Below are 72089 nucleotides of genomic sequence, written 5' to 3' on the forward strand. Positions count from 1 at the left end.
AACACTTATAATCTTCATAGAGCGTAATGATTCTTGCTTGTATCTTTATTATGCAATCATGTAGGGGACTTGTGGGGAATGTTTTGGGTTGTCGTATGCAATCATCCAATTCAATAACGTTAGGAAGATTTGAAGGTTAATTAGTGCATCACGGTTAACTTGGGGAGTTGAGAATTAATGATTTATTGAAACGCAATTGGAAATCATTTTATTATGCAAGTATAACATATGTGGAGATGAACCCCGTAGCTAACTTTCCATCCATTTGTTCTTTCTTTTCTTGTTTCTGTTTTCATGTTTAATTTAACTTGTTGTTCAATTATGTTAAACATGTGAAACTAATTTCTTTTTAGTTAGAGGCGAATTTGAAGCCATGGACATATGTTGGTTATGATTTGATTTACTCCAGTTATGAACTCATGAACTTTAGATGTGGTTTACTTTTCTGTTTTGATTAAGAACTTGTTTATGTATGTGGGTTGAGGGTCGACACTTAATTTGCATGCCTAAACTTGATGCTAGGATATAAGGGAATTTCACCTAATCGTTATGAACTTATATTCATGAGTAGTAAAAATCGCTACTCACGATTGTGTTTAGTAAACCCTAGGCTGGATTAACATGCGTTTTCCATAGTTATGAATGCCTAGTCGATGTTTATGATTTCCGTTGAACTTAATGATCTTTGTTAAATGTCTCTATCATGCGTATTCCATGGTTAGGGACTTTGATTAGGAATGCTTTGGATTGTCGTATGCAATCATCCAATCCAATGAATCTAGGGAAATCTGAAAGTTAATTTAAGCGGACCTAATTAACTTGGAGCATTGTCATTCATCGTTTGTTGAAGTCATAACTGGGAGTCAAATTATATGCTTATGTTCATGTGTGGATAAGGAACCCTCTAACTAGTTTTTCATCATTCTATTTTATCAATTTCGTTTTTATAATCTGTTTCCAAGTTTCTGTTTTAGTTTAAATTCATCCAAAACCAATCCCCCATTTATTTTAAAGTGTTAGATTAGTTAGAAATACATTTATTTTGTGTTTTTACGTTTTTGAGTCAGTTTCCAAGTGATTTGCAATCCCTCCTAATCCCCGGTCCAGAACGATCCCTACTTATACATATACTACAATTTGACGAAAAGAGGGTTTAATTTGTGTGCGTATAAATCTCGCATCATTTGGTCAAAGATTCTTAATCATATCATAGAGTATTCTCCCTCAAACAGTTTGAAGGTTAGAGATCCCTTGTTGCGCATTCACTTGCCTCCATGGCTAAGTGGCTTAACCCCAACGATGCCGTGGACACCCTCCTGATGGAGTGACTTTGACATAATCAAAGATTAAGGACCTAACCACAAGACAACTGTGATGCCTCAGGTCAAAAGACTAATTTGCATTATCCCAACCATGAGTTCTCATGTGACATGAATATGAGAACTCTTCGTTGATCGTGTTCAGTGAACTCATTCTCTATTGAGCACCTACGTACTTGTCTTGATGTCACACACACCAATGACTCGAGACTAGTCACTCTCCCTGAGAGAAGACATAGCACGTACTGATCTTAACGGACTGTCAATGCCCAATTGACAATCCTATGATCAGGAACGTTTAGGATGTGTCAACGAAAGAATGGTCTCATGAATCTAACTTCTTTAGATCGCATTCTTCCAATCATATATTCCTTGGACTTATCGTTTAAGCATATAACATTTATATGAGACGGCTCAAATAATAATCTTTGCCCTTTACATTTAAACTACATTAGTTTAACTTTGTGAAATGTCCGTAAAGTATCATCATATGATTGGTTTTAGGGCACATTTCCAACACTTGGGCGTCAGGCCTTCTTTAGTCAGGGATCTGTCTTTGGGTTGGCTTCTGCCTACTTTTGTTGTTGTATTGTTTCCCGTCCTCCTTCTTTTGAGTTATTGGCGATTATTTTCGAGGTTGCTTGAGTGCCTTATCTGCTTGCCGAGCATCGTCCCAAAGTGCATACTTTTCTACTAGAGTGAAAGAGTCTACCAGAGTTAGATCTTCTTTCATGATCAATTCTTTGAACAACAGTTGATCTGCTAGGAATCATTTTTGGTAAACTGCACTAGCTATCGAGTCGTTGCATCTGACTATCTTTGCCTTCTCTATTTTGACCTTCTTCATATAGTCACGAAGCCACTCCTTTGGGTTCTTATTCACGTTAAAAATGTGGTCAGACTTCTTCTTGATCGAGCGAAAGAATGAATACTCCTTGGTGAAAACCAAAGAAAACTCATCGAAACTACAGATGGATTATGGTGGCAAGGTGTGGAACCAATCTTGTGCCCTTCCTTGTAAAGTGGTGGCGAGTATCTTGTACATGAAAGCGTCGTTGTTCCGATAGAGGATCATTGCACTTTGGTAGTGCTTTAGGTGTTTCTCTGGGTCTTCATCCCCTTTGAAGGATATGAAATGCGATATGCTAAACTGTGGAGGCTCTGCCTACTCGATCTCGTCTGTAAAGGGTGACCTTCTTATGTTGGTCATATCTCATCGTAATGCCTCGTCAGTGACCACGTTGCGTTGGAAATCGCGCAATCGTTAGGTCATGAGCCTCTCTATTTCTTCCTAAATTTGCCTTTGTTGGGGGTAGCAGAACTCTCGGCTGCCTTCGATCACGACCTACTAGTCTAGGCTACTCTTCTATGTGTTTGGCTCGTATGTGTCGCGGTTACAGTGCATGTGGTATGTTCCTAGCAGGCGAGCAAGTTTCTTGCAAGCTGCTGATTGAACTTGAGCCGGATTGAGGGACTACTTCTTTCTCTCTGTCGTGCTTCCTACTTCGATGTGAGGTGAATGATGCTCCTTGCGAGCCCAGCCAAGAATGAAAAATTAACCTAAAAGGTTGCTCATGTTGATTATCGGAGTGTGGCTTCATCCATGATTGTATGCTCATTTGTGGGCCTAAATGAGAGTGTACACTTCTCTGCACGCTAAGACAAGAGTATACGCTATCTTAAGGGCCTAGTTAGGAGTGTACACTGCCAGAACGCTCGATTCATGCTTGGTCGAATAGCTGATTGCCGGGACACTGCTGGAGAGGTTCGTTGTCTACCCTTGTCCTATTTCGGGACACCTTGTCTGCGGCACGCTACATCTCGGTATGCGACAAAAGTTGATTCACCAAAGTCGTCTGCAACGCAAGGGCGCTTGTCAACCCTATGACTTGTTGAGACAATTGTTGTTCACCATTTGTGTTGGAAGAGCTTGGACAGTATGCGTCTCCTTGAGTAGTGGAAGTGTAATAGACCCCGGGCACGAGATTTTAAACTTCAATTAGCCAAATCTGCATAAAAAATAAAATAAATAAATAAATAAAAACCAAAAAACAGGTCTGAAACATCGAAAAACAGGTCAGAAACTTCCAAAAATGGTTCGAAATAGCCAAAAATAGGCTTGTATGGGCACTAGGAGTCATAGATCTGGGTCATGAGTGAACAGGTGCAGATTCTGGTTAACTTGACCCGCGTTGACTACGGTCGGATGAAAGGTTAGGCCTATATGGATTAAAGGTTGTAGCACGCTGGGCTTCTATGCATTGGGTTTGCACAGGAGTAGGCCTGGGTAACTGCTACCATGAGGCTACCTTCATGTGGCTGATGCAACCAATGCTAGGCTCGGATAGGAATTCGCTTGGAAGGCCAAGTTGGAGCACATTCGGCTTCTGAGTCCTGCACACATGGGTTTCCACATTGGGCCCGCGCCTTAGCCTTTTCTGGAGCCCTTCGGCTTGCTGGAATGGCTCAGCACATGGACTGAAGGTAGTGGGTTGCCTTATTTGGCTACAAAAATTGCATCGATGGTTGATTAGGCCACGGCAGTGGCAGTGGGTAGTGGTAGCCATCGTTGCTCCGCAATCCGTCGAGTGGGTGAAAACTCAAATTTGTAGGGAGCGTCTTTTGTGGTTGTTTCATAATTTTTTTCGTCATTGTATTTCTTCCCCAGGGCTATTCAAAGAATTTATATAAAAAATTCTAGGAGTAGGAACATGTGGGAAAATCTAAGAATGAACGAAGAAATTTAGAAACGTTGAATGCAAGAGTCTTCTTCGAGCGTGTGAATCAAACTCTCAATGAAAGCACCAATTTGTGGATGTAAATTTCTGCCGTCTTCTCCTTTTGACGAAAATGCACCTGCAAAATAATAACACCTAAGAATAAGGCCAAAAGCCTCACGGGCCCATGATAAATGAGTGGGGCTTTGGTCGAAGAATCTCTGATGCGAAAGCTAGAATTCTAAAAAGAATGTGTTTAGGAGTTTATGGGTAGCAAATGGCTTAGCTTTTTAATGGGAAAATAGGGCTATTTATAGGGGAGTGGCCGGCCCTATTTGGAGAATAGTGGTCTCCCATATATGGTGTAATTGGAGAATAATTGCAAGATATTATGTGAAATAATATCTTGCAATTAATCCTAAATTAAATAGGAAAATTAGGAGTTACCTTTTGAATAAGGATTTGATGAGGAGTGATGAGATGGATTTGAATAATACCATTTTGATCACCTTTGACTCTTCCTTGATTGAGTCGTTATTGTCCGCTGCATGCGCGTGATGCCTCGAGCGTAATATTGTCCTTTTAACCCAAAAGTCCACGTGTCACCTCCATAATTTTCGTGATTATTTTTTGCTCCATAGTATGTGCATTGGAATAAAGTAAATAATACACAATATTTACAAGGTTTGGCAAGTGTGCCTATGTCAACGATGCAGCAGTAGTAATCTCTCCTATTATCAAATGGAAATTACAAATGGAAACAAAAGATTGTATGCTTTCTTCTGTCATAACATTTGTGAGCTAATAGGCCATTACATAAAAAAACATATCATTCCCTACTAAGGCCAAGATATGTGAAAGTAGGCAACACAACTTCAATATTTGTAGGCTGATAAGATCTTCAACTTTGGTAGGCTGAAAAGAAAAAAAAGGGCGAACAATGCTTATTTCCTCATGTGGGTCATCCATCTTTATTACACTTCCCATTGGATGACCATAAGTCTTTTATTGATTGTCTATAAAAGTTCTCCAATGATAACAAACATGAAATGAATGGATGGTCTAAAGGAAACAAAAATACTTTTCTCAAGTAGCATACTCTTAGACACTCCCCCTGATGATATCGCCCCTTGATTAGAATAAACTTGGGTTAACTAACTTGTTATCATACCAATGCATGTTGGTGCAGTTCTCGAGCTTCTGAAATGAAAACTTTTGGCAGATAGTTGGTGAGTTGTGTGCCATATTAGCTTTGAACGTGTTTCTCTAGTTTCCATTACTTAATTCTTTCTATGAGCCATCTTTGTGCATGTGAGAGACATACTCAAATGCTTGCCCAATAAGACCTTGGCTATTAGTGAGTTCATTGGAATAGAACAAGAACATGTCTGTAATTTCTCGAAGATATCAATATATAAGCTTCATTTCATTCCAATACCTATATGTTGGCAAGTTATGTTTCATTTGATTCAATGTATTGTGCTAAATACAATAAGGCATATAATTCACTAAGATGTGGTACATGTGGACTAAATATTAATTAATTTTCTCCCTCACTAACATGAATGATCCTTCTTAGTGTCTAAATATTGATTGATCAGTTGAGTGTTCAACTCATGATCTTCAATCCATATGGTTCTTTAATTCATAAACATCATGGATAAGATTTGTGTTGACATATTGTTCGATCTGCAGCTCGAGACAATATTCCTTTTAACACTTTATAATCTTTCTAGACTCTTTGGGAGTCCCAATCCAATATCAACTATTGCAAGAGATTTAATATGTTGCAACAACATCATAATGATAATACTCACTAAGGCAATTTATACCATCCATTGGTATTGGGTACGTACTCACTAAGTCAATTTATACCATCCATTGGTATTGAGTACATAATTTATGCTTTACCCTTCCAGGGCTTTCTTCAAGCAATTTAAATCCTTCAAGGATTTTGTACACTTCATGACACATTCTTCTTTGGATTGTATACATAGCAACTTGCTTCCATGTATACTTTAGGGATTTACTTATGTAGATATGCTTCTAGCATTTCATAAGCCTTCGTATAATACATATAATTCTCCATTGAAATGAACAAGTTTCACAATAGGAAGTCAAGTTTGTATTAAAATTTTAGGTTTCAACTAGGAACCTTGTGTCATACCATGTGAGTGTAGTTCACTGTATTACAAATGCCAATATGTAATCTTCTGGATTCAACATCATTTGGTGATTTGTACTATAGGTCCATTTTTCCACGTTCTTACTAAATTGTAATGGAATTGCCCTTCTCCATTTTTGGCCAATAATTTTTCTTTTTGTCAACGAACAAAAGAACGTGGCTCAATATAAACACAGCTCATTGATGAATTTAGTAGCTACTGTAAAACAAAAATTAACATTTATAATCATCTATTCGTGATCCTATAATTCTTATGTGCATGCGCATGCATCTTTATAAGTATTTCATTACTTTGGATATCCTTGCCTCCCCAGGGGCTTTACATTGTCTCTTCTACGATGGTCATCTCTTATTAGATGAATTGTTTTGAGAATTTGGATCATAATCTCCTCTTGAGTGTTATAGAGCTTGGATTTTTAATCTCCACTTCTCGGGAGTTGAATCATTGGAACCTATACATCGATCATGCTTCAAACATGAGATGTATTAAAATTGCCATGTCCATGGATTTTCTTTTTGGAAGTTGAATCCATGGGATGACTATCATGCTTCAAGAATGCAACAGTTTAGTAATGCTATAATGACCCGTCCTCAAAAATTATAGTCTTTATAATTTTTAAATGTGAATTTATGGAAATGCCCTTCTAGGCAAAGACGTTGACTTTTGTTGACCGTCTTAACATGTCACGTAAGGTTTGTTTTCTTGGTGTATCCTCGTAGTACTCGTCACTACGAATGCGTGTGCGCAAACGCAACGTAATTTGGTGTTATAACGAAGGAGTTATTAACAAATGAAATCGAGGGCAAAATTGTAAATTTATTATTTCTGGAATGCTCCAGATTTTTGGAGCAAAATCTGGAAAACCACGGGTGTGGCCTAGATTAAAGGGAAGAAAAGTTGGGTGGTGGAGATGAAAGATAAAGGAAAGGGAGAAGGATGGGTGCTGCCCAATCGGGAAAAGAGAAAGAAGTGAGTGACCAATGGGAAGAGAAACCAAGAAGGGAAAAGGAGATGGAGGGAATCAGTCGGGTTCCCCTTAACCCGAGCGATGACCCGACTTCCTTGTAGTTTTTCGACAGTTTTCCGTCTAATTTTTCAACCTTCTTTAACCTTCCATCACCACCAAACCTCATCACAACACCCCATCACCTAATTCTAACCAAACCCGACGAATTTTAGCCCCGATGTGGTGAGAAAACACACCGACGGGTCCAAGTGGGTCTCGACCTTGAATCACCATTTGTGAAACGATTTCTATCGATCTCTACCACTATTAGACTCTCCTTGAACCCAAGAACAAAACCCAACCAACCATAGGCAGTTGAGCACCGGAGGAGTCGAATCAATGCACACCCAAATTCTAGGGTTTCAGACGGTTCATGGTGATTTGAAGCTTTTCCTGACTAAATTGGACTTGACCACAACTATAAAACTTACTCTGCTCGTTGAGATCTTCACTTTTGTGAAGTTTGAGCATTTTTAGAAATAGTTGATTTTTTCGGCGAGTTGGGGCGATGCATGGGCCGAGGTATACCCTGACCTTCCTAGGCTAAATTTGATTCCCCAATTCCATATGTGAAATTCGATTGATGAATTTCCATCGTTTGAACCTAGTTCCATTAAGATGTCCCACTTGGTTATTATAGCAATCGACGATCTATGATCTAAACGTTGGATCGTCACCAAAATTTGATATGTTATAGTACGTCATATTTTAGGATATTAGAAACTTACAGATCGAGAATCCGACATATGGATCTTCTTGAATAAGTTATGTAAGTTACGTGTTCTATTGATAAGAATTCTGAGACGTGATTTGATAATTGTTCTAGGCGCCGATCGTTCATGACGCCTCGATATTTGTGCTAGGGAGTTGAAGCATGGATCTCATGTGAGTGGGTCTTTTTCGTTTTTATACCTGATAGTTTTCTAGAAATGTTTTAAATTGATTATGCATAGCATGCCATGATTTAAATGTGTGTATTTAAATATTGCATTCTGATGAGATTTGTGGTTATGCCAAATAATCCTACGGAGGCACTGGTAAGTTCAGGTAAGTTGTTATGTGATTGAAATAGTTGAATTATATGAGCATGCATATATTCATTTAGAGCTCATCATTATTGCACCTTAGTGTTAGTGCTCCCGCCCCAGGCCAGGGCATAGCTTTCACGTGATTGTTCACCTCCCCCACCGCACGTTTGCCTTGGATCCAACTAAGGTGCTAGCCTGTCGTACAGGTCGTATTAGGTGACTCTGACTCATAGGTGACCCGTGTATAGTGCTAGCTTTCACATGATCGTAGCACTAGAGCGTACATATTTACACCCAGCCTGTTGTACAAGTCACACTAGGTGACTCCGACTTGTGTGCTAACATAGACTGATAAGCAAAAGGTCCAGTCGTACAAGTCACATTTGGTGACTTCGACTGGCATGTTAGCTTAGATTGATCTCACACATGGCTTACATTTATTATTGCTGAGATATTGTGGCATGGCATGCATATGTTTTTACTGCACCTATGCATTCATTTTTCGTACCTACGTAGTATTATTTTTTGGAAACTATACAAGTTTTACTGCAAGGGGTTATAACGCTTTCAAAAGGTTTTTATTAAAACTTTATTTTCAAGCCCACTCACCCTTGTTTTTCGTCCTCCAGGTTCTAGTAGCAGAGTTTTCATACCGACGAGGATTATCAATGTCACATCCCGACCCGGGCGGGACCATTTCCCAGGCCCGACTCCACCGTAGCACGATATTGTCCACTTTGGGCCCCCAGCACACCCTCATGGATTTGTTTCTGGGAACTCACACGAGAACTTCCCGATGGGTCACCCATCCTGGGAATGCTCTCGCACGCTACTCGCTTAACTTCGGAGTTCCTACGGAACCCGAAGCCAGTGAGCTCCCAAAAGGCCTCGTGCTAGGTAAGGATGAGAATATACATATAAGGATCACTCCCCTGGGCGATGTGGGATGTCACAATCAACAAATCTTCGGGTGGACTGTTGGTAATGTGCCCTAAAACTAATTATATGATGATACTTTATGGACATTTCACATGTTAAACTAATCTAGTTTAATATAAAGGGCAAAGATTATTGTTTTAAGCCGGCTCATATAAATGTTACATGCTTAAACGATAAGTCCAAGGAATATGTAATTGGGAGAATGTGATCTAAAGAAGTTAGATTCAAGAGACTATTCTCTTTCTTATACATATCCTAAACATTCCTGATCATATGATTGTTAATTGGGCATTGACATTCTGTTAAGATTAGTACGTGTTGTGTCTTCTCTTAGGGAGAGTGACTAGTCTCGAGTCATTGGTGTGATTGACACCAAGACAAGCATATAGGTGCTCAATAGAGAATGAGTCCACTGAACACGATCAACGGAGTTCTCATACTCATGTCACATGAGAACTCATGGTTAGGATAATGCAAAGTAGTCCTTTAACCGAAGGCATCATAGTTGTCTTGTGGTTAGGTCCTTGATCTTTGACTATGTAAAAGTCACTTCGTCAGAGGGTGTCCACGGCATAGTTAAGGTTAAGCCACTTAGCCATGGAGGCAAGTGAATGCGCAACAAGGGATCTCTAACCGTCAAACCGTTTGAGGGAGAATACTCTATGATATGATTAAGAATCTCTGGCCAGAGTATGAATCAGATTTAGGAAGTCATTCCAAATCACATTCAAGGTAATCATGTAAGTAAATCAATCACATTGGATAGTAAACATGAACAAACTATCATACCAAAAAATGTGGTCAATAGTATTGTATTAGAGAAAAACCATATTGCATTGTAATCCTAAACTGAATAGGTTATCCACCTCTTCTGATTAGCTTGGGTAGCCATGATATACTGCTAGGTGTCACTCATGGACGTTGGAAGCCCTAAAGGTGTGTAATCACTAAAGGGAGAATTGAAAGTAAGTTTCAATTCACAATCTATTTGAAGAGTTCTAATCGCCCACTGCCTCGCTAAAAGGAACCTAATGGATCGTACACCGTGTAAGGTAAAGATTGAGGAAATAACGGAGATGAGTAAGGATAATTAAATGGTTTAATTATTTATGGCTAGGATTAATTAATATGTTAATTAATCAAAGGAATAAGTTCGTTATAGACCTTGGGTTAGTTTTAGGCCACAAGGCCCAATGGGATTTGAATGTCAAGCCCATTAACATAAGTTGTATGACAACTTATTGACTTAAGACCCAAAAGGGCCCAAACAGCCCATAGCTCTAAGGAGGCCGGCCATATAGAGAAAGAAAAGGGTTTTGGTTATTTTAGTCACTTAATTAAAGGGACTATAGAAAGGATTTTATAACCATTTTATCATTAGGGTTTTCCTAGAGGAAATTAGAGAGATCACAAGCTCTCATTTCCTCTCTAAGAGGCCGGCCACCCTAAAGGAAATTAGCTAGCAATCTTACTTCCTCTAGGTCACTCATCTCTTCATCAATGCTCTCCTTGGTGTGGAGACTTAGAAGTTCTTTATTTTGGGAACTTGGAGAATCCATTCTACCATCTTCATCCAAGAAATCCATGGAGCTAAGAAGTGAGGAATGAAGGCCCTATCTCTTGGGTGATTAGCCTTTGCTTATGGAAAGAGGAATCAACAAAGGTATAATATTTCTCAACTCACTTTGTTCTTGAGTTGAGTCTTGATTCACCACACTCACTAGGCCTTGAATTCATGGGTAAAGTTTTGTTTTTTAGTGCATACAAGCATGATTCCGCCTTTTAATTGTTAATTGCATGCATAGATGTTGCTTAAATGGACTAGTATCACAAATAATTTCCTTATAGACGATTACCATCAATGGTATAATTCTCACCCTATTTTATTGTACTATACTTATGCTCTGTCATCACGTATAAAGTAAGTTCATACCTGCGCACCGTGCACTCTTGTACTTAGGCACTTTTAGGTTTAAATTTATTCACATCTTCCACATCAATACACTTTCTGGCTTTGTCACCTTCCAGGTGTCAGCCAACACAACTTGATTCGAAGTCTTAGTGGACATCCCGGGTCAGGGTGTGTCAAGTGCCAAGTCCATAAATAGTCTTATTAAGACTTCAATCCATATGGCATCTTTGTAACTTGTTAATGCATTTGATAGTTTATTAGTAATCATGAAGATTGTATTACCTTTACATTATCCAAATGATATAAACTAGTAGAGTTTGCTGGGGCTATGAGTAGGATTCCCATCATTGAAGTTTAGTCTTCCATTCACTTAGTCAAACACTCATTTTCTCTCTTTGAACTTCTATAGGTTCATTGTTGATCATTCAGCTTCAACTTGCTGCTCAACAAAAGTGGTGCGCAACCTTTGCCTTTGAATGGTCTTTCAAAGCATCACTTCTTGGTGACTCATCCATACTTGGCAGCTTTAATGTAAAAATCCAATAGTGCCCTAACTATTCTGGGACATTGGTGACTTAAAACCCAGCTCCAATAGTAGTTGAAGAAGACAACTTGAGAGCAATGCAAGGTAAGCAACCAAGCAAAGGTTCTAGGCAATCAGTTCCAGACCAGAAGTTTTATTTCAAGTTTTAATTGTTACTTTCTTTCTCCTTGTCTTGCAAGTAGGAGCAAGGGCAAAGGAAAAGACAGGGAAAGAGCTTGATATGAGATACTCTTGCTCTCAACCCTGATGATATGAGATACTTTTAATCTTAAAGAAAAATAATAAAAGGATTTGACATTGATGCAAAGCTTATGGATCAAAATTTCTATTTTCTTGTTGGCAAAACAAGTTTGGCATTTTGAGGGACTTGGTTGAAGAGGTATTGTCAGGGAGAAGAAAGATTGAGTATTTTGTGAGGCTTAGTTGAAGATGCATTCTCGGCAAGGAAGGAAGAAGAGCTAGACATTTTTGGGGCTCTACCTTGACATGGAGGATAAAGTCGACATATATAGGGATTTCCCAATAACAGGTAATGGTGCTATTGAGACCATCTCCTTCATGCTTGTTGGCAATAGTGGTACAGTTTGAATAGTAAAATTCACGTGTTTCAACTATGCCAGAGATATTTTGACAGAGTTGTCCTTGATATCTAGAAATCAAAGATTGCATCTGAGAAGTGCCAATGAACTTCATTCAGGAAAATCTATCTTTTGAAATTTGGAGAGTAATGTATCTTCAATTTTTGAACAAATGGTTGTGTTGCCTCTCCTTTTATAGAGGCATCAATTGCATCCAAAAGCATGCTCGAAAAGTTATCTTCCTATGAAAATTGCCTTTAAGATTTCACCTTATCTGACCTCTTTTTCTTTCATCTTTTTTGAAAATGGCTTGCCCATCTAATCGTCGTTTCAATTTAAATGTTATGGAAGATGCAGACGTGCCTCTTCAAGACAACATATGGCACCCATCATTCTTATCCTTTAATGGTCCTCTTACGGTTGGGGACTCAGCGATGAAGAATGATATAACTGCCATAGTAGTAGCTAGGAATCTTCTCACTCCCAAGGATAAAAGAATACTTTCAAAATGGTCTGATGAATTGCCTATTCAAGACTCTTTGGCTTTCACTATTAAGTGTGCAAGCTCAGTATCTAATATGGGCCAACATCTACTTGTTTGAACTCGCCAAGTTAAATCATTAATGGCTAAGGTAGTAAGCCTTAGACAAGAAATTAGAGGGCTCAAGCACAAGAATAGAAAGCTACACATGCTTGCAAATAATTACTCAACGAGCATGAAAAGAAAGCTCGACCATCTACAAGAATCCGAAAGTCAGATTCAAAGTGATCATCAGAGAGTCGTGGCTCTAATCTGAAGGCATCCATTTCCTCCACTGCCTGGAGTTCTACTAAGTACAGAGGCTTCAAATGATCAACCTTAGGTGCCTCCCCTTCTAGTGTTCTACCAAGTATTGAGGCGTCACATGATCAATCTCCAGTGCCTCCCTCCTCTGGGGTTCCGCCAAGTGAGGCTTCATATGAACAATCTCCAGTGCCTCCCCATTCTGGGGTACCGCCATGTATTGGCTTAACATGAGTGACCTTTGTGAAGGCTCCCCCTTATTTGTTTGTTTTTGTAGTTGTAACTCATTTGTATGCACATCTTAGATATAGGAAACTATGGAAACTTCTGGTTCCATAAATATGATTCAATGAGCCTTTAAGCAAAGATGTTTTCAAGTATCATATGCTTTCCACGTGAATTCTCAGGCATTATGAATTCATGAAAATGTCTCTTGTCACTGTTCTAAAAATCCTTGCTTAGCGCAACCTAGGCACTAGGCGGCTGGCCACCACCCCGATTAATGGCTAGAAGTTTACAAATGAAGAAAGGGCGCCTAGACCTGGTAAGGTGCCCTCCTAGATCGCCTAGGCACCCGCCTAGCTTGCCCAAACCCACCTAGGCACCCACCTAGGTCGCGATTGATAAGAGCACATTTATGCGACTTTGTTAGCCTATTTCCTTGTATTTAATGAGTTAGTTTCTATTTATTATAGTGATTTAAGCTATTTTCTTGTGTTTGTAGGTTCAATTGGCTAAAGAGATAAGAAAAGGCAATTTGGAGCATTTTAGAGCAGTTTTGGGCTTGGAATGGATAGCACATGTGATGTGAGATTTATACGCGCACAAATTAAACCCTCTTTTTGTCAATTGTAGTATATGTATAAGTAGGGATCGTTCTTAACCGGGGATTAGGAGGGATTGCAAATCACTTGGAAACTGACTCAAAAACGTAAAATAAAGTTTAAAACACTAAACTAGACTCAAAGAATGCAAAATTAAAGTTTAAAACACTAAGACAAACCAAAAACTCAAAATGCTTTAAAAACACAAACTAAATTGAATTCTAACTAAAATGAACGTTAAAGCAAAAGGGGGATTGAGGTTTTACGAAAATTGAAATAACGAAACAAGTTAATAAACTAGACAGAATGTAAATATGAAATTTATGGATGAATGCTAGCTAAGGGGTTCATCTTCATACATGTTACACTTGCATACAAGAATGATTCTCAGTTGGTCTTTCGATAAATTATGAAACTCAACACTCCGGGTTAATTAGGTCCGCTTAAATTAACCGTCAAGTTTTCCTTAAGTTAATGAATTGGATGGGTTAGCGCAACGCAATTCACAACATTCTCCAAAAGTCCTTTACGTGAACAGCACAATAAAGATACAATCAAAGATCATTAAGCATTATGAAAACTATAAGTGTTGACGAGGCATTCGTTACTATGATGAGCATGAAACTCATGCCAAGAATTCGTTTAACGCGATTGTTTATAAGCAACCTCCACTACTTGTGAATATAAGTTCATAACGATTAGGTGAAACTCACTTATATTCTAGCGTCATATTCATGCATGAAAATTAAGCGCGCATTCTTAATAAACATACATAAATAAGTTATCAATCAAACGGTTAAACAAATTGAATCAACAACTTATGAAATTCCAACGAAAGTTAATCAATTCATATTGCAAATATAAACATAGTTTCGAATCACCCCCTAGCTAAAGGGGGATTAGTTCCTCATAACTTTGAAATCAAAGAAACACCTAAACATTCCAACAACTCAAACTTGAATTGTATGAACGTTTAGGCACTCTTCTCTTCCATTCCTCATACGTACAAAACAAAGAGAATTGAATTTAAACTTTGAAATCAAAGAAACACCTAAACATTCCAACAACTCAAACTTGAATTGTATGAACGTTTAGGCCCTCTTATCTTCCTCGTTGTTGTAGCACAACGTCTAAGGTGAGGTTTGGGGGATTATGGAAATGGATGAGGAGTGGTGTTTGGATTATAAGGGAAGGGGGACTCACGGCTAAAGAAGGTGGAGAGTGAATGTGGTGTGTTGTGTATGTACAATGGAAATTGAGATATGGAATGGGGAGTGAATGAATGAATTGTATGAATGCAATGCATGGTTTTATAGGGAGAGAATGGATGGGAGAACATGTGAATGGCAGCTAGGAATGATTAAAGAATGGAATGCTAGGTTGGAAATGCATGTGAATGCAAGGAGGAAAGCTGAAAATGCAAGGGAAGCTCACGGCACAATGTTGTTTTGCTTCTTGAAATGCATGTGAATGCATGTGAGTGCAATATGAAAAGAATGACTAATTAATGTATGTAGGGTGCAGCTAGGTTGGAAAGGTGTGGATTGTGGCTGCAATTTAGGGAAAGGAAATAGGTTTAATGCATAAATAAAAGGGCAAAGTGGCTGCAATGATGAAGAAAAGCTGGAATTGGTGTGGAAGGCACGACAAAGACTTGTTGTTTGTGTGAAGTGTGTGTGAATGCATGTGAGTGGCTGATTTGTGGTGCAATGATGAAGAGTTGCATGTGGGTTAGGTTGGAATTGCATGTGGAATGGCTGGAATGAAGGGGAAGTCACGGCATTGAAGGTGTTTTGTGCTTGAAATGCATGTGAATGCATGTGAGTGCATGTGTTGGTGTTTTTTGCATGGCTTTGATGGATTGTTTGATTGGGCTAGAGGTTTTCCATGGCTCAAAGGATTTGTTTGATTGGGCTAGGCCCTTTGTTTTATGTCCCAAAGAGCATACAAGGCTTCAATTTCGTCCATCCTCTTTGCTCCATGATTAAGCTATCCAATCCATGCCCAAAAATGCTCCAAATAGCCTCAAAATGCACTTTCTCCCTAAGCCCTTAGAACCTGAAAACACACAAAAGAAGCATAAAGGACTAAAATAACTAGAGAAACATAACGTAAATGCACGAGAACAAGCCATTTAAGTCGCATGAATATGCTCCTATCAACATGCATGAAGCAAGGTGAATGGATGAATTTGAAGCTCAAGAGGGGCTAAGAATATGCTAAAGAGATGGAAGAATTAATTCAAGATAAAGAAGATATGGAGCTCAGCAAAGAAAGAAGGAAACATGAGCCAAACTTCCTTATTTTGTCTTAGCCAATCCTAATCCTACACTACCCTAAGTTCCAGCTACAAAGGGGATCCCTAATTATAGTGGGACACTTAAATATATGATTCTAGAAGGCTTATTCATATTTCTAAAGGGGAGCCGCACCTTTCTTTCTAGAACAACAATTCCTTGTCGCAAACCCCTTTCCCTTTCCCTCTAGGATCTGCCGCATCCTATTTCCTTTTCCTTCTTGTATTTTGATTTTAATTAGCCCTTTTTCCTTGTGGATTTGGATTGCAAATCCTTCTCCAAAATTAATTAGGGTTTCTCCCTTTAAATAAATACATTATGTCGCACCACAAACACATACCACTCATCCCTATACCCCCATAATTCACACCAGCCATCCATCACACACAATAACCCAATTTAATACACAAACACCCTTGTGCTGCAGCCTTGCAAGGAAAAATGAGAGAAGACCCTTGGAGTCGTACCTGCCATTCAAGACTTTTGGATTGTTGGAACGTTCTTAGGTGTATTCAATCTTTTATTTTCAATGTTTAAATTTAATTGTACTTGTTTAATTGCGAACATGAGGAGCTAAACTCGTTGCTAGAGGAGAATTCAAAGTCATGAACATATATTTGATATGAATTGATTTCATCCAATTATTGTTTCGTAAAACATGAATGTGATTTGCTTAACTGGTTGATTGATAACTTATTCTTGTATGTTGATTGAGGGTGCACACTTAGTTTACATGCATGAATTTGATGCTAAAATATAAGGGATTTTCACCTAATCGTTATGAACTTATATTTGCAAGTAGTGGAGGTCGCTTGTCACGATCATGTTAAGTAAATTCCTAGCAAGAGTATCATCCTTTTCATAATTATGAATGCCATGTCAATGCTTATGATTTCCATAGAACTTAATGATCTTTGATATGTATCTCTATCATGTTGTTCATAGAAGGAACTTGATAAGAATAATTTGATTGCATCACTGACTCCAATTCAATGAAATTAGGGAAATCTGATGGTTAATTTGTGCAGTTCACGATTAACTTGGGGCATTGTCATTCATGGTTTATAGCAATAATAATTGGAAATCGATTTGTATGCATATGTGTCATGTGTGGAGAAGGACCCTCTAGCTAGCCTATCACCCATCAATTCACCCAAATTCGTATTAATTTACTTTTTTTTTGTAATGTGTTTGCTTTTATTTTAAATTCGTCAAAACCCAATCCCCTTTTAATATTTCGCATTTACTTAGTTGGAACCTGTTTAGATTTGTTTCTTTTAGTGTTTTGAGTCAAAGTAAAATCGAAATTCGTCCAAAATCACTCTTAGTTTCTGTTTTGAGTCAATTTGCTTGTTTTGTGCTGTTTTGAGTCATTCTAGTTTGTTTTGAGTCATTAGAGTCTAGTTTTCTGTTTTCGAGTCTAGTTTAAAGTTTTACAGTTAAAATTAAGTAGATTAGCAGTCCCTCCTAATCCCTAGCCTAGAACGATCCCTACTTTCACATACTACAACTATCAAAAAGAGGGTTTAATTTATGTGCTATATTATATCACATCTGACACACCCCGACCGAGATCAGGGCATGCTGGCCGTCACGCGAAGGTGACGTAGCCATGTGCGCGTGCGGAAGCTAAAGGTATAGTAATATAAAAGTACGAATCATTAAAAACCTAATAGCATACAAAGTACTAGTGTATGAGAGACACAATTCAGAGCAAGTCTACAGCAGTCGAAAAAGGAAAGATACGACATATGTACACCCGAAGGTGACCCTACAATGGTGAGTGTCTGTCAGAAATGCCGGGACGCCCTCTGGGATAGACCACCGAACTTGCTAGACCACTAGAACCTGGAGGGGCGCAAAAACAAAAGCGTGAGTGGGCAAAAACAAAGTTCTTTGAAAACTCTTTAGCAAAACACATTCTAACCCCTCGCCGTAAAACCTGTATACTTCCCAGAAAATGAACATATATACGTATGTATAGATATGTCAATCATGCTCCACATATGCCATTCATGCTCACAATATGCCATTCATGCTTTGCAATATGCCATTCATGCTTGAGAATATGCCATTACAGAATATCATAATCAATTATAAATGCTCAAGCGTAATTCACATCGATTATATATAATCTGGCAGCCGGGAGTCACCTAACGTGACCTGTATGGCTGCATATAGAGCTTCAATCTCAACTCAATATCTGAATCTGCACACGAGTCGGAACCACCTAACGTGGTCTGTACGACAAGACTGGGTGTAATATATACGCTCTAGTGCTACGATCACGTGAAGACTGTGCGAATAATCGCGGGTCACCTACGAGTCGGAACCACCTAATGTGGTCTGTACGACAAGGCTTGCACCTAACTTGGATCCAAGGCGAGCGTGTGGTGCTGGTGAACATCACGTGAAGGACTGTGCCCTGGCCCTGGGCGGGAGCACTAACACCGGGGGTGCAGATTATGAGCTCTCTAAGCATTTCAAACTACTATTGCATAATAAACAGGAATGCATAACCACATGAATACCGCTTACCTGGCACTTACCTGTGCGTCCACAGCACCAAATACACATTTATATATGTATGCCAACTACCAACACACGTGATGATGCGTAAACAATATTCAAATGATGCATGGCATAAAACATATAACCTTTTCTATTTAATTTCTGGGAATTAATATGTATATAGGTATATACGGAAAACAAAAGCCCACTCACTGATAATTAGAAGGGTCGTAGCCCCCCTGCCTCGAGTGCGTACGCTCGTCCTCGGAAAACGAATCACCTATACGCGACAAAGTTACGAAAACATTAATTTAAAAGCACCTAAGCAACTTCTCGTAATAACTTCTCATACATTGCTCAAATTGGACAAATGAATATACCAACGTGACCTACACAACCTCAGGATCACGCCCATATTTTTAGAAAAATTTTTGGACCACGCACGCGCCCCCACGCGCCTGAACACGCACGGACCTACGCGCCCCCACGCGCGGCCCACGTGCACTGCACACTGACGGCGTCAGTTGACGCCGTCAGGAATATTCCGTTAACTGACGGAATATTCCGTCAAATCTAACCGGATTCTGTCACTGCCGTTAGGAATATTCCGTTAGACTTAACGGAATATTCTCCTTTCTTCTCCGGCGAGACGCCGGCGCCGGCGACGGCGCCGGAAAACTGGGTAATTTTCAAACTAAGTTTTCTCCTTCGTTTTTCAACCATTTTTCACGTTCTTTATACCAAAATGAAGCTTAGGACTAGTAGAATCACGTTAGACTAGTTTTAAGGCCTAAAAATTGCTAGATCATACCTGTCTTCAACTTCAAGAATCGGCCAACTTCGTACAGGACGATCCCGACGTCCAAATTCACCCAACGAACTACTCCGAGGCTCCTTGGGACCTCACAAGCACAACTACAAGCTTAGAAATTCCAAAAACAAGCTAGTTTAGGTTTGCATGAACAGTGTTCAAATCGGACCTCGTGATATCGACGTGAAAATGGTGTTTTCCTTACCTGAAAATGGCACCTTTGAACTCCTCTCAGCTCCACGAACACGATGGTGGTCTTGGTTTCTTGTTTGGTGAAGATTTGATTAGGTTTGTATGTGTGTCCGTGTGTAGAGGAAGAAGAAGAAGAAGAAGGTGAACTCGGGGAGGAAGAGAGAGAGAGAGAGAGAGACTGAGAGAAGAGACAGAGTGAGGGAATGAGGGAGGGAATCCCGGGAAGAAAAAGAAAATGTATGATTGTGTGTGGTCCTACCACACCACACAACACAAAAATACACGTAAAATAACAGCTAGGGGGGTAAAATTGTAAATTCACACGTACGTTTCGTTAGTTTCGGGACGGGATGTTACAACATCAGTGACTCACTTAAATAGAAAATAGATAACTTTCATTTTGCATTTTATTTTTTTCAATAAATTGCTAGAGACTTGTTGCATACTTAAATCAACACACATTATATCCTTGTTCCCTATGTTTTCATTTTGTTCTTATACTTCATAATAAATATGTCATTCTATTTTGTAGTTTATAATGAAATTATATATATTTAAAGTATAAGCAGATACTTATTTACACAAAATATAATAGATTTACTTAAATTCGCCTATGCACTAGGCCCCAGCCCGCCACCCAACAAGCTCCTAGCGTCTTTTAGAACCTTGTCTCTTGTATAAGATATCGATGGTAACAAAATCGAGTTTTGCCAAGTTCACCATTTTTTTATTCCCAAAAGGAAGAAATTCATGTATGACGGAACTTGAGATAATTAATTCATACCACATATAACATATGTCTACAAAAAATGTTAGAATTTCAAGTTCTTACCAGTATTCATATTTTGAACTTCAAGTCAAAACATTATGCATATGTACTCAAAATTTATTCTCAATATCGACATCATTAGAACCTTTAGGTTCATATTTTTGGAATTCATGCCCATACTTAATATGTACATGGATTAAGGAACTTGTGGTCCTCATTTATATGAATCAAGGAATTTCTAGTCCTCCTATAATAGTCTGTGGACTGAGATGCTTATGGCCATCATTTTAATTTAGTTGAAGAACTGTTGTTCTCTCAATTGATTCAAAAGCTTCATATTTTGGTTTTGATAAAGGAACTTCGGGTCCAATCATTTTATATGATGAGGATCAAGGAACTTCAAGTCCAATCTTTTGATATAATGGAACTTCAGGTCTAATGATCAAGATCAAGAAACTTCAGGTTCTAATCTGATCAAGAAACTTCAGGTCCTTTTTATACTCATCATAACAAAATGTAATACAATAAGTAAATCAATGCAGAGGGCGGTAATTCTAGCTGTTATAAATAAATTGGTTTAAATAAGTAATGATTGTGACAAGGGCTTTAACTCAGCACCATTCACATAAATATCAAAACTTAAAGATAATAATTGTTATTATATGGAGGGCGACAGTGCCGCGCCATTCATATATATATAAATGTATGATGAAAAAATTCTTTTTCTCTTTAATGGGAGTTCATCTAAGCTAAATCTCAAGCATCTTCCTATCATCCTCCCTCTTTAAACCTGTACACCCACCACCTCCATTTCCTTGGTCCCTATTTTCCATCTGTCCCATGACCCAGTCAAATCTGATCCCCCTTCCCAACACAAATCTAGAGGTAAATCGCAATCATGTACCCAAATCTCACATCGTGGTTGTATGTTTTGCATATCCTGGTTTTTCTGCTGCAAATCTTCCATCAATTTTTAGGCAACCGCAAGTCAAATCCTCCCCAACACTTAACATCTGAACCTCTCAATCTTTCCCCCAAATCAAAGAAATCTAATTTACAACATAATAGCCACCAAAAGTAATGTCCTCAATCCCAAATTCCTTTAGCCCTTTCCAAACCTATACCACCCCCCCCCCCCCACCCCTTTCATCCCAACACAAACCCAAAGTCTTAGATCAAATCCTCACCTTAATCCCAATACCTACTTTCCCTGATGTACAAATGCACTCTCTACAAGTTTATTTTTAGATTTTAGACAGCTGCAAGTCAAATCTTCCCCAATATATTTCCTGTACCTTCCTCAATCAACCTTTCCAATAAAAAAAAATTGGAAACTCCCAAGACCTTTGGTACTCAACTCTGTCAAAATGGCTACCTTCACCCCCTATTTAAACCTGGTCAACCTGCACATCTCAAACACCAGCCCACACAAGTCCCTAATCTTACAAAAAAAACAAAGATTGTGGTCCCCCAATCATCTCTCAATCACCACCATGAGCAACAAATCACCTAACCAAAACAATCTGGTCCTCCAACTCCAAAATAATCTTAATCTAATGGATAGCCAGGGAGGTCTGTATTTAGCTTCTTTCATTTTTGTTGAAAAGTCCCCAAACAGGGGTGCTTTGGTGCGCCTGTTGAATAAGGCTTGGGCAAACCTAGGCAAAATTCGTATTGCTCCAAAGTCTGATCTTTGTTTTGCTATAACATCCCCAAACCATGGAATCACAGAAAAAATCATCGATGGAGGTCCCTGGAATGTTGTGGGTTACTGTTGTTCGGTACAAAACTAGCTACCTCATCTAGTGTTTGAAGAGATCTCGTCCCATTTGGTGGTGTACTAGGTTTAACTCCATGGTGTCTCTCTGGGGCAATATTCTGAAACTAATGCTCATATGATCAGGGAAAAATTTGGAGATGTCTTACGGGTGGAGAACCCTTTTGCAAGCCCAGACGGTGTTCGGGAATTCCTTCAAATCCGTCTCCAGCTGGACGTGCGTAAGCCAATCCCTACTGGCTTCTGGCTTTGAAGAGCTGATGGTTCACCATCTCGTGTTGAGTTTTACTATGAAACGCAACGAATGTATTCCTATGCTACAAGTGTGGTAGGTTGGGACACATGAACAACATTTGTCATTTCAACTATAACCCACAACCAAATTTTGGTAGGCGCTACGGCGGCTGGATGTTTGTTGAACCCATAAGGTCCTCTATTCCGATCACTACTCCTGCTAAGTCCACAACGAATACCCCAACGGGTTTGGAGAGATGGATTTCTGGATCGAGACGTGAACCGCTGATTCTAAGTATTGCAGCCAGAATTTAACCCGAGCCCTAGATAACCATACTTATGACAGGTGTCAAACAGCCTCACTTCTTGAAAATATTGATCAGGCTAGGGGTACCCTCTCTTCCCCTAGTACCAGGCCTGTCCTCTCCAAACTGACAACTTTTTCCAATCATATAATCAACATCGAGCTGCCTCTTCAGCCATCCCATTTTTACCTTCTACAACAAAAGTTCCTCGTTGGAAAACATCTTACATATCTTCTCCCACATGAGTGTTCTGCCCCAACCCCTGGCATATCTCCCCTGTGAAAATAAAACCCTTGGCTTGACTATGGGCTGCCAATTTAGGCCTATGGATACTGCAGACAAATCCACAGAAACTAGGCCTATCTCCACCCATTCATCCTCATCTACTGTTACCGCGGAAAGCCCATTTTTTTCAAGAAAAAAAACCCCTCAAGCTACAATATAGCCCCTTGGGTGGAATAATTCTCAACCAACCCTAACAACCCCTTTCTGTTACTCAAAAAAGCATACTACTTCGAGTGTAACCCCTTTCTCATCCTATAAAAAAACAAAGAACATAACCTACCCCTAACTCAATCTGGTTGGGAATTGCAACTATAGTGTGGGGTTTTCCTCTATTCCACATAGCAAGGATCGAGGCAAAGGTGTTGGCGCCAGTCAGAGAGGGCACTTTTCTAGTTATGTTGCCCGTCGTGTGGTTACCCAATCTCAACGGGAAGATAGTCTGGTGGAGGTTCAAGTTAATATGAAAGAGGAGATTACTATCATTAGTAACCCTGCAGAAAACTCTATTCCAGTGGAAGACTTGAAGGGCTTTGATAGAGTGGTTGAGGAAACATTTCTTGCTTCTGATTTGGAGGAACTTGCAAACCTCCAAGGTGGTGGCCGCTAGCCTAATGCAGCCACAGATGAGCCATGATCTACCTTGCTTGGAACTGTCAAGACATTGGGCAAGACTCGACAGTTGATGCAATGCGAGAGCAAATCCGCAAACACAAGCCCTCCATTGTCTTTCTTTCGAAGACAAAAGTGAAAGGCAATGGAATTGAAGTAATCCAAAGATCCTTGGGTTTCCAGCACGGTTTTTTTATGGGTTCAAATGGTCTCTCTAGAGGCTTATACCTATGGTGGAAACATCACCTAGCGGTACAAATTCTTTTCTCTTTCATAAATACCATTGACACTTGTGTTCAAGATCCTTCTCCAGGGGAGGCCATGCAGTTGTCCTAGTTTTATGGCCTTCCACATGAAGAAAATAAGTTATCCTTTTAGGACGGTCATGCTAGGTCTTTCTCGGCGGATGGCTGTCCTTGGTTGTGCGCTGGGGATTTTAATGAACTTCTTTGATCACATGAAAAGCATGGAGGTCGAGAGTGGGACCCGAGCCACTGGTGTTTTCTAAAAGATTTTATGCAGCAAAAGGAGCTGGTAGACTTGGGATTTTCTGGTCCGCATTTCACTTGGGAACGGGACTTGGAAGATTGGAGTCGCATTAAAGAACGGCTGGATAGTGCAGTGGCAAACAACCTCTAGATGGATAGCTGGCCTAACACCATTGTTCATCATCGTCCCCTAGCGCTACAAACAAAAAATTGTCATTTGCCACCAACTTTTTCCGAGGACCTAAAAATACTCTTGGAAAAACCATTATTTCCGACCAAAAATTGTGCTCCATCAGAAATATGTCGACAAGAGGTTTACTATTTTCGACACCCAAAATGCCTCTGGAAAAGAGATCCATCTTCGTCGGAAATAGCTATTTTTGGAGGGAAATCTTGGCCCCACATTTATTTACGACAAAACTTATTTTCGTCGGTAATAGTTATATTTTTTCTAAGAGCGTGTTTAAATTGTCGGAAGTAATTGTTTATTTTCAAGGATGATTAGTTATATTGGAAGTGAATGTGTATTTGCGAGAGGAACTAGAGGCCGTCAAAAATAACTATCTATATTCGAGGGCAATCCATGGCTTTTAAAAATGAATATTTATTTATAAGGGTATATAGTTGTCGTCGGAAAGAGATCATTGCCTAGTGTAAATATTTGATTATGTGGTATTCAATAGTGTAAATATTTTAAATTGAAGATCAAATTAGTTCATTGTATTCTTATAAGTTCGAGGAGTGTACTTGTAAAAAAAACATCAAAATTTGAGGTAAAGTAACCGTTAAATCGTGATTTTTTTGTAACCGTCGAAATTTTTTGTCCCATTACCTTATCTTTGAATGTTTGGTTTATGTGATTTTTGGCGTATGCAATCTCAAAGTATATACAAACAAGTTTGACCGTTGGATTGTTGAAATTAGTTTCGTAGAATGCGTATCTTGTCAAAATGATATATTTAACAAACACTAGAGTTTATTTTATACTTTTCTTAAGTATAACATAAGATTTTGTTGTATCTACTAGTGTATTATTTTACATTAATGGTCAAATTAGTTCATTGTATTCTTATGGGTTCGAGGAGTGTACTTGTAAAAAAACCATTAAAATTGGAGCTAAAATAACCGTTAAATTGTGATTTTTCGTTTATAATCATTGAAATGTTTTGTCCTATTACCTAATCTCGGAATGTTTGTTTTTTGTGATTTTGGACGTATGCGATCTCAGAGTATATATAAATAAGTTTGATAGTTGGATCGTTGAAACTAGTTTCGTAGAATGAGAATCCTGCCAAAATGATAGATTCAACAAACCCTAAGAGTTTATTTTACACTCCTATTAAGTATAACATAAGATTTAGTTGTATCCACTAGTGTAAATATTTTAAATTGGAGATCAAATTTGTTTATTGTATTCTAATAAGGTCGAGGAGTGTAGCTATAAAAAAATATCAAAATCGGAGCTAAAATCACCATTAAATCGTGATTTTTCATTTATAACCATAAAAAAAATAAAAATAAAATTGTTCCTTTGCCTAATCTCTGAATGTTTGGATTTTGTGATTTTGGACGTATGCAATCTCGGAGTATATACAAACAAGTTTGACGGTTGGATTGTTGAAACTAGTTTCGAAGAATGGAAATCCCACCAAAACAATGGATTCAACAAACACTAAGAGTTTATTTTACACTCCTAGTAAGTATAACATAAGATTTTGTTGTATCCACTAGTGTAAATATTTTAAATTGAAGATCAAATTTGTTCATTGTATTCTAATAGGGTCGAGTAGTGTAATTGTAAAAAAATATCAAAATCGGAACCAAAATCACCGTTAAATCGTGATTTTTCATTTATAACCATAAAAAAATTTCGTTCCGTTACCTAATCTCTGACTGTTTTATTTTTTTATTTTTTATTTTCGATTTTTTACATACGCAATCTCGGAGTATATACAAACAATTTTGACGGTTGGATCAACTAGATTCATAGAATGCATATTTCGTCAAAACAATAGATTCAATAAACACTTCGAGTTTAATTTATACTTCTATTAAGTATAACATAAGATTTTGTGGTATCTGTGACAGCCCGTCCCGGACTTTTTGTACCGTAGGGGTGAAATGACGATTTTGCCCCTAGTATGGTTGTTTCGTTGTGTGGTTGTTTTTGGGTTTTGATTGGTTGATTTTGGACCACCCACACACCACACTCATTTCTCTCTCTCTACCCTGTCCCAAGTCCCTCTCTCTATCCATTTCTTATCTTCTTCGTACGGACAACACCCAAAACCCTTGAAATCTTCACGGATCGAGGAAACAAACTACATATTTGTGCTCGTGAGGTCCTTAGAAGTTCAACCATACCCATTTCAGGTAAGGAAACCTTCATTTTCACGTCGAACCCCAGAAGTGTAATTCGAGGTACTGTTCATGCACACGTTAATTTTTGTGTTTTTGGGAATTTCAAGCTTGTAGGAAGCTTGGTGAGGTCCTTAGGAGGCTCGGGGTGGTTCGTTTGAAGGTTTTGGACGTCGGGATCGTGAGTTGCAGGTTTAGCCGGAGTTGGTGGTGTTTTCCCGGCTAGTTTCCGGTGGTTTTAGTGCTTGAAAGTGGTATGGATTTGTTCCTCTTGTTGTAAGCTTCATTTTGGTACAAATTTTGTGAATTTTGGATGAAAAACGAGTGAGACATCAAGTTTTGAATTTTTCCCGATTTTTCGACGCTGGCGACGGTGCCGGAGGTTGGCCGGAGAAGATGACGGAATATTCCGTCAGTTTGGACGGAATATTCCTAACTGCGTTAACTGATTCCGTCAGTTTGGACAGAATATTCCTGATGGTGTTAAGTGATACTGTCAGTGTGCCAGGCACATGCCTGCGCCTGGGTGGCACATGTGGCCGTGCCTTGGCCGGCGCGTGGGGGCGCGTGTGCTGTCAGAAAATTATTTTAAAAATATGGGGATGTTCGTGAGGTTGAGTAGATCACGTTGGTGTATTCATACACCCCATCCCGAGGCAAAGGGGTTACGACCCTTCTTCATACCAGTGAGTGGGCTTTTGGTTTTCCGTATATACCTATATACTTGTGTTTTTCCATAAAGTGGAATGAAACGTTTATATGTTTTACATGCCATGCATTATGTTTGCCCGTTTAATTATGCATTATTAGTTGCATATATATATATATATATATATGTTTGGTGTTGCGGACGCACAGGTAAGTGCCAGGTAAGTTATGGTTTATGTTTATGTTTGGTAGTGATTTGAGATGCATAGAAAGCTCATAACCTGCACCCCCGGTGTTAGTGCTCCCGCCCAGAGTTGGGCACAGTCCTTCACGTGATGTTCACCTCCCGTACCACACGCTCATCTTGGATCCAAGTTAGGTGCACAGTCCTGTCGTACAGACCACTTTAGGTGGTTCCAACTCGTAGGTGACCCGCGATTATTCGCCCAGTCTTCACATGATCGTAGCACTTGAGCGTACTTATTATACACCCAATCCTGTCGTACATACTGATAGGAGCATATTCATGCGACTTAAATGGCTTGTTCTCGTACATTTACGTTATGTTTCTTTAGTTATTTTAGTTCTTTATGCTTCTTTTGTGTGTTTTCAGGTTCTAAGGGCTTAGGGAGCAAGAAAGTGCATTTTGAGGCTATTTGGAGCATTTTTGGGCATGGATTGGATAGCTTATCCATGGAGCCAAAGTTTGGACGAAATTGAAGACTTGAAGTAGGAAAGTTAAATCCTAAAAAGACCTCATGTTTGAGCATCATTGAAAACTCCTACGCATTTTAGAACACAAAAACAACATTCCTAGCAACCTTAGGACATTGTCGTGTGTTTCCTTGTGTCTCCCTTCCTTGCCATGCAAGGAAGGGCTTTGTTCCCTATTTTAAATACTTAAACACTACCACTTATCATTCACCACATATCATTCACCACTTATCATATTATACATTCATTTATCACTTATCATAATCATTCACTTATCACTTAACATATCATACACTTATCACTTATCACTCATAATCACCTACAACATCCACCTACTTCACCTACAACATCCACCTACTCACCTACAACATCCACCTACTCACCTACAACATCCACCTACTTCACCTACAACATCCACCTACTTCACCTACAAATGACATAGCCATATGTTCCCTCCACTACTCCTATAAATACCCTTGCATTCATTCATTCATGCCCGATTCAATTCACATCTCATTTTCATACACAACACACCACAAACACCTCCATTCTTGCCGTGCATATCCCTTCATTTTCTGCATATTTTCTCTTCATTCCAACTACTCCTCATCCCCCAAAAACTCACCTTAGACCTTGTGCTACAACAACGAAGAAGAGAAGAGTGCCTAAACGTTCATACAATTCAAATTTGAGTTGTTGGAATGTTTAGGTGTTTCTTTGATTTCAATGTTTAAATTCAATTTTCTTTGTTTTGTAATGGAAGAGAAGAGTGCTTAAACGTTCATACAATTCAAGTTTGAGTTGTTGGAATGTTTAGGTGTTTCTTTGATTTCAAAGTTATGAGGAACTAAACCCCCCTTTAGCTAGGGGGTGATTCAAAATACATGTTTATGTTTGCAATATGAATTGATTACTTTTGGTTGGAATTTCATAAGTTGTGGATTCAATTCGTTTAACTGTTTGATTGATAACGTATTTATGTATGTTCATTGAGATTGCAAGCTTAATTTTCATGCATGAATATGTCGCTAGAATATAAGTGAGTTTCACCTAATTGTTATGAACTTATATTCACAAGTAGTGGAGGTTGCTTATAAACAACCGCGTTAAACGAATTCTTGGCATAAGTTTCATGCGTATTCCATAGTAACGAATGCCTCGTCAACACTTATAATTTTCATTGAACTTAATGATCTTTGTTGAATGTCTCTATCATGCGTATTACATAGTTAGGGACTTTGATTAAGAATAATTTGGTTGTAATGCGTATTCCATTCAATCCAATGAATTTAGGGAAATCTGAAAGTTAATTTAAGCGGACCTAATTAACTTGGAGCATTGAGTTTCACAACTTATCGAAAGACCAACTGAGAATCAATATTGTATGCAAGTGTAACATGTGTGGAGAAGAACCCCTTGGCTATTCCATCATCCATATTTTTATCACCTTTGTATTTACGTTTTGCCCTTAATTATAATCTTTCCATTTAATTTAATCTTGCCCAAACACATTTCCCCCATATTTCGTTGAGTCTTAATCATTCGTATTTGTTTTATTTTCGTGTTTTAAGTATTTGGAGTCTTGTGTACTTGTTTTGAATTCTTGTTAAGTAAGTTAAATGTTTTAAAAGTTAGTTTTATTTATTTGAGTCAAGTATTTAGCATCCCTAGTTAATCCCCGGTTAGAACGATCCCTACTTACATCATTACTACAATTGTCACAAATAGGGTTTAATTTGTATGAGTATAATGCTCGCATCAAATTTTGGCGCCGTTGCCGGGGATTGGCAAAAATTGCTAATCCCTTGTCTTGAGTCTTGTTTAAATTGTTTAGTTTCTGTTTTGTTTTAATTTTTTTTTTGCACCGTGTGTATGTGTTTTGTTTTTGTGCCATGTCTATTAAGTTGGTTATTTATCTTGTTTACTTTTGTGTGTAGGTACTAGTTTATGACCCGTAGCTCACAACCTGTTCGTGAGCATATCTCCGACTTTGACAGTGATTTCGAGAGGACTTTGAGAAGGAACAAGAAATTGCAGGAGTCTAATCCTCCTAGTCCCGAACCTGAAGTAGAAGAGGAAGCCCCGGATTAGGTTAAAGAAGAAGTACCAACCATGGCCATGGACAATCGAACCATCAAAGAGCTTTCTGCCTCGGGTTTGGCCAATGCAGCCCCTCTTTACATTCAATACCCTGAGGCTGCCCAAGGCAAGACTGATGAATTCGAGTTGAAGTCAAGCTTGTTGCACCACATTCCGAAATACCATGGGCTTTCCATGGAAGATCCCAACAAGCATCTCAAGGAGTTCGAGGTTGTTTGTTCGAGCATGACACCCATAAATGTTGATGGGAACATTCTGATGATAAAGGCTTTTCCATTCTCTCTTGTGGAAAAGGCTAAGGATTGGCTTTATGAATTGGCACCCGGGACCGTTACTTCTTGGGAGAGCATGAAGAGAGCGTTCTTGGAGAAGTTCTTCCCTACTTCAAAAGTCATTCTCTTAAGGAAGAAAATTAGCGGAATCCAACAAAGTCAAGGAGAATCTTTTCCGGCATACTACGAGCGTTTTAAAGCCCTTGTTGCATCATGTCCTCAACATCAAATGAAGGAGGAGCTTCTCCTTCAATACTTCTATGAGGGCCTTCTTCCCATTGAAAGGCAAATGCTCGATGCTTCGGCGGGAAGTGCATTGGTGGACAAAACACCTATGGCAGCCAAGACCCTAATTGCAAACCGTGCTCTAAATGCACAACAATATGAAGGTGTTGGGCAGAGAGACGCCCCACGGCCACATCATGTAAATGAGGTAAGTTCTATTTCCGAATTACAATCCCAAATGGCTAACCTTACATCTATGCTGTCGCAGTTTGTGGAGGGCCCCAAAGCGCAAGGAGCTACAATCTGTGGTGTATGCTCCATTCAAGGGCATCCATCCGAGACATGCCCTCAATTAATTGAGAACGGAGGGTGGGAATCTGCCAATGCCATGGGCTATGGAAATCAAAACCAACCAAGGAACGACCCATATTCTAACACATATAATCCAGGTTGGAGAGATCACCCAAATTTCAGATGGAGAGATGCACAACAACCTGCCCAACAAAGTGGATTCCGACAACCTCCGGGTTTCTTTCCAAGGCCAATGGCACCACAACCACCTCCTCAAGCACAATCATCCCAAACCAACTCAGGTACGTCTATGAATGATGATAAAACATATCAATTATTAACCACAATGGCGCAGGGAATGCAGAACCAAGCAAAGGAGGTAAATGAACTAAAGAAACAAATGGGACAAATGGCCGAATTTTTGGGACAATTTCGTGAGAATGGTAAGTTACCAAGCACTACGGTGGTCAATCCAAAGGATGGCTTCGAATCTGCAAAAGCTATCACCCTAAGGGGTGGAAAAGAAGTTGGGACCGAGCCAAACAATCACAAATCTGCCCAGAAAGTAGATGAAGAGACGACACAACCTGAGGCAGTGTCTAGTTCACCCACAGCAAGGGTGAAAAACCCAATGCCGCAGGCTTCCAATCACCCTAACTCGGCCAAATCAGGTAATTTAAGTTCAAATTCATGTACTTCACGTCCTAATCTGCCCAATGTACCTTTTCCTCGCAGGTTCATGCAAGAAAAAAAGGAAGAAAGCGAGAAGGACATTCTTGAAACGTTCCGGAAGGTGCAAGTGAACATACCGCTTCTCGATGCAATCAAACAGGTTCCAAAGTATGCTAAATTCCTCAAGGACCTATGCAATACAAAGAGAAGAAGGGCAAACAAAGAGGTAGTGAAGGTAAGCGAGAATGTGTCCGCTGTTTTGCAATGTAAACTGCCCACCAAGTGCAAAGACCCCGGTAGTTTCACGATTCCTTGTGTGATTGGACATAATCGTTTTGAACATGCCATGCTTGATTTAGGTGCATCCATAAATGTCATGCCTTATTCTATTTATGCATCTATGGATTTGGGTGAATTAAAACAAGATGGTGTAATTATACAATTGGCCGATCGTTCTAACGCGTATCCAAAAGGAGTTTTGGAAGATGTGCTTGTGCAGGTGAACCATTTAATTTTTCCGGCTGATTTCTACGTCCTAGACATGGAGGATTCAGCCCATTCTACATCTTTGCCGATTCTCCTTGGTAGGCCATTCATGAAGACGGCCCGAACGAAGATTGATGTATACAAAGGCACCTTGACAATGGAATTCGATGGGGAAGTGATTGATTTTAATATTTCTGAAACTATAAGATATCCCGTTGATGACCATTCTTGTTTTTCCATTGATGTTATCGATTCTTTGGCGCAGGTATACCTTGAAGAATTGAACGAGGACGCTCTGGAAACAACCATCACTAAGGCCATAGAGCGCAAAAATGAAGGATTTGGGCCAATGCAAGGCCACGACAAGGAGGAGGAATTCTTTGCAATGGGTTCTAGTGAAGAAATAATTGAGGTTGTGGCAGCCCTTGAGTCATTGCCACAACAATATGGTAAGGTTCCACTCTCACTTTCAAATTCAGTTTCCACTAAGATGCTACCTTCTGTTGTTCAGGCACCATCGCTTGAACTTAAGCCGTTGCCGGACCATTTGAAGTATGTGTTTTTGGGAGAAGGCGAAACATTGCCCGTCATCATTTCATCAAGTCTCACGGCAATGGAGGAGGAGAAGCTTGTGAGGGTGCTTCGAGAGCACAAAACGGCCATAGGGTGGACTTTGGCCGACATTAAAGGAATAAGCCCTACCACATGCATGCACCGTATACTTCTTGAGGAGGGGACTAAGCCATCCCGAGAGGCTCAACGCCGTCTCAACCCTCCGATGATGGAAGTGGTGAAGAAGGAAATAATCAAGCTTGTGGATTGCGGAGTGATCTACCCTATCTCCGATAGCCGTTGGGTCTCTCCAGTTCAAGTCGTTCCCAAGAAGTCCGGAGTAACTGTTATCAAGAATGATGAGAATGAGCTCGTGCCTACACGCATTCAGACTGGATGGCGAGTATGTATCGATTACCGGAAGCTAAATGCCATGACTAGGAAAGATCACTTTCCTTTGCCATTCATCGACCAGATGCTCGAAAGGTTAGCCGGTCATGCTTTTTACTGTTTTCTTGATGGATACTCTGGATATAACCAAATTGTGATAGCCCCGGATGATCAAGAGAAGACCACATTCACATGCCCCTTTGGAACATTTGCTTATCGTCGCATGCCATTTGGCTTATGCAATGCACCGGCCACTTTCCAAAGGTGTATGGTAAGTATATTTTCCGATTTTGTTGAAAAGATCATTGAGGTTTTCATGGATGATTTCAGTGTATTTGGGAGTTCATTTGATAATTGCTTGGATAATCTGACCTTAATTTTGAAACGATGTGTTGAAACTAACCTTGTCTTGAATTGGGAGAAATGTCACTTTATGGTGAAACAAGGTATAGTTTTAGGACATATTGTTTCAGAAAAAGGAATTGAAGTAGATAAATCGAAAATAGACCTTGTACGTCACTTACCCTCTCCTACTTCGGTTAGAGAGGTACGTTCGTTTCTTGGCCATGCAGGGTTCTATAGGCGTTTTATCAAGGACTTCTCCAAGATGTCCAACCCTCTTTGCCGATTGCTTCAAAAAGATGTGCCATTCAAGTTTGATGAAAAGTGTAATTCGGCATTTAACCAACTCAAGGAGAAGCTAGTCTCGGCCCCCATTATTGTACCTCCAGATTGGAGCCTTCCGTTCGAGCTCATGTGCGATGCATCCGACTATGCATTAGGCGCTGTTCTAGGACAAAGAAGAGACAAGCGGCCGCATGTCATATACTATGCCTCTCGGACTCTCAATGATGCCCAATTGAACTACTCCACGACGGAAAAAGAACTTCTAGCTGTGGTTTTTGCTTTAGATAAATTCCGTTCATATTTAATTGGTACTAAAGTAATCGTTTATTCTGATCATGCAGCTTTGAGGTACTTGCTCACGAAAAAGGAAGCAAAGCCGAGGCTTATCCGTTGGATTCTTCTTCTTCAAGAATTTGATATTGAAATCCGGGATAAGAAAGGAAGCGAGAATGTAGTGGCTGACCATTTAAGCCGAATGATCCACGAGGAGCATGAACATGCCGTACCTATCCCTGAAACTTTCCCCGATGAGCAGCTGCTATCCATTGAGGTAAGTGAACCATGGTATGTAGATTTAGTGAATTACTTGGTGGCTAAACAATTTCCAAATGAACTAAACAAGCACCAACGTGATAAGCTTAAAAATGATGCACGTTTCTATGTTTGGGATGACCCTTATTTGTGGAAGTATTGCTCAGATCAAATTGTACGTAGATGTGTGCATGATTCTGAATTTCACTCAATTCTAAGCTTTTGTCACACATATGCATGTGGTGGTCATTTTGGCACACAACGTACTGCCCTCAAGGTTCTAGAGTGTGGTTTTTATTGGCCGACTATATTTAGGGATGCTAGAACCTTTTGTATGTCTTGTGATCGTTGCCAACGAATGGGTAACATAGGTACCAAGGACCAAATGCCGCAAACCCCTGTCTTTAATGTTGAAATTTTTGATGTTTGGGGCATTGATTTCATGGGCCCTTTCCCTCCATCTTATGGTTTCACTTATATCTTGCTAGCCGTTGATTATGTTTCTAAATGGGTGGAAGCAAAAGCCACCCGTACTAACGATTCTAAGGTGGTTGCAGATTTCGTGAAAACTAACATTTTTGCTAGGTTTGGAATGCCGAGAGTAATCATAAGTGATGGAGGGTCTCACTTTTGCAATCGGACCATTGAGGCGTTGCTAAGAAAGTACCATGTCAACCATAAGGTCTCCACACCTTACCATCCTCAAACAAATGGCCAAGCCGAGGTGTCTAACCGAGAAATCAAACAAATTTTGGAGAAGACCGTTGGACCAACAAGGAGGGATTGGAGCTTACGTTTAGATGATGCACTGTGGGCATATCGTACGGCATACAAAACACCCATTGGGATGTCACCTTTTCGGCTCGTCTATGGTAAGCCATGTCATTTGCCCGTAGAGTTAGAGCACAAGGCACATTGGGCCGTGAAGACTTTCAACATGGACATAGATGCAGCGGGAGTTCATAGGAAGCTCCAATTGAATGAACTTGAGGAGATTCGGAATGAAGCCTATGAGAATGCCTGGATGTACAAAGCCAAGACCAAAGCATTCCATGATAAAATGATTCGAACCAAGACCTTCACAGTTGGGCAGAAACTGTTACTTTTCAACTCTCGCCTACGTTTGTTTCCTGGTAAGTTGCGTTCTAAATGGATTGGCCCGTTTGTTGTTACTAACGTTTTACCTTATGGTGCAGTACAAATCAAAAGTTCTAGGACGCAGCAAGAATTCAAAGTGAATGGGCATCGATTGAAGCCCTATTACGAGACGTTTGAGGAGCATGTCGTGGAGGAGGTACCCCTCCATGCCGTGGAACCTAGTCAAGCTTAAACGGAGGTACCGTCCGGCTGCAAGACGTAAAAGAAAGCGCTACTTGGGAGGCAACCCATGCATTCAACAAAGGAAGACTTAGAAAGCACTCCAATTCCAGATTCCTAAAAACTCTTCTCTTTGTTGATATTTCGTTTCTGCCTTGTTAGGTTGTTTAGTTGTTATTGTTTGTTTGTTTATTAATTGTGTGAGTCTATGATTGTAACATTAAGAAAATGTTTTGTTTATTGATAGGCACTGCTAAACAAAGAAAGATGGAGCCTTCACAAAGGGCGTTTACTTGAAGCCCCATTACTGGGCAAAACTCTCGGAGCGGAAGGCATCGGAGCGGGAGGCATCGGAGCGGAAGGCATCGGAGCGGAAGGCATCGGAGCTAGAGCATTCCAGGCCCCAATACTTGGCCAAACGCTGGACGAGCCAGGAAAAATGTGCCTCTGGAAGTAAGCCGAAAGCCTTTGACGGTCACTTTGCATTCGACCATTGGATTCTTGCAGCTCATCAAGCTTCCTCTTCATGCCCGTTGAATAGTTGTTTGCAAGCACATGCAAACTTCTATTCTCATACTTCAACTGCTTGATCTCTTGCTTGAGACTTTCCACCTCTACCATCAATGATTCCACCTGACAGGAGCGGGCAAGCAGGCGTTGGCCCATATTGGACACAGAGCTCGCACACTGAACACTAAGTGCGAGGGACTCTTGAACGGCCAACTCATCGGACCGTCCTGACAGCAGCCTACTATCTTTTGGAGTGAGGAGGTTCCTAGCTACTATTGTAGCTGTTGTGGTGTCCTGCATCACGGAGTCTTCACCTGTGAGAAGACCGTTAGAAGATAAGAAAGAAGGGCGCCATACGTTACCTTGACGCGGTGCGCCCGTATCACTGCTAAGGCTCAATTCCAAGCTAAGGTTCGATGAGTTTGCCATTTTTCAAAAGTGTTCAAAGAGAAGGGATGGAGTTAAATTTCAAAGGGCCGGAGTCGATTTTCAAGAATGGGAATTCTTCAGAGTGTGTTTGTTGTGGTGATCGATAGCTCTATAAAAAGCCAAGGCGACGCGTCCACCGATTCAAGAAGCCAGAATTTCCGGCGTAATTTAGGCGACGCTCGGCTTTTCAGAAGGCGCGTTCAACTTTGTCAAAAGATTTCTTCTTTTCAGACAACACGTGGAGGCCATCATCGCAACTACACATCTTTTGCCGACAAGCGCAAAGTTCGGCGACGCTTTCTCTGCTTTTCAGAAAACGCGTGCAGCTTTGTCAAAAGGAGTCGCATCTGCACTACTACGTGTCGTTCAGAAAGCAAAGGGCGCCTGCTCAGAAATCGAAGAGGCGTCGTTCTGATATCGAAGAGACATTTGTCGACAAGGGTAAAAGAATAGTACCACCACTTGATATTATCTCTATATATGTCGACCTTCGTCTTTTATGGCAAGGTAAACCTGAAGAAAATGCCCAACTCTTCCGCACCTTTGAGGGCGCTCTCCCAGCAACGCCTTTTGAAATACTCAATTTTTTCTCCCCCAAAGAAGATACCAGAAACCTGGAGTACAAATAAGGCAGAAGGAAACGGTCGATCGAAGCATGTGGAGACAACCACAACAAATACATGTGCTGCTTCATTCGCCGTTTCTTCAAAAGCAAAGGTATCTTATATCATCAAGGTCTAAAGCAAAAATATCTCATATCATGCTCTTTCCCTGTCCTTTTCTTTGTCCTTGTTCTTACTCGTATGGCAAAGTGAAAGAAGCAATCAGCCGGCACTTGGAGTCAGTCTTCCGATCTGGAGCCAACTGCCTGGAATCTATTCCTGATTGCTTACCTAGCGTTGCTCTCGAGTAGTCATCTTCAACGGTTGATACACTTCCAGAGAAGGGACCACTCCTGCACAGATTGAACAAAGAAACAGATAAAAGGGATAAGCTCAGACCTTCGGGGGAGACCAAAAGAACCATCCTGCTGCCCAGTTCAAGAAGTAGCACAAAGGAAAATCAACGATGGGCAGAAACCAGTTCAAGAGTAAGCCTGTGGAATCACAAAGATCAAAGCCTCAATGAATTCAACAAGGAGAAGATGGAATTTACATTCCACAACCAGATTTGCGTCTCTAAACTCTTCTCTTTGTTATTTACATTCTGCCATGTTTAGTATGTTTAGTTGCTGTTTTTATGTTTACTTTTGTTTGGTGTGATTTTAAGCTTAAAACATTGAGGACAATGTTTGATTTAAGTGTGGGGGGGTAACTAATGTTGTTGATACAAATTCGTGAGATTTTATCACCCATAACTTCAAATGTTGTTCCTTACTGTTTTAAGGTGTTTTTAAGTTGTTTTAGAGTATTTTAGTATGTTTTGTTTTTATAACTCCGAAAATACCATAAAATTTTGAAAAAAAAAAAAAAAAAAAAAAAAAAAGAGAAAAAAAAAAAGTTTTGAAAAGCTTAAAAAGAGTGTTTTGAGTCGTTTTTGTGTGTTTAGGGTACTTTCCAACACAATGATAAGGATTTGGTTTGTAATTGCATGACGGTTAAAAAGAGTTATAAACATAGAGAAAAGTTTGATTTACTCTTGGTATATGCTTGGTTATGGTTATAATGTATGACTTCACATGCAATCATAAAAGAAAAATTCGTTTTTGTAACATGCTTGAAAGAAGGAACTCAAACAAACGCTACAACCCTGTGAGACTCGAGCCATTACTTTCTTTGGAGAGTTATTTTCTGTGATTCTTTGTTTTCTAAAGTTGTTGCATGATCTCATTATTCCTTGCTCGGTTGCTACTTAGATTGCAATTGTATCATGATAGAACTAAATGCTAGAACTTATATCCGTTTCATTCAAAGCATGACATTGAATTGCATAACATATATCAAGATGAAGTTGTGTAGTTGCCATCATAGCCAAATAGCCTTACTTCCTATATTTCGTATATTTTGTAAGTCTTAACCCCGTTGAGCCTCGTTTAGCCTATTTTCTTTGCTAACCACATCACCCCTTACCTAGCCTAGATTAGGACCATCTGTACCCTTGTTCTTGAAGCATAGTAAGCATGACGGAAAATGAATTCCTTTTGAGTTACATTATGCAAGAAAATGAGTGTGGGGGAGTAAAAGTTTGTTCTTAAGCTTATATATATGTTTTGAGATTCAAAAAAAAAAAAAAAAAAAAAAAAAAAAAAAAAAGAGTGAAAATAAGTAAGAATGAACTCACAAGCGTTGATGGTTGAAAAAAAGGGTCCAAAAAAGTTGAATATGGCCCTAAGTTTTGTGTGATTCCCCCTTGGGTGTTCAAAGTTGATTTTTTTTTTGCGTTCTAAAGGGAATTCTAAATGTCTAATTCATTACTTTGCTCACTATTGCTTAAAGAACCTTTGTTTTCCATACTCCTTCTTTGTTATCCAAACACCCCAAGCCCCATTATAACCCGTGACTTCAATCTTGAGTGTTATGTATTTCAATTGTGGAGTTTGAACTTGGTATGAGCTTATGGTGTCACTGGTTCTCGCATCTAAGTAGTAGCATTCCATTCATGAGATCTTATCTAAACATGCTTATTAACTCCAGAAATTGCTTCCTTTGAAATACATATATGTGAGTGTTCGTTTTTATGTTTACATCAATCTTCTCACATATAACTAGTTTAGGGTGTGTAGTCAGAAAATCTGTGTGAAAAACGAGTGCATATCTTGTAAGGATTTGAGCAAATTCTCTAAGGCATGTTACTACATTCAAAACATGGTTTTAAATGCTTATTTGTGAAATAATATGTGGTGACTATGAGTAAGAATGTACTTAACTGTGAAGATGACAAAAATCTATGGGACTAATGATTTTTAACTTGTCATGTGCATTGGAAATCCATTAGACGATTGTTGGAAGGTGTAGGTTGTGTTTTGTTCGTTTTGTCTAGTTTCGTGTTCTTTTGTTGTTTTGTTTTGCTCGAGGACTAGCAAAAGATAAGTGTGAGGGTATTTGATAGGAGCATATTCATGCGACTTAAATGGCTTGTTCTCGTACATTTACGTTATGTTTCTTTAGTTATTTTAGTTCTTTATGCTTCTTTTGTGTGTTTTCAGGTTCTAAGGGCTTAGGGAGCAAGAAAGTGCATTTTGAGGCTATTTGGAGCATTTTTGGGCATGGATTGGATAGCTTATCCATGGAGCCAAAGTTTGGACGAAATTGAAGACTTGAAGTAGGAAAGTTAAATCCTAAAAAGACCTCATGTTTGAGCATCATTGAAAACTCCTACGCATTTTAGAACACAAAAACAACATTCCTAGCAACCTTAGGACATTGTCGTGTGTTTCCTTGTGTCTCCCTTCCTTGCCATGCAAGGAAGGGCTTTGTTCCCTATTTTAAATACTTAAACACTACCACTTATCATTCACCACATATCATTCACCACTTATCATATCATACATTCATTTATCACTTATCATAATCATTCACTTATCACTTAACATATCATACACTTATCACTTATCACTCATAATCACCTACAACATCCACCTACTTCACCTACAACATCCACCTACTCACCTACAACATCCACCTACTTCACCTACAACATCCACCTACTTCACCTACAACATCCACCTACTTCACCTACAAATGACATAGCCATATGTTCCCTCCACTACTCCTATAAATACCCTTGCATTCATTCATTCATGCCCGATTCAATTCACATCTCATTTTCATACACAACACACCACAAACACCTCCATTCTTGCCGTGCATATCCCTTCATTTTCTGCATATTTTCTCTTCATTCCAACTACTCCTCATCCCCCAAAAACTCACCTTAGACCTTGTGCTACAACAACGAAGAAGAGAAGAGTGCCTAAACGTTCATACAATTCAAATTTGAGTTGTTGGAATGTTTAGGTGTTTCTTTGATTTCAATGTTTAAATTCAATTTTCTTTGTTTTGTAATGGAAGAGAAGAGTGCTTAAACGTTCATACAATTCAAGTTTGAGTTGTTGGAATGTTTAGGTGTTTCTTTGATTTCAAAGTTATGAGGAACTAAACCCCCCTTTAGCTAGGGGGTGATTCAAAATACATGTTTATGTTTGCAATATGAATTGATTACTTTTGGTTGGAATTTCATAAGTTGTGGATTCAATTCGTTTAACTGTTTGATTGATAACGTATTTATGTATGTTCATTGAGATTGCAAGCTTAATTTTCATGCATGAATATGACGCTAGAATATAAGTGAGTTTCACCTAATTGTTATGAACTTATATTCACAAGTAGTGGAGGTTGCTTATAAACAACCGCGTTAAACGAATTCTTGGCATAAGTTTCATGCGTATTCCATAGTAACGAATGCCTCGTCAACACTTATAATTTTCATTGAACTTAATGATCTTTGTTGAATGTCTCTATCATGCGTATTCCATAGTTAGGGACTTTGATTAAGAATAATTTGGTTGTAATGCGTATTCCATTCAATCCAATGAATTTAGGGAAATCTGAAAGTTAATTTAAGCGGACCTAATTAACTTGGAGCATTGAGTTTCACAACTTATCGAAAGACCAACTAAGAATCAATATTGTATGCAAGTGTAACATGTGTGGAGAAGAACCCCTTGGCTATTCCATCATCCATATTTTTATCACCTTTGTATTTGCCCTTAATTATAATCTTGCCCAAACACATTTCCCCCATATTTCGTTGAGTCTTAATCATTCGTATTTGTTTTATTTTCGTGTTTTAAGTATTTGGAGTCTTGTGTACTTGTTTTGAATTCTTGTTAAGTAAGTTAAATGTTTTAAAAGTTAGTTTTATTTATTTGAGTCAAGTATTTAGCATCCCTAGTTAATCCCCGGTTAGAACAATCCCTACTTACATCATTACTACAATTGTCACAAATAGGGTTTAATTTGTATGCGTATAATGCTCGCATCACATACCACTTTAGGTGATTCCGACTCGTGTACAGGTGTAGTTAGTGAGTTGGAGATTTGAGCTCTAGATTCAGCCGTACAGGTCACTGATGCGTGATTTATACGCACACAAATTAAACCCTCTTTTTATCAATTGTAGTAAGTATGTAAGTAGGGATCGTTCTGGACCGGGGATTAGGAGGGATTGTTAATCACTTGGATTTGACTCAAAAACGTAAAAACACAATATAAAACACTAAACTAGACTTAAATAATGTAAAACTAAACACTTAAAACACTAAAACAAACCAAAAGACTCAAAACAGCACCAAAACACTCAAAACTGCCTTAAAAACACAATCTGGGCAGTTTTGAGCACTTTGACTACTTTGGATGAAATTGGGTAATAAATTGATTCAAAACACTTAGAAACACAAACTAAGACACTTTCTAACTAAATTGGACACTAAAGTAAAGGGGGATTGAGGTTTTGACGAATTTGAAAACAAAACTTAAAACTTTGTGAAATTAGAACAGATTGTAAAAACGAATTTGATGGAATGGAATGGATGGGAAGCTAGCTAAGGGGTTCATCTCCACACATGTTATACTTGCATATAAAACGATTTCCAATTGCTTTTCAATAAACCATGAATTCTCAATGCCCCAGATTAACCGTGAATTGCACTAATTAACCCTCAGATTTTCCTAACGTTATTGAATTGGATGATTGCATACGACAACCCAAAACATTCCCCACAACTTCCCTATATGAATTGCATAATAGAGATACAAGTAAGAATCATTAAGTTCTTTGAAAAACATAAGCATTGACGAAGCACTCGTTACTATGAATTGCATGAAACTTATGCCAAGAATTTACTTAACGCAATTGAGATCATCAACTTTTACTACTTGTGAATATAATTCCATAACGATTAGGTGAAATTTCCTTATATCCTAGCATCCAATTTATGCATGATAATTAAGCGTGCACTCTCAACCAACACACACAAATCAATGTAATTCACATAGATAAGTAAATTGAATTCATAACTTATGAAACGCAATTAGAAGTAATCAAATCATATCGCAAGCATAAACATGTATTTCGAATCCCCCCCTAGCCAAGGGGGGGGGGGTTTAGTTCCTCATACATACAAGACAAAGATAAGTAAATTTAACCATTGAAATCAAGGAAAAGGAAACACCTAAAAATTCCAACAACTCAAACTTGAATTGTATGAACGTTTAGGCCCTCTTCTCCACCTCTTTGTTGCAGCACAAGGTCTAAGGAGAGGTTTAGGGCCTTAGGTGTATGGATGCATGGTTATGGAGGGATGTAGTAGTGTTTAGGGGAAGCGGATGGTGCGGCAAAGCTTAAAACTAAGGAGAAAGGTGTTTGGTGGCTGTGGCAAGGGTGTGGAGAGGTTTGGACGAATTTCTGGAATGAATGAATGTGTATGAGAGGTGGTGATCTGATCTAGGGGTTAATATGAGTATATATAGGCACTTAAAACCCTAGGGTAATCAGATATGGACTTGAATTAATTAATGGGAGAACATGGGAGTGACAGCTAGGGTGAATGATTAAAGGGTGCTGCTAGGTTGGAGAGGTGTGTGGATTGGCTGGAATGAAGGGAGTAATGCACGGCAAAGGGTGAATGGGTGATGGGATGCACGGTTTTGGGAGAGAATGGGAAATAAGTGTGAATGGCTTAAGGGCTGATATGTGAATGTGGCTGAATTAAAGAATGGGAGTGCATGTGGCTGCAATGGATTAAAGAATAGGAGTGCATGTGGCTATAATGGATTAAAGGATGGGAGTGCGTGTGGCTGCAATGGATTAAAGCATGGGAGTGCATGTGGTTGCAATGGATTAAAGGATGGGAGTGCATGTGGCTGTAATGGATTAAAGGATGAGAGTGCATGTGGCTGCAATGGATTAAAGAATGGGAGTGCATGTATGTAGGGTACGGCTATGGTGGGAAATTTTGGGCAGAAAATATCCTAAGGTTTATTACATAATTTAGGAAAGGATTGGACCCCCAAATCCCTAAGGAAAAAGAGATATGAAATCAGAAATCAAAGGAAAAAGGGAAAGTAACTTGCGGCATTGAATTGTAAGAAAGGGAATGTGTTTTAAGGCTGAAATTAGGGAAGGATTTAGGATAGAAAAAGTATGTAAAGTGTGGCTGAGATTAAGGAATGTAGTTTAATGACATAGAATAGGCAACAAAGACCTCTCTTGCACGGCAAGGAAGGGAACCACTTATGGAAGGCCACGGCAAGGCAATTAGGTTGCAAGGAAAACTTGATTTGTGTTCTAAAATGCATAGGAGTCTTCAATGTTGCTCAAACATAATATCTTTAGGTCTTCAATTTCGTCCATTCCTTTTGCTCCAAACATAAGCTATCCATTCCAAGTCCAATTTTGCTCCAAAATGCTCCAAAATGCATCTTTTTGCTTCCTTAGCCATATGAACCTAAAAACACACGAAAATGGCTTAAACAACTAAAACAACTATGAATTAACAATATAAATGCACGAAAACAAGCTAAGTAAGTCGCCTAAATATGCTCCTATCAAATTCCCCCACACTTAGCTTTTGCTAGTCCTCGAGCAAAACAAAACGAAAGAAACTAAAAACAAACCAAAACACATTCTAAACCTTCCAACATGTATCTCAGGGATTTCAAATGAACATGACACAATATAGAACATCATTCCCACGACATTTAGCTTACTTTACACTTCAACAAACACTTAATCATAGTTACCACTTATTATTTCACATTTAATCAATTAAAACAACATTTTGAATGCAGTAACATGCCTTAGAGAATTCCCTCAATTCCTTACTAGAATGCACTCAATTTTCACACAGATTTTCTAACTCCACACCCTACACTAGGTATATGTGAGGAGATTGATGTAAATATGAATTCTAACACTCACATATGTTATATCAAAGAAAGCATTTTCTGGATTTACGACAATGACATGAATATGATCTCATGAATGGAATGCTACTACTTAGAATGAGAACCAGTGATTCCATATGCTCATACCAAATTCAAACTCCACAAATTGAACACATAACATCAAGATAGAAGTTGAGGGTTGTAACGGGGCTAAGGGTAATGGTTTAACAAAGAAAGGTAAAGTAAAACAAAGGTTCTTAAAGTAATAGGAAGCGAAGTAATGAAATTGACACTTAAACTCACTTTTAATGGCAGAAATCAACTTTTAAACACAAGGGAAGATTCATGCAACAACTAGGGTCAAATTCACTCTTTTGGACCCTTCCTTCAATAACCAATACTTGTGAGATCATTCTCACTTATTTTTCAACTCTTTTTCTTTCTTTTCAACACTTTTCTAATTTCTTTTTATTTTTCCACGAATTTTTTCTTTTTTCTTTATTTCATTCTTTGGCCGTGCCCTATTATCTTCCCCCAAAAACTTATTTTCTGCAATATATTGATCAAAAGGAGTTCATTCTAAGTCATGCTTCACTATCCTTTAAGAACAAGGGTATGGAAAGTCCTAATCTAGGCTAGGTGAGGATAATGTGGTTAACAAAGAAAATAAGCTTGAAAAGGCTCAAAAGGGGTAATCCTACAATACATGTGAAAAGGGATAGGCTTTTTGGCTTTGGCTTGACTAACAACTTCATCTTATTGTATGTTATGCAATCAATATCATGCTTTGAATGAATTGGGCATGAGTTCTAGTATTTGGAACTACAATGAAATGCATTCCAAGTAGCAACCAAGCAAAGAATGATGAGATCATGCAACGACTTTAGAAAACAAGAAATCACTGATTTATACTCTCCAAAGAACGTTATAGGCTCAAGTCTCACAAGGATGTAGCTTTAGTTTAAGTTCCTTCGTTCAAGCATGTTACAAAAACAGATTTTCTCTTTGTAATTACATGTGAATTCATAAGCTATAACCATAACCAAGCATAAATCAACTTCCAGCCATGTTTACAACATTCTTTAATAGTCATGTAATTTAAAACCAAATCCTCATCATTGTGTTGGAAGGTGACCTAAGACCCAAACAAACACACAAAAACAACTTTAAAACAACTCTTTTTGGGGTTTTTCAAAACTTTTTTGCAATTTTTTTTTTTTGTAAATTTTCGGATTTTCTGATCCAAACACATAAAAACACTTCAAAACACACTAAAAACACTTAAAAACAGTGAGAAACAACATTATAAGTGATAGGTGATAAAATCCCACGAAAATCATGTAAAATCATACAAAAACACTTGTTTACCCCCCCACACTTAAATCAAACATTGTCCTCAATGTTTCAAGCATAGACTCACACAAATAACAAACAAACAAACAAAACAACATCTAACAACCTAACATGGCAGAAACAAAATCAACAACAAAGAGAAGAGTTTAGGAGCGCAAATCTGGAATTGGAGTGCTTTCTCGGTCTTCCTTTGTTGAATGCATGGGTTGCCTCCCAAGTAGCGCTTGCTTTAACGTCGTACAGCCGGACGAATACGCCATGCTAGGCTTCACTAGTAGTACCCACGGCATGGAGAGATACATCATCCACCACATGCTCCTCGAAGTTCTCGTAGTAAGGCTTTAAACGGTGTCCATTCACTTTAAATTCATGTCCCGTCTTCAAGCTTTGAATTTGGACTGCACCATGAGGAAAGACATTAGTAATAACAAAATGACCTATCCATTTAGAACGTAACTTACCTGGGAACAAGCAAAGGCGAGAATTGAAAAGTAACACTTTCTGCCCTATTGAGAATTGATAGGAGCATATTTATGCGCCTTAATTTGCTTGTTTTCTTGCATTTATGTTGCTAGTACTTAGTAATTTTAGTACTTTAAGCTATTTTCGTGTGTTTGTAGGTCCAAAGGGCTAAAGGAGCAAAAAGATGCATTTTGGAGACTTTTGGAGCACTTTTGGGCTAAGGATGGATAGCTTATGCTTGGAGCCAAAGTGTTGGACGAAATTGAAGACCTAATTAAAGACCAAAGTGTTGGAACCTTGTTCCCTTTAGTTTTAGGACATTTAAACATTTCCTAATCCCAATCATGCCATGCATAACAGACCAACAACAACCTAGCCGTGCATAACATTCCATTTCCACCACTTTCCAACCTAATTCACATGCATCCCATTCTTTAATTCAGCCACTTAATCATTCAATCACATTCACATTCATCACCACTTCATCACATGCAGCCACACATCCATTCTTTATCCATCTTTGCCGTGCAAATCAGCCACATTTTAATCATAAACAACCTAGCTGTCATTCCACTTCATTGCACATACATTCAATCTTTAATCCACATGCATTCATCATCATTCACCCTAGCTTTAATTCACATGCAAACACATTCATTTCCAGCACCAAACACCATCATTGCCGTGCATCCCATGCCATCTCCCACTCTTTAATCCATTGCAGCCACATGCACTCCCTTTAATTAATTCAACCTAGCTATCAAAGCACATGCACATTCACCCTTCATTCTAGCCATTCCACATGCATTTCCAACCCACATACACCCTTTAATCATTCAACCATGCAGCCACACATTCACCCACATGCACATTCACTCCCATTTCAGATTGCATTCCCATTCACACACCAACAACACCACTCATTAGCCGTGCATTTCATTTCCAACCTAGCAGCATTTCCACATGCATTCCCCTTACAATTTCAGCCATCCCACTTCATCATTGCACATGCATTCACCCTTTAATCCATTGCAGCCACATGCACTCCCATTTTCTCCCAAAACATTGCACATGCATTCATAATCATTCACACCTTGCAGCCACTCCACATGCATTTCCAGATTTCCACCAACCTCCTAGTTGTCATATTCCCTCTTCTTCACCTATAAATAAGCATCCATTGCAGCCACAATTCCGATTCACTCTTCCATTTTCAGAAAATCATCCATAATCCCAAAATTCACCTTAGACCTTGTGCTACAACAAAGAGGAAGATAAGAGGGCCTAAACGTTCATACAATTCAAGTTTGAGTTGTTGGAATGTTTAGGTGTTTCTTTGATTTCAATGTTTAATTTCAATACTCTTTGTTTTGTACGAATGAGGAATGGAAGAGAAGAGGGCCTAAACGTTCATACAATTCAAGTTTGAGTTGTTGGAATGTTTAGGTGTTTCTTTGATTCTCTTTGTTTTGTACGTATGAGGAACTAAACCCCCCCCTTGGCTAGGGGGGTATTCGAAATATATGTTTATGCTTGCATTTTGATTTGATTACTTCTAATTACGTTTCATAAGTTGTGGATTCAATTTGTTTAACTGTTTGATTGATAACTTATTTATGTATGTTTATTGAGAGTGCACGCTTAATTTTCATGCATGAATATGACGCTAGAATATAAGTGAGTTTCACCTAATAGTTACGAACTTATATTCACAAGTAGTGGAGGTTGCTTATAAACAATCGCGTTAAACGAATTCTTGGCATAAGTTTCATGCGTATTCCATAGTTATGAATGCCTCGTCGATGTTTATGATTTCCGTTGAACTTAATGATCTTTGTTGAATGTCTCTATCATGCGTATTCCATAGTTAGGGACTTTGATTAGGAATAATTTGGTTGTAATGCGTATTCCATTCAATCCAATGAATCTAGGGAAATATGAAAGTTAATTTAAGCGGACCTAATTAACTTGGAGCATTGAGAATTCATGGTTTATTGAAATGCAATTGGAAATCATTTTATTATGCAAGTGTAACATGTGTGGAGATGAACCCCTTGGCTAGCATCCATTCATTCCATTTCATCAATTTCATATTTACATTCTGTTTTAATTGCAATCTGTCCATTTAATTTAGTTTCGTCAAAACCTTAATCCCCCTTTACTTTAGTGTCCAACTTAGTTAGAAAGTGTCTTAGTTTGTGTTTATAAGAGTTTTGATTCAATTTTTTACACAAATTCGTCCAAATTCACCAAAGTGCTCAAAACTGCCCAGAAAGTGTTTTTAAGGCAGTTTTGAGTGTTTTGGGTGATGTTTGAGTCTTTTGGTTTGTCTTAGTGTTTTAAAGTTTAGTTTTGCATTCTTTGAGTCTAGTATAGTGTTTTATATTGTGTTTTTACGTTTTTGAGTCAAATCCAAGTGATTAACAATCCCTCCTAATCCTCGGTCCAGAACGATCCCTACTTACATACTTACTACAATTTGACAAAAAGAGGGTTTAATTTGTGTGCGTATAATTTTCGCATCAAATTTTGGCGCCGTTGCCGGGGATTAGCAACTTTGCTAATCCTTTGGATTGTTATTTTCGTTTTCTTTTTAGTTTTAGTTTTAGTTTCTGTTATGTATTTTAGTTTTAGTTTTTGATTTGTGTTTTGTTTGTTGAATTCAAGGACTAGAGAAGCACAACATGGCACTTGATAATGCTTCTCTTTTGTCACAGCTCATGGAAAGGTCCCAAATGCAAAGCATTGGTACATTTGATCTTCAATCAAGGAACGACGTGTTTTCCAATACTTACAATTCGGATTGGAGTGATCATTCAAACTCTATGTGGTGGGAACCTCAACATGTTCAACAAGAAGGATATTGGCAGCCATATGAGGAGTTCTATTCAACGCCTATCCAGCCACCACAACCTGCCCAAAGCAATGTAGGTAATTCAAGTGATAATGATAAGATTTTTCAATTACTTACTACTTTGACGCAGGGAATCCAAACTCAAAACAAAGAGAGGGAAAATCAAGACAAAAGGTTGGACTACTTGGAAAAGCAAATTGGGCAGATAGCGGAGTTCGTAGGACAATTTTGCGACCAAGGCAAACTCCCTAGTTCAACCATTGTAAATCAGAAGGGAGAATTTGAAACCACCAATGCTATCATGTTGAGAAGTGACAAGGAGGTTGGAACGGACCCTCAACCATCAAAATCAAATCACAAGGAAGAGGAATACACCTAACCCATGGAAAGGGTGGAAACACCTTTGCCGGAGGCACCTATTGCTCCTACGCCATCTAATTCAAGTAAGGTTGTTCCAAATTTAATTAGTTCTAACCCCATTCCACCTAATATCCCTATTCCTTGCAGGTTCATGAATTCGAAGGAAGAAGAAAGTGAAAAAGACATCTTGGAAGCCCTTCCAAAGGTGCAAAGTATGGAATATCAAGAATTCGTTAAAAAGGATATACTTGAGACAACAATTCCCAAAGAAGTTGGATTTTCTGGTCCTACAATGTTCAAAGAAGATGTGTTTATCCTTGAGTTCATGTCGGAGCACACAGGTAAGCCGCCTCCCCGAATTTCAATATTCTTTTATACTAATATGTTGTTAATGATTCAGGCACCCAATCTTGAATTTAAACTATTATCGGATCATTTCAAGTATCACCTTCCATTCAAAGATAAATTCCATGCCGTTTGATTCAAAAAAAAAAAAAAAAAAAAAAAGCAGATGTAGCCTCCACAAAGGTTGATTACGTGAAGCCCCACTACGAGGCATCGGAGCGGAAGGCAGCGAAGCGGGAGGCATCGAAGATAGAACATTCGAGGCCTCAATACTTGGTGGAACGCTAGAAGACCCAGGAAAAAGGTGCCTCTGGAGGAAAGCCGAAAGCCTTTGACGGTCACTTTGAATCCGACCTTCAGACTCTTGCAGCTCATCAAGCTTACTCTTCATGCCCGTCGAATAATTGTTTGCAAGCACGTGCAAACTTCTATTCTCATACTTCAGCTGCTTGATCTCTTGCTTGAGATTTTCCACCTCTGCCATCAACGATTCAACCTGACGGGAGCGAGCAAGTAGGCGTTGGCCCATGTTGGACACAGAGCCTGCACACTGAACACTGAGAGCGAGGGACTCTTGAATGGCCAACTCATCGGACCGTCTTGAAAACAGCCTACTATCCTTAGGAGTGAGGAGGTTTCTAGCTACTATCGTAGCTGTTGTTGCATCCGTCATCATGGAGTCTTCACCTATAAGAGGACCGTTAGAAGATAAGAAAGAAGGGCGCCATACATTACCTTGACGGGGCACAACCGGATCGCTGCTGAGACTCAAATCTAAGCAAAGGTTCGATGGGTTAGTCATTTTTCAAAGGTGTTCAGAGAGAAGGGGTGGATGGAGTTAAATCTCAAAGGGCCGGAGTTGATTTTCAAGAATGGGCAATCTTCAGAGTGTGTATGTTGGAGGTGATCGATACCTCTATAAAAAGCCAAGGCGCCGCGACCACCGATTCAAAGAGCTGGATTTTCCTGCGTAAAGTTCGGCGACGATCTCTCGGCTTTTCAGAAAACACCTTCAACTTTGTCAAAAGATATCTGACAAAGTCGAAAACACGTGGAGGCCATCATCGCAACTACACATTTTTTGCCGACAAGCGCAAAGTTCGGCGACGCTTTCTCTGCTTTTCAGAAAACGCGTGCAACTTTGTCAAAAAGAGGCGCTCGTTCAGAAATCGAAGAGGCGTCGTTCAGAAATCGAAGAGGCGTCGTTCAGATATCGAAGAGACGTTTGTCGACAAGGGTAAAAGAACAGTACCACCACTTGCTATTGAGAAATCCCTATATATGTCGACCTTCATCTCTTATGGCAAGGCAGACCTGAAGAAAATACCCAACTCTTCCTCACCTCTGAGGGCGCACTCCCAGCAAAGCCTTTTGAGATACTCAATTTTTTCTTCTTCCCCAAAGATAATACCAGATGCCTAGAGTATAGATGACCCAGGAGGAAACGATAGATTGAAGCATGTGCTGATTCATTCACCGCTTCTTCAAAAGCAAAGGTATCTCATATCATCAAGGTCAAAAACAAAAGTATCTCATATCATGCTCTTTCCCTGTCTTTGTCTTTGTCCTTATTCTTACTCGCATGGCAAAGTGAAAGAAGCAATCAGCCGACACTTGGAGTCAGTCTTCCGATCTAGATCCGACTGCCTGGAATCTATTCCCTGGTTGCTTACCTAGCGTTGCTCTCGAGTAGTCATCTTCAACGGTTGATACACTTCCAGAGAAGGGACCACTTCTGAAAAAGGGGAGCAAGTAAGGCAAGTGAAAATGATACATTGAAGCATGTGGAGACAAGCAACAACTACATATGCTGAGCTATCCTCTAACCCTCTTCAATACGAATTGGAAAGATTGAACAAAGAAACAGATAAAAGGGGTAAGCTCAGACCTTCAGGAGAGACCAAAAGAATCCTGCTGCCCAGTTCAAGAGTAGCACAAAGGAAAATCAACGATGGGAGGAAACCAGTTCAAGATTAAGCATGTGGAATCACCAAGATCAACCCATGCATTCAACCAAGGAGAAGATGGAATTTACACTCCATAACCAGATTTGCGTCCCTAAACTCTTCTCTTTGTTAGTTACATTCTACCATGTTTAGTATGTTTAAATGCTTTTTGTGTGTTTACTTATGTTTTGTGTGAATCTATGCTTAAAACATTGAGGACAATGTTTGATTTAAGTGTTGGGGGGGGGGGGGGGGTAACTAAGTATATTTGATGCAAATTCGTGGGATTTTATCACCCATAACTTCAAATGTTGTTCCTTACTGTTTTAAGGTGTTTTTAAGTTGTTTTAGAGTGTTTTAGTATGTTTTGTTTTTATAACTCCGAAAATCACATAAAAATTTGAAAAACATGTTTTGAAAAGCCTAAAAAGAGTGTTTTGAGTCGTTTTTGTGTGTTTGTGTCTTAGGGTACCTTCCAACACAATGATAAGGATTTGGTTTGTAATTGCATGACTGTTAAAAAGAGTTATAAACATAGAGAAAAGTTTGATTTACTCTTGGTATATGCTTGGTTATGGTTATAATGTATGACTTCACATGCAATCATAAAAGAAAAATTCGTTTTTGTAACATGCTTGAAGGAAGGAACTCAAACAAACGCTACAACCCTGTGAGACTCGAGCCATTACCTTCTTTGGAGAGTTATAATCTGTGATTCTTTGTTTTCTAAAGTTGTTGCATGATCTCATTATTCCTTGCTTGGTTGCTACTTAGAATGCAATTATATCATGATAGAACTAAATGCTAGAACTTATATCCGTTTCATTCAAAGCATGACATTGAATTGCATAACATATATCAAGATGAAGTTGTGTAGTTGCCACCATAGCCAAATAGCCTCACTTCCCATATTTCGTATATGTTGTACGTTTTACCCCCGTTGAGCTTTGTTTAGCCTTTATTCTTTGTTAACCCACATTATCCTCACCTAGCCTAGTTTAGGACAATCCACACCCTTGTTCTTAAAAGATAGTGAGCATGACTTAATTGAATTCCTTTTGAGTTACAAGAAAATGAGTGTGGGGGAGGGAAAGTGTGTTCTTAAGTTTATATGTTTTGAGATTCAAAAGAAAAGAAAAAAAAAAAAAAATTTGTGAAAAACATATGAAAAAGAAAAACAGAAAAGAAAAGAAAGAAAGAAAGAAAGAAAAAAGAGCTTGTTCTCCCTTTTTATTCAAAAGTTGAGTTTTCATTCAAAAGGGAATTCTAAGTGCCTAATTCAATACTTTGCTCACTATTGCTTTAAAAATGTTTGTTTATCCTTCACCTTTCATTGTTAGCCAATACCCTAGCCCCGTTACACCCCTTTGACTTCTATCTTGAGTGTTATGTGTTTCAATTTGTGGAGTTTGAACTTGGTATGAGCTTATGGTGTCACTGGTTCTCGCTTCTAAGTAGTAGCATTCCATTCATGAGATCATACCTAAACATGCTTATTAACTCCAGAAATTGCTCTCTTTATGATACATATATGTGAGTGTTCGTTTTCATGTTTACATCAATCTTCTCACATGTAACTAGATTAGGGTGTGTAGTTAGAAAATCTGAGTGAAAATTAAGTGCATATCTTGTAAGGAATTGAGCAAATTCTCTAAGGCATGTTACTACATTCAAATCATGGTTTTAAATGCTTAATTGTGAACTAGTATGTGGTGACTATGAGTAAGAATGTACTTAAGTGTAAAGATGGCTAAAATATGTGGGAATAATGATTTTTAACTTGTCATGTGCATTGGAAATCCCTGAGACGATTGTTGGAAGGTGTAGGTTGTGTTTTGTTCGTTTTTGTTTTGTTTTTGGTTTCTTTTGTTTTGTTTTGCTCGAGGACTAGCAAAAGCTAAGTGTGGGGGAATTTGATAGGAGCATATTTATGCGGCTTAGTTTGCTTGTTTTCTTGCATTTATGTTGCTAGTACTTAGTAATTTTAGTACTTTCAGCTATTTTCGTGTGTTTGTAGGTCCAAAGGGCTAAAGGAGCAAAAAGATGCATTTTGGAGACTTTTGGAGCACTTTTGGGCTAAGGATGGATAGCTTATGCTTGGAGCCAAAGTGTTGGACAAAATTGAAGACCTAATTAAAGACCAAAGTGTTGGAACCTTGTTCCCTTGAGTTTTAGGACTTTTAAACCTTTCCTAATCCCAATCATGCCATGCATAACACACCAACAACAACCTAGCCGTGCATAACATTCCATTTCCACCACTTTCCAACCTAATTCACATGCATCCCATTCTTTAATTCAGCCACTTAATCATTCAACCACATTCACATTCATCACCACTTCATCACATGCAGCCACACATCCATTCTTTATCCATCTTTGCCGTGCAAATCAGCCACATTTTAATCATAAACAACCTAGCTGTCATTCCACTTCATTGCACATGCATTCAATCTTTAATCCACATGCATTCATCATCATTCACCCTAGCTTTAATTCACATGCAAACACATTCATTTCCAGCACCAAACACCATCATTGCCGTGCATCCCATTCCATCTCCCACTCTTTAATCCATTGCAGCCACATGCACTTCCTTTAATTAATTCAACCTAGCTGTCAAAGCACATGCACATTCACCCTTCATTCCAGCCATTCCACATGCATTTCCAACCCACATACACCCTTTAATCATTCAACCATGCAGCCACACATTCACCCACATGCACATTCACTCCCATTTCAGATTGCATTCCCATTCACACACCAACAACACCACTCATTAGTCGTGCATTTCATTTCCAACTGATAGGAGCATATTCATGCGACTTAAATGGCTTGTTCTCGTGCATTTACGTTATGTTTCTTTAGTTATTTTAGTCCTTTATGCTTCTTTTGTGTGTTTTCAGGTTCTAAGGGCTTAGGGAGCAAGAAAGTGCATTTTGAGGCTATTTGGAGCATTTTTGGGCAAGGATTGGATAGCTTCATCATGGAGCAAAGAGGATGGACGAAATTGAAGCCTTGTATGCTCTTTGGGGACATCAAACAAAGGGCCTGGCCCAATCAAACAAATCCTTTGAGCCATGGAAAACCTCTAGCCCAATCAAACATATTATGCCATGCAAACCAACCTATTTTAGGCCCATTCTATGTACTTAAACCCTAGCCCTTTAAACTAGCCCTATTATCACTTACCACTTTCATTCACTTATCACTCACCACATATCATTCATTTATCACTTAACATATCATTCACTTATCACTTATCATACTCATAATCATCTACACATTTCAACCATTTAAACATATGCATTTCAACTCACATGCACATCCACCACTTTCCACCTAATCCACATGCTTTCACAACCTAAAACACATGCACATGCACCACTAATCCCTTCACTTTCATGCCATCATTTCTTCCCCCCCCCCCCCAATGCCGTGCACTCCTTGAGCATTTCCAGTTTTTCCCCTTCTCTTTGTATTCACAAGTCACATGCATTCACTTCATCATTACACCACCACTCATTCTTTAAATCCACATGCACATTTAATCATTCATTCAAGCCCCCTTGTGCCATGTTTCCCCCTTTGTTCCCACCCATCACATGCATCATCATCAAACAAACACTCAATGCCGTGCACTCCCACTTCATTATTCCAGCTTTCCAACTTAGTTCACATGCATTCCATCCTTTAATATCCAACCCACATGCACTTTAATCATTCAATTACCCCATTCACACACCTTTTCTTCAAACCTAACCCATGCATTCCCTTGTATTTCCACAATCTTAATCAGCCAACACATGCACAAATCCATCCATGCCGTGGGTTCCCTTTGCTCCCCTTGTGCAATTCCAGTTTTCACATGTGTCCTAGCTGTTTTTCCATCATTCCTCCACACAAATGCTTAAACAAACAGCCATATGTTCCCTCCACTACCCCTATAAATACCCTAGCATTCATTCATTCACTCCCCATTCAATTCACATCTCATTTCATACACAACACACCACAAACACATTCCATTCTTCCATTGCCGTGAGTCCCACTTCAATTTCCTGCATCTTTTCTTCCATCTCCAACCACTCCTCACTCCATTCGACATACACCTAAAGCCCTAAACATCACCTTAGACCTTGTGCCACAACAACGAGGAAGAGAAGAGTGCCTAAACGTTCATACAATTCAAGTTTGAGTTGTTGGAATGTTTAGGTGTTTCTTTGATTTCAAAGTTTGAATTCAATTTTCTTTGTTTTGTAATGGAAGAGAAGAGTGCCTAAACGTTCATACAATTCGAGTTTGAGTTGTTGGAATGTTTAGATGTTTCTTTGATTTCAAAGTTATGAGGAACTAAACCCCTCTTTAGCTAGGGGGTGATTCAAAATACATGTTTATGCTTGCATTATGAATTGATTACTTTTGGTTGGAATTTAATAAGTTGTGGATTCAATTTGTTTAACCGTTTGATTGATAACTTATTTATGAATGTTTATTAAGAATGCGCGCTTAATTTTCATGCATAAATATGACGCTAGAATATAAGTGAATTTCACCTAATCGTTATGAACTTATATTCAAAAGTAGTGGAGGTTGCTTATAAACAATCGCGTTAAACGAATTCTTGGCATAAGTTTCATGCGTATTCCATAGTAACGAATGCCTCGTCGATGTTTATGATTTCCATTGAACTTAATGATCTTTGTTGAATGTCTCTATCATGCGTATTCCATAGTTAGGGACTTTGACTAAGAATAAATTGGTTGTAATGCGTATTCCATTCAATCCAACGAATCTAGGGAAATCTGAAAGTTAATTTAAGCGGACCTAATTAACTTGGAGCATTGAGTTTCATAATTTATCGAAAGACCAACCGAAAATCAATCTTGTATGCAAGTGTAACATGTGTGGAGAAGAACCCCTTAGCTATTCCATCATCCATATTTTCATCACATTCATCTTTACTATCTGTTTTAATTTATAATCTGTCTGTTTAATTTAATCTCGTCCAACCACAATTCCCCCCCTTATTTTGTTAAAGTCTTAATCATTTGATTTGTCTTATTTTATGTTTTTAAGTATTTGGAGTCTTTTGAACTTGTTTTGAATCTTTTAGTTTGTCTTAGTGTTTTAAAAGTTAGTTTTATTTATTTGAGTCAAGTGTTTAGCATCCCTAGTTAATCCCCGGTTAGAACGATCCCTACTTACATCATTACTACAATTGTCACAAATAGGGTTTAGTTTGTGTGCGTATAAATCACGCATCAAATTTTGGCGCCGTTGCCGGGGATTGGCAAAGTTGCTAATCCCTTGTCTTTATTTTTATATTTTGTTTTTCGTGCATTCTTATTTCAGATTCTTAGTTTGTTTGTTTCCTTGTTTTTTTTTTAGGTACTGTGTATGACTCGTAGCTCTCGGCCTATTATAGAGAACATCTCTGACTTTGACGGTGATTTTGAACGCACTTTGAGGAGAACGAGGAGTCAACAAGAGCCACCACAACCCGAACTTGAAGTAGAAGAGGAAGCCACGGATTGGGTTAAAGAGGAAGTACCAACCATGGCCGTGGACAATCGAACCATTAAAGAGCTTTCTGCCTCAGGTTTGGCCAATGCAGCCCCTCTTTGCATTCAATACCCTGCGGCTGCCCAAGACAAAACTGATGAATTCAAATTGAAGTCAAGCTTGTTGCACCACATTCCAAAGTACCATGGGCTTTCCATGGAAGATCCCAACAAGCATCTCAAGGAGTTCGAGGTTGTTTGTTCGAGCATGACCCCCGTCAATGTGGATGGGAGTATATTGAAGATGAAGGCCTTTCCATTTTCACTTATGGACAAGGCCAAAGATTGGCTCTACAAACTAGCCCCGGGAACTGTGACTTCGTGGGAGAGTATGAAGTGTGCTTTCTTGGAGAAATTCTTCCCTACTTCGAGAGTGATTCTCCTACGGAAGAAAATTAGTGGTATTCAACAGAATCATGGTGAGACATTCCCGGCTTATTATGAGCGCTTCAAGGGCCTTGTAGCTTCATGTCCTCAACATCAAATGAAGGAGGAACTTCTCCTTCAATATTTCTATGAGGGCCTCCTTCCTATCGAACGTTAAATGCTTGATGCATCAGCGGGAGGAGCATTGGTGGACAAAACACCAAGGGATGCCAAGATTCTCATAGCCAACCGAGCGCTCAACGCTCAACAATATGAAGGAGTGGGCCAAAGGGAAGCCCCACGGCAACAAAGTGTAAATGAGGTGAGTGCTATTTCTGAAATTCAATCACAACTTGCTAATCTTACTTCTCTTGTTTCTCAGGTTGTGATTGGTCCAAAAGCACAAGAACACCAAGTTTGTGGCGTGTGCTCAATTCAAGGGCATCCATCCGACAAGTGCCCTCAACTAATCGAGAATGGTGGGTGGGAATCTGCCAATGCAATTGGTTTCCAAGGAAAAAATCAAAACAACCCATACTCGAAAACTTACAATGCCGGATGGAGGGACCATCCAAACTTCAAATGGAGGGAGCCACAACAAGCTGCCCAACAAGGAGGATTTAGGCCAAACCCCCCTGGTTTTTATTCCAAGCCGTATGAACCCCAACAACCTTCGGCATCATCTCCTTCAGGTACGTCCTTAGAAAGTGATCAAGCTATGCAATTACTAACCTCTATTTCGCAGGGATTGCAAAATCAAAACAACCGGTTAGCAAATAACGAAAAGGAGATGATGGATATGAAGAAACAAATAGGGCAGATTTCTGAGTTCCTTGGACAGATTAGAGAGCAAGGAAAGCTTCCTAGCTCAACCACAGTCAATCCAAAGGGAGGATTCGAATCCGCCAAGGCCATCACCCTAAGGGGTGGAAAAGAAGTTGGGACCGAGCCAAACAATCCCAAATCTGCCCAGAAAGTAGATGAAGAGACGACACAACCTGAGGCAGATCACCCTAACTCGGCCAAATCAGGTAATTTAAGTTCAAATTCATGTACTTCACGTCCTAATCTGCCCAATGTACCTTTTCCTCGCAGGTTCATGCAAGAAAAAAAGGAAGAAAGCGAGAAGGACATTCTTGAAACGTTTCGGAAGGTGCAAGTGAACATACCGCTTCTCGATGCAATCAAACAGGTTCCAAAGTATGCTAAATTCCTCAAGGACCTATGCAATACAAAGAGAAGAAGGGCAAACAAAGAGGTAGTGAAGGTAAGCGAGAATGTGTCCGCTGTTTTGCAACGTAAACTGCCTACCAAGTGCAAAGACCCCGGTAGTTTCACGATTCCTTGTGTGATTGGACATAATCGTTTTGAACATGCCATGCTTGATTTAGGTGCATCCATAAATGTCATGCCTTATTCTATTTATGCATCTATGAATTTCGGTGAATTAAAGCAAGATGGTGTAATTATACAATTGGCCGATCGTTCTAACGCGTATCCAAAAGGAGTTTTGGAAGATGTGCTTGTGCAGGTGAACCATTTAATTTTTCTGGCTGATTTCTACGTCCTAGACATGGAGGATTCAGCCCATTCTACATCTTTGCCGATTCTCCTTGGTAGGCCATTCATGAAGACGGCCCGAACGAAGATTGATGTATACAAAGGCACCTTGACAATGGAATTCGATGGGGAAGTGATTGATTTTAATATTTCTGAAACTATGAGATATCCCGTTGATGACCATTCTTGTTTTTCCATTGATGTTATCGATTCTTTGGCGCAGGTATACCTTGAAGAATTGAACGAGGATGCCCTGGAAACAACCATCACTAAGGTCATAGAGTGCAAAAATGAAGGATTTGGGCCAATGCAAGGCCACGGCAAGGAGAAGGAATTCTTTGCCATGGGTTCTAGTGAAGAAATAATTGAGGTTGTGGCAGCCCTTGAGTCATTGCCACAACAATATGGTAAGGTTCCACTCTCACTTTCAAATTCAGTTTCCACTAAGATGCTACCTTCTGTTGTTCAGGCACCATCGCTTGAACTTAAGCCGTTGCCGGACCATTTGAAGTATGTGTTTTTGGGAGAAGGTGAAACATTGCCCGTCATCATTTCATCAAGTCTCACGGCAATGGAGGAGGAGAAGCTTGTGAGGGTGCTGCGAGAACACAAAACGGCCATAGGGTGGACTTTGGCCGACATTAAAGGAATAAGCCCTACCACATGCATGCACCGTATACTTCTTGAGGAGGGGACTAAGCCATCCCGAGAGGCTCAACGCCGTCTCAACCCTCCGATGAAGGAAGTGGTGAAGAAGGAAATAATCAAGCTTTTGGATTGCGGAGTGATCTACCCTATCTCCGATAGCCGTTGGGTCTCTCCAGTTCAAGTCGTTCCCAAGAAGTCCGGAGTAACTGTTATCAAGAATGCTGAGAATGAGCTTGTGCCAACCCGCATTCAAACAGGTTGGCGAGTATGTATCGATTACCGGAAGCTAAATGCCATGACTAGGAAAGATCACTTTCCTTTGCCATTCATCGACCAGATGCTCGAAAGGTTAGCCGGTCATGCTTTTTAATGTTTTCTTGATGGATACTCTGGATATAACCAAATTGTGATAGCCCCGGATGATCAAGAGAAGACCACATTCACATGTCCCTTTGGAACATTTGCTTATCGTCGCATGCCATTTGGCTTATGCAACGCACCGGCCACTTTCCAAAGGTGTATGGTAAGTATATTTTCCGATTTTGTTGAAAAGATCATTGAGGTTTTCATGGATGATTTCAGTGTATTTGGGAGTTCATTTGATAATTGCTTGGATAATCTGACCTTAATTTTGAAACGATGTGTTGAAACTAACCTTGTCTTGAATTGGGAGAAATGTCATTTTATGGTGAAACAAGGTATAGTTTTAGGACATATTGTTTCAGAAAAAGGAATTGAAGTAGATAAATCGAAAATAGACCTTGTACGTCACTTACCCTCTCCTACTTCGGTTAGAAAGGTACGTTCGTTTCTTGGCCATGCAGGGTTCTATAGGCGTTTTATCAAGGACTTCTCCAAGATGTCCAACCCTCTTTGCCGATTGCTTCAAAAAGATGTGCCATTCAAGTTTGATGAAGAGTGTAATTCGGCATTTAACCAACTCAAGGAGAAGCTAGTCTCGGCCCCCATTATTGTACCTCCAGATTGGAGCCTTCCGTTCGAGCTCATGTGCGATGCATTAGGTGCTGTTCTAGGACAAAGAAGAGACAAGCGGCCGCATGTCATATACTATGCCTCTCGGACTCTCAATGATGCCCAATTGAACTACTCCACGACGGAAAAAGAACTTCTAGCTGTGGTTTTTGCTTTAGATAAATTCCGTTCATATTTAATTGGTACTAAAGTAATCGTTTATTCTGATCATGCAGCTTTGAGGTACTTGATCACGAAAAAGGAAGCAAAGCCGAGGCTTATCCGTTGGATTCTTCTTCTTCAAGAATTTGATATTGAAATCCGGGATAAGAAAGGAAGCGAGAATGTAGTGGCTGACCATTTAAGCCGAATGATCCACGAGGAGCATGAGCATGCCGTACCTATCCCTGAAACTTTTCCCGATGAGCAGCTGCTATCCATTGAGGTAAGTGAACCATGGTATGCAGATTTAGTGAATTACTTGGTGGCTAAACAATTTCCAAATGAACTAAACAAACACCAAAGTGATAAGCTTAAAAATGATGCACGTTTCTATGTTTGGGATGACCCTTATTTGTGGAAGTATTGCTCAGATCAAATTGTACGTAAATGTGTGCATGATTCTGAATTTCACTCAATTCTAAGCTTTTGTCACACATATGCATGTGGTGGTCATTTTGGCACACAACGCACTGCCCTCAAGGTTCTAGAGTGTGGTTTTTATTGGCCGACTATATTTAGGGATGATAGAACCTTTTGTATGTCTTGTGATCGTTGCCAACGAATGGGTAACATAGGTACCAAGGACCAAATGCCGCAAACCCCTATCTTTAATGTTGAAATTTTTGATGTTTGGGGCATTGATTTCATGGGCCCTTTCCCTCCATCTTATGGTTTCACTTATATCTTGCTAGCCGTTGATTATGTTTCTAAATGGGTGGAAGCAAAAGCCACCCGTACTAACGATTCTAAGGTGGTTGCAGATTTCGTGAAATCTAACATTTTTGCTAGGTTTGGAATGCCGAGAGTAATCATAAGTGATGGAGGGTCTCACTTTTGCAATCGGACCATTGAGGCGTTGCTAAGAAAGTACCATGTCAACCATAAGGTCTCCACACCTTACCATCCTCAAACAAATGGCCAAGCCTAGGTGTCTAACCGAGAAATCAAACAAATTTTGGAGAAGACCGTTGGACCAACAAGGAGGGATTGGAGCTTACGTTTAGATGATGCACTGTGGGCATATCGTATGGCATACAAAACACCCATTGGGATGTCACCTTTTCGGCTCGTCTATGGTAAGCCATGTCATTTGCCCGTAGAGTTAGAGCACAAGGCACATTGGGCCGTGAAGACTTTCAACATGGACATAGATGCAGCGGGAGTTCATAGGAAGCTCCAATTGAATGAACTTGAGGAGATTCGGAATGAAGCCTATGAGAATGCCCGGATGTACAAAGCCAAGACCAAAGCATTCCATGATAAAATGATTCGAACCAAGACCTTCACAGTTGGGCAGAAACTGTTACTTTTCAACTCTCGCCTACGTTTGTTTCCTGGTAAGTTGCGTTCTAAATGGATTGGCCCGTTTGTTGTTACTAACGTTTTACCTTATGGTGCAGTACAAATCAAAAGTTCTAGGACGCAGCAAGAATTCAAAGTGAATGGGCATCGATTGAAGCCCTATTACGAGACGTTTGAGGAGCATGTCGTGGAGGAGGTACCCCTCCATGCCGTGGAACCTAGTCAAGCTTAAACGGAGGTACCGTCCGGCTGCAAGACGTAAAAGAAAACGCTACTTGGGAGGCAACCCATGCATTCAACAAAGGAAGACTTAGAAAGCACTCCAAATCCAGATTCCTAAAAAACTCTTCTCTTTGTTGCTATTTCGTTTCTGCCTTGTTAGGTTGTTTAGTTGTTATTGTTTGTTTGTTTATTAATTGTGTGAGTCTATGATTGTAACATTGAGAAAATGTTTGATTTATTGATAGGCACTGCTAAACAAAGAAAGATGGTGCTTCACAAAGGTTGTTTGCTTGAGGCCCCACTACGTGGCTTTACTCTTGAAGCGGAAGGCGTAGGAACAGAAGGCATCGGAGCGGAAGGCATAGGAACAGAAGGCATCGGAGCGGGAGGCATCGAAGATAGAGCATTCCAGGCCTCAATACTTGGCCAAGCGCTGGATGAGCCAGGAAAAAGGTGCCTCTGGAGGAAAGACGAAAACCTTTGACGGTCACTGTGAAACCGACCTTCAGACTCTTGCAGCTCATCAAGCTTCCTCTTCATGCCCGTCGAATAGTTGTTTGCAAGCACGTGCAAACTTCTATTCTCATACTTCAGCTGCTGGATCTCCTGCTTGAGACTTTCCACCTCTGCCATCAATGATTCCACCTGACGGGAGCGGGCAAGCAGGCGTTGGCCCATGTTGGACACAGAACTCGCACACTGAACACTAAGTGTGAGGGACTCTTGAACGGCCAACTCATCGGACCGTCCTGACAGCAGCCTACTATCTTTTGGAGTGAGGAGGTTCCTAGCTACTATTGTAGCTGTTGTGGCGTCCTGCATCACGGAGTCTTCACCTGTGAGAAGACCGTTAGAAGATAAGAAAGAAGGGCGTCATACGTTACCTTGACGCGGCGCGCCCGTATCACTGCTAAGGCTCAATTCCAAGCTAAGGTTCGATGAGTTTGCCATTTTTCAAAAGTGTTCAAAGAGAAGGGATGGAGTAAAAATTTCAAAGGGCCGGAGACGATGTTCAAGAATGGGAATTCTTCAGAGTGTGTGTGTTGGGGTGATTGATAGCTCTATAAAAAGCCAAGGCGACACGTCCACCGATTCAAAGAGCCAGATTTTCCGGCGTAATTTAGGCGACGCTTTCTCGGCTTTTCAGAAGACGTGTTCAACTTTGTCAAAAGATATCTGACAAAGCTGAAAACACGTGGAGGCCATCATCGCAACTACACCTCTTTAGCCGACAAGCGCAAAGTTCGGCGACGCTTTCTCTGCTTTTCAGAAAACGCGTGCAGCTTTGTCAAAAGGAGCCGCATCCGCACTACTACGTGTCGTTCAGAAAGCAAAGGGGCGTCGTTCAGAAATCGAAGGGGCGCCTGCTCAGAAATCGAAGAGACATTTGTCGACAAGGGTAAAAACACAGTACCACCACTTGATATTTTCTCTATATATGTCGACCTTCGTCTTTTATGGCAAGGCAAACCTGAAGAGAATGCCCAACTCTCCCTCACCTCTGAGGGCGCACTCCCAGCAAAGCCTTTCGAAATACTCAATTCTTTCTTCTTCCCCAAAGATGATACCAGATGCCTGGAGTACATATGACCCAGGAGGAAACAGCACAACAAATACATGTGCTGATTCATTCACCGCTTCTTCAAAAGCAAAGGTATCTCATATCATCAAGGTCAAAAGCAAAAGTATCTCATATCATGCTCTTTCCCTGTCTTTTTCTTTGTCCTTGTTCTTACTCGTATGGCAAAGTAAAAGAAGCAATCAGCCGGCACTTGGAGTCAGTCTTCCGATCTGGAGCCAACTGCCTGGGATCTATTCCTGATTGCTTACCTAGCGTTGCTCTCGAGTAGTCATCTTCAACGGTTGATACACTTCCGGAGAAGGGACCACTTCTGCAAAGGGGAGCGAGTAAGGTAAGTGAAAATGATACATTGAAGCATGTGGAGACAAACATAGGCTGAGTTATCCTCCAACCCTTTTCAATACGAATTGGAAAGATTGAACAAAGAAATAGACCAAAGGGGTAAGCTCAGACCTTCGGGGAAGACCAAAAGAATCCTCCAGCCCAGTAGCACAAAGGAAAATCAATGATGGGCGGAAACCAGTTCGAGAGTAAGCCTGTGGAATCATCAAGATCAAGCCTCAATGTAATCAACAAAGAGAAGAGGGAATTTACACTCCATAACCAGATTTGCGTCCCTAAACTCTTCTCTTTGTTAATTACATTATGCCATGTTTAGTATGTTTAGTTGTTGTTTGTGTGTTTACTTATGTTTTGTGTGAATCTATGCTTAAAACATTGAGGACAATGTTTGATTTAAGTGTGGGGGGGTAACTAATGTTGTTAATGCAAATTCGTGGGATTTTATCACCCATAACTTCAAATGTTGTTCCTTGCTGTTTTAAGGTGTTTTTAAGTTGTTTTAGAGTGTTTAGTATGTTTTGTTTTTATAACTCCGAAAAGCACATAAAAATTTGAAAAATTGTTTTGAAAAGCCTAAAAAGAGTGTTTTGAGTCGTTTTTGTGAGTTTGTGTCTTAGGGTACCTTCCAACACAATGATAAGGATTTGGTTTATAATTGCATGACGGTTAGAAAGAGTTATAAACATAGAGAAAAGTTTGATTTACTCTTGGTATATGCTTGGTTATGGTTATAATGTATGACTTCACATGCAATCATAAAAGAAAAAAAAAATTCGTTTTTGTAACATGCTTGAAGGAAGGAACTCAAACAAACGCTACAACCCTAAGAGACTTGAGCCTATAACGTTCTTTGGAGAGTATAATCTGTGATTTCTTGTTTTCTAAAGTCGTTGCATGATCTCATTATTCTTTGCTTGGTTACTACTTAGAAGGCGTTTCATCATATAGTTCCAAATGCTAGAACTCATGCCCATTTCATTCAAAGCATGTTATTGATTTGCATAACACATATTCAAGATGAAGTTGTGTAGTTGCCACCATAGCCAAATAGCCTCACTTCCCATATTTCGTATATGTTGTAAGTTGTACCCCCGTTGAGCCGTGTTAGCCCATGTTCTTTGTTAACCCACTTTTTCCTCACCTAGCCTAGTTTAGGACAATCCCCACCCTTGTTCTTAAAAGATAGTGAGCATGACTTAATTGAATTCCTTTTGAGTTACATTATGAAAGAAAATAAGTGTGGGGGAGAGAATGTTTAAGTGTTTATGTTTTGAGATTCAAAAGAAAAAAAAAAAAAAAAAAAAAAAAAAAAAAAAAAAAAAAAAAGAGAAAAGAATAAGTGATTGAAGAAAGGTTCCAAAACACCAATTCTGGGCGTAAATTGTCTAAATTCTCCCTTTTTGTTCAAAAGTTGAGTTTTCATTCAAAAGTGAATTCTAAGTTGATTCAAATGCTTTGCTCACTATTTCTTTAAGAACCTTTGTTTTCCATATCCCTTCTTTGTTATCCACATACCCCAAGCCCCGTTACAACCCTTGACTTCTATCTTGAGTGTTGTGTATTTCAATTTGTGGAGTTTGAACTTGGTATGAGCTTATGGTGTCACTGGTTCTCGCGTCTAAGTAGTAGCATTCCATTCATGAGATCATATCTAAACATGCTTTTTAACTCCAGAAATTGCGTTCTTTGTGATACTTATATGTGAGTGTTCGTTTTCATGTTACATCAATCTTCTCACATATGACTAGATTAGGGTGTGTAGTTAGAAATTCTGAGTGAAAATCGAGTGCATATCTTGTAAGGAATTGAGCAAATTCTCTAAGGCATGTTACTACATTCAAATCATGGTTTTAAATGCTTAAATTGTGAACTAGTATGTGGTGACTATGATTAAGAATGTACTTAAGTGTAAAGATGGCTAAAATCTATGGGAATAATGATTTTTAACTTGTCATGTGCATTGGAAATCCGTGAGACGATTGTTGGAAGGTGTAGGTGGTGTTTTGTTCGTTTTGTCTAGTTTCGTGTTCTTTTGTTGTTTTGTTTTGTTTTTCTGTTTTGCTCGAGGACTAGCAAAAGCTAAGTGTGGGGGTATTTGATAGGAGCATATTCATGCGACTTAAATGGCTTGTTCTCGTGCATTTACGTTATGTTTTATTAGTTATTTTAGTCCTTTATGCTTCTTTTGTGTGTTTTCAGGTTCTAAGGGCTTAGGGAGCAAGAAAGTGCATTTTGAGGCTATTTGGAGCATTTTTGGGCAAGGATTGGATAGCTTCATCATGGAGCAAAGAGGATGGACGAAATTGAAGCCTTGTATGCTTTTTGGGGACATCAAACAAAGGGCCTGGCCCAATCAAACAAATCCTTTGAGCCATGGAAAACCTCTAGCCCAATCAAACATATTATGCCATGCAAACCAACCTATTTTAGGCCCATTCTATGTACTTAAACCCTAGCCCTTTAAACTAGCCCTATTATCACTTATCACTTTCATTCACTTATCACTCACCACATATCATTCATTTATCACTTAACATATCATTCACTTATCACTTATCATACTCATAATCATCTACACATTTCAACCATTTAAACATATGCATTTCAACTCACATGCACATCCACCTCTTTCCACCTAATCCACATGCTTTCACAACCTAAAACACATGCACATGCACCACTAATCCCCTCACTTTCATGCCATCATTTCTTCCCCCCCCCCCCCAATGTCGTGCACTCCTTGAGCATTTCCAGTTTTTCCCCTTCTCTTTGTATTCACAAGTCACATGCATTCACTTCATCATTACACCACCACTCATTCTTTAAATCCACATGCACATTTAATCATTCATTCAAGCCCCCTTGTGCCATGTTTCTCCCTTTGTTCCCACCCATCACATGCATCATCATCAAACAAACACTCAATGCCGTGCACTCCCACTTCATTATTCCAGCTTTCCAACTTAGTTCACATGTATTCCATCCTTTAATATCCAACCCACATGCACTTTAATCATTCAATTACCCCATTCACACACCTTTTCTTCAAACCTAACCCATGCATTCCCTTGTATTTCCACAATCTTAATCAGCCAACACATGCACAAATCCATCCATGCCGTGGGTTCCCTTTGCTCCCCTTGTGCAATTCCAGTTTTCACATGTGTCCTAGCTGTTTTTCCATCATTCCTCCACACAAATGCTTAAACAAACAGCCATATGTTCCCTCCACTACCCCTATAAATACCCTAGCATTCATTCATTCACTCCCCATTCAATTCACATCTCATTTCATACACAACACACCACAAACACATTCCATTCTTCCATTGCCGTGAGTCCCACTTCAATTTCCTGCATCTTTTCTTCCATCTCCAACCACTCCTCACTCCATTCCACATACACCTAAAGCCCTAAACATCACCTTAGACCTTGTGCCACAACAACGAGGAAGAGAAGAGTGCCTAAACGTTCATACAATTCAAGTTTGAGTTGTTGGAATGTTTAGGTGTTTCTTTGATTTCAAAGTTTGAATTCAATTTTCTTTGTTTTGTAATGGAAGAGAAGAGTGCCTAAACGTTCATACAATTCGAGTTTGAGTTGTTGGAATGTTTAGATGTTTCTTTGATTTCAAAGTTATGAGGAACTAAACCCCCCTTTAGCTAGGGGGTGATTCAAAATACATGTTTATGCTTGCATTATGAATTGATTACTTTTGGTTGGAATTTAATAAGTTGTGGATTCAATTTGTTTAACCATTTGATTGATAACTTATTTATCAATTTGTTTAACCATGTGAAAACTGGAATTGCACAAGGGGAGCAAAGGGAACCCACGGCATGGATGGATTTGTGCATGTGTTGGCTGATTAAGATTGTGGAAATACAAGGGAATGCATGGGTTAGGTTTGAAGAAAAGGTGTGTGAATGGGGTAATTGAATGATTAAAGTGCATGTGGGTTGGATATTAAAGGATGGAATGCATGTGAACTAAGTTGGAAAGCTGGAATAATGAAGTGGGAGTGCACGGCATTGAGTGTTTGTTTGATGATGATGCATGTGATGGGTGGGAACAAAGGGGGAAACATGGCACAAGGGGGCTTGAATGAATGATTAAATGTGCATGTGGATTTAAAGAATGAGTGGTGGTGTAATGATGAAGTGAATGCATGTGACTTGTGAATACAAAGAGAAGGGGAAAAACTGGAAATGCTCAAGGAGTGCACGGCATTGGGGGGGGAAGAAATGATGGCATGAAAGTGAAGGGATTAGTGGTGCATGTGCATGTGTTTTAGGTTGTGAAAGCATGTGGATTAGGTGGAAAGAGGTGGATGTGCATGTGAGTTGAAATGCATATGTTTAAATGGTTGAAATGTGTAGATGATTATGAGTATGATAAGTGATAAGTGAATGATATGTTAAGTGATAAATGAATGATATGTGGTGAGTGATAAGTGAATGAAAGTGATAAGTGATAATAGGGCTAGTTTAAAGGGCTAGGGTTTAAGTACATAGAATGGGCCTAAAATAGGTTGGTTTGCATGGCATAATATGTTTGATTGGGCTAGAGGTTTTCCATGGCTCAAAGGATTTGTTTGATTGGGCCAGGCCCTTTGTTTGATGTCCCCAAAGAGCATACAAGGCTTCAATTTCGTCCATCCTCTTTGCTCCATGATGAAGCTATCCAATCCTTGCCCAAAAATGCTCCAAATAGCCTCAAAATGCACTTTCTTGCTCCCTAAGCCCTTAGAACCTGAAAACACACAAAAGAAGCATAAAGGACTAAAATAACTAAAGAAACATAATGTAAATGCACGAGAACAAGCCATTTAAGTCGCATGAATATGCTCCTATCACCAACCTAGCAGCATTTCCACATGCATTCCCCTTACAATTTCAGCCATCCCACTTCATCATTGCACATGCATTCACCCTTTAATCCATTGCAACCACATGCACTCCCATTTTCTCCCAAAACATTGCACATGCATTCATAATCATTCACACCTTGCAGCCACTCCACATGCATTTCTAGATTTCCACCAACCTCCTAGCTGTCATATTCCCTCTTCTTCACCTATAAATAAGCATCCATTGCAGCCACAATTCCGATTCACTCTTCCATTTTCAGAAAATCATCCATAATCCCAAAATTCACCTTAGACCTTGTGCTACAACAAAGAGGAAGATAAGAGGGCCTAAACGTTCATACAATTCAAGTTTGAGTTGTTGGAATGTTTAGGTGTTTCTTTGATTTCAATGTTTAATTTCAATACTCTTTGTTTTGTACGAATGAGGAATGGAAGAGAAGAGGGCCTAAACGTTCATACAATTCAAGTTTGAGTTGTTGGAATGTTTAGGTGTTTCTTTGATTCTCTTTGTTTTGTACGTATGAGGAACTAAACCCCCCCCCTTGGCTAGGGGGGGATTCGAAATATATGTTTATGCTTGCATTTTGATTTGATTACTTCTAATTACGTTTCATAAGTTGTGGATTCAATTTGTTTAACTGTTTGATTGATAACTTATTTATGTATGTTTATTGAGAGTGCACGCTTAATTTTCATGCATGAATATGACGCTAGAATATAAGTGAGTTTCACCTAATAGTTACGAACTTATATTCACAAGTAGTGGAGGTTGCTTATAAACAATCGCGTTAAATGAATTCTTGGCATAAGTTTCATGCGTATTCCATAGTTATGAATGCCTCGTCGATGTTTATGATTTCCGTTGAACTTAATGATCTTTGTTGAATGTCTCTATCATGCGTATTCCATAGTTAGGGACTTTGATTAGGAATAATTTGGTTGTAATGCGTATTCCATTCAATCCAATGAATCTAGGGAAATCTGAAAGTTAATTTAAGCGGACCTAATTAACTTGGAGCATTGAGAATTCATGGTTTATTGAAATGCAATTGGAAATCATTTTATTATGCAAGTGTAACATGTGTGGAGATGAACCCCTTGGCTAGCATCCATTCATTCCATTTCATCAATTTCATATTTACATTCTGTTTTAATTGCAATCTGTCCATTTAATTTAGTTTCGTCAAAACCTTAATCCCCCTTTACTTTAGTGTCCAACTTAGTTAGAAAGTGTCTTAGTTTATGTTTATAAGAGTTTTGATTCAATTTGTTACACAAATTCGTCCAAATTCACCAAAGTGCTCAAAACTGCCCAGAAAGTGTTTTTAAGGTAGTTTTGAGTGTTTTGGGTGATGTTTGAGTCTTTTGGTTTGTCTTAGTGTTTTAAAGTTTAGTTTTGCGTTCTTTGAGTCTAGTATAGTGTTTTATATTGTGTTTTTACGTTTTTGAGTCAAATCCAAGTGATTAACAATCCCTCCTAATCCCCGGTCCAGAACGATCCCTACTTACATACTTACTACAATTTGACAAAAAGAGGGTTTAATTTGTGTGCGTATAATTTTCGCATCAAGAATGTCTTGCTCCAAATCATCCTGTCATGGTAAGCCTTTGTTTTCTCTTTGTAAATGCGCGCGTTCTCATAAGCCTCATTCCTTATCTCCTCCAGCTCATTCAATTGAAGCTTCCTATGAACTCCAGCAGCATCAATGTCCATATTGAATGTTTTTATGGCCCAATGTGCTTTATGCTCCAATTCAACGGGAAGATGGCATGGTTTCCCATAAATGAGCCGAAATGGAGACATTCCAATTGGTGTTTTGTAGGCGGTACGATATGCCCACAACGCGTCATTCAAACGCAAGCTCCAATCCTTCCGAGTTGGCCCAACAGTCTTTTCTAAAATCTGCTTGATTTCTCGATTAGAAACCTCGGCTTGCCCACTTGTTTGAGGATGATAAGGTGTTGCCACCTTATGTGTGACATTGTACTTCTTGAGCAATGCCTCTATGGTCCGATTACAAAAGTGAGAGCCTCCATCACTTATAAGAACCCTTGGCATTCCAAATCTTGCAAATATGTTAGTTTTCACAAATTCTGCAACCATTTTGGAATCATTAGTACGGGTGGCTTTAGCTTCCACCCATTTCGAAACATAATCAACCGCAAGTAAAATATAAACACAACCATAAGATGAAGGAAAAGGACCCATAAAATCAATGCCCCAAACATCAAAGATTTCGACAGAAAAGATGGGATGTTGCGGCATTTGGTCTTTGGCACCTATATTGCCCGTCCTTTGACAACGATCACAAGTCACACAAAAAGTTCTAGCATCCTTAAATATAGTAGGCCAATAAAATCCACATTCTAAAACTTTATGTGCTGTTCTTTGAGTGCCGAAATGACCCCCACATGCATAAGTGTGACAGAAAGTTAAAATTGAATTAAACTCCGTTTCATGAACACACCTACGTAAATCTGATCAGGGCAATATTTCCACAAATATGGGTCATCCCACACATAAAAACATGCATCCTTTTTAAGTTTATCACTTTGTTGCTTGTTTAGGGTGCTTGGAACTTGTTTAGACACTAAATAGTTCACTAAATCGGCATACCATGGTGCACTTACCTCGATGGACAGTAACTGCTCATCTGGGAATGTCTCTGGGATAGGCACGGCATCCTCCTCATGCACCAAACGGCTTAAGTGGTCAGCCACCACGTTTTCACTTCCTTTCTTGTCCCGGATTTCGATGTCGAACTCTTGAAGTAGGAGCATCCAACGAATAAGTCTTGGTTTGGCCTCCTTCTTCGTAAGTAAGTACTTCAATGCTGCATGATCAGAATAGATTATCACTTTAGTACCAAGTAAATAAGAACGAAACTTATCTAAAGCAAAAACATCAGCAAGAAGTTCTTTTTCCATTGTGGAGTAGTTCAATTGAGCATCATTTAGGGTCCGAGATGCATAGTATATGACATGCGGCTGCT

The sequence above is a fragment of the Pyrus communis genome, chromosome 12 (assembly GCF_963583255.1).
Source record: "Pyrus communis chromosome 12, drPyrComm1.1, whole genome shotgun sequence".
Taxonomy (NCBI): domain Eukaryota; kingdom Viridiplantae; phylum Streptophyta; class Magnoliopsida; order Rosales; family Rosaceae; genus Pyrus; species Pyrus communis.